The sequence below is a fragment of the Spinacia oleracea genome, chromosome 6 (assembly GCF_020520425.1).
Source record: "Spinacia oleracea cultivar Varoflay chromosome 6, BTI_SOV_V1, whole genome shotgun sequence".
Lineage (NCBI taxonomy): Eukaryota > Viridiplantae > Streptophyta > Magnoliopsida > Caryophyllales > Amaranthaceae > Spinacia > Spinacia oleracea.
The window spans coordinates 83,552,026-83,616,220 of NC_079492.1; the positions used below are offsets into that span (position 1 = coordinate 83,552,026).

At 39.0% G+C, this 64,195-nt stretch overlaps 1 protein-coding gene and 2 long non-coding RNA genes across 3 annotated transcripts; 1 reads left to right on the forward strand and 2 right to left on the reverse strand.

The window, feature by feature from the left end:
- The first annotated feature begins 3,011 nt into the window (after window positions 1-3,011).
- LOC130463827 (uncharacterized) lies at window positions 3,012-7,119 on the forward strand. Its single transcript, XR_008923988.1, has 3 exons — window positions 3,012-3,316; window positions 3,421-3,477; window positions 6,291-7,119. It is a non-coding gene; the product is annotated as an uncharacterized lncRNA (long non-coding RNA).
- A 24,358-nt stretch (window positions 7,120-31,477) lies between these two features.
- Window positions 31,478-32,842, reverse strand: LOC130463318 (uncharacterized). The gene is made up of 5 exons (XM_056832413.1): window positions 32,652-32,842; window positions 32,177-32,534; window positions 31,928-32,056; window positions 31,743-31,749; window positions 31,478-31,653 (listed from the first exon to the last, which is right to left on the reverse strand). Exons 1-5 carry the CDS (start codon window positions 32,840-32,842, stop codon window positions 31,478-31,480), a joined length of 861 nt encoding a protein of 286 aa, XP_056688391.1.
- A 6,562-nt stretch (window positions 32,843-39,404) lies between these two features.
- LOC110802211 (uncharacterized) lies at window positions 39,405-40,840 on the reverse strand. Its single transcript, XR_002537095.2, has 2 exons — window positions 40,242-40,840; window positions 39,405-39,901 (listed from the first exon to the last, which is right to left on the reverse strand). It is a non-coding gene; the product is annotated as an uncharacterized lncRNA (long non-coding RNA).
- Window positions 40,841-64,195: the final 23,355 nt, after the last annotated feature.

Here is a 64,195-nt window from a genome sequence, read left to right on the forward strand (position 1 = left end):
ATCACAAGGGAACCTATGGTCGTCGTGGTCAAACATAATTGCACTCCTTTATGTCACGATAACCGGGTTTTGTCAGTTTTTCTCATTGTCGTTAAAAACTGAATGGCGACTCCTATATTACTAGTCAATTGGGTGTAAACTCACAGGAAATCCAATTACACTTGATTTGAAAAAAAGAAACGTCACGCCCACGAGGGACGAGGTCACGCATTAGCCTCGTGCTTTTTCGACCCCCTCACAGTATCTTTCCGGTTGAGACCTATATCTCTGCGATCTACGCGGGGTTACATTTCTAGTTTGTTCTTGATTCTCACCAGATACTTCTAAAGATCTCTGAGTTTCAACCTGAATGTCATCTTAAGAATTCTCTAGAGTTTGTTGTTCGACTCGAATTTCTCCGAGGTCTACTTTTCTCCCACTTGTCATTTTGGAAATGTGATCTCTTTCCATGAAGATACCATCTCGAGCAACAAACACCTTGTTCTCAGATGTATTATAGAAGTAATACCCCCTTGTTTCCTCTAGGTAGTCCACAAGGATACATTTGTCAGATTTCGGTTGAAGTTTTTCTGAAATTAATCATTTGACGAATACTTCATAACCCCAAATCTTAAGAAAATACACATTTGGAGGCTTTCCAAACCATAACTCATATGGAGTCTTTTCGACAGCTTTAGACAGAGCTCAATTTAGTGTGAGTGCAGCTGTGTTTAGTGCATGTCCCCAAAATTCTATTGGAAGTTCGGCCTGACCCATCATTGATCGAACCATGTCTAGCAAGGTCTTGTTCCTCCGTTCTGACACACCGTTCCATTGAGGTGTTCCAGGTGGAGTCAATTCTGACAAGATTCCACATTCTTTCATATGGTCATCAAATTCATAGCTCAGATATTCACCGCCTCTATCAGACCGCAGTGCTTTAATCTTCTTGCCTAATTGATTCTCTACTTCACTCTGAAATTCCTTGAATTTGTCAAAGGATTCAGACTTATGCTTCATTAGGTAGACATAACCATATCTACTGAAGTCATCAATGAAAGTGATAAAGTAGCTGAAACCACCTCTAGAATTTGAACTCATTGGTCCACCTACATCTGTATGGATTAAACCCAATAGATCAGTTGCTCTTTCTCCAACTTTAGAGAAAGGTTGCTTTTTCATTTTGCCAAGTAAGCATGATTCGCACTTGCCATAATCCTCTAAGTCAAATGGTTTTAGACTTCCTTCCTTTTGAAGTTTTTCTATGCGCTTCATGTTAATATGGCCTAATTGACAATGCCACAGATAGGTGAGATCTGAATCATTCTTTTTGGCCTTTTTGGTATTTATGTTATAAACTTGTTTGTCGTGATCTAGCAAATAAAGTCCATTGACTATTCTAGCAGATCCATAAAACATCTCTTTAAAATAAAACCAGCAACTATTGTCTTTTATTAAAAAGCTAAATCCCTTAGCATCTAAGCAAGAAACAGAAATGATGTTTTTAGTAAGACTTGGAACATGGAAACATTCTTCTAGTTCCAAAACTAGCCTAGAGGGCAATGACAAATAATAAGTTCCTACAGCTAATGCAGCAATCCTTGCTCCATTTCCCACTCGTAGGTCGACTTCACCCTTGCTTAACCTTCTACTTCTTCTTAGTCCCTGTGAATTGGAACATAAGTGTGAGCCACAACCTGTATCTAATACCCAAGAAGTTGAATTTGCAAGTATACAACCTATAAAGAAAGTACCTGAAGATGGAATGACTGTTCCGTTCTACTGATCTTCCTTATATTTGGGACATTCTCTTTTGTAATGGCCTATTCCATCACAATAAAGACAGCTTGATGTGGACTTGTCCTGCTTTGTCTTCTTTTTGGGAACTGACTCAGCATTGCCCTTGGACTTTCCACCTTTTTTGAAGGGTCTCCCTTTAGCCTTGAGTAAATCTTTAGCTTCACATTCGAGTACTATTTCAGCATTTTTGACTAGCCGAATAAACTCACCGATTGTCTCTTCTCTTGGTTCACTCATGTAGTATTGCCTTAAGCGTCTAAATCCTTCATGAAGTGAATTGAGTAAGCCGGAGACAGCCATCCTTTCGCTTATTCGTGAACCTAGCAGACTCAAGTGATCAAACAATGATAACATGTAGTTCACATGATCCCTAAGTGGTTTACCAACTCTTTGTTTAGTGCGAAGGACTTGAACATGTGTTTCCTGTACTTCTTGCCTGAAACATCTGTTATGAAGATCAACCTTCAGCCCTTTCATCGATTCAATCAACTCATGGACATTTAGGTCTCTTTCTTCCGTGCTTCCACGACAGATATCTCTTTGATGCCCGAGAAGCATATATGGTTCGTAAGCTACAAACCTTCTATCCCAATCGTCAGGGATGTTGCTCATCATGAGACTCATGACCTTCTGGAGATTCGCATCCCAGGCGACGTGTCTTTCAGGAGTCATGTCTCTTGCATAATAGCTTGGCATGGGGTAGAACAGTGCATACTCAATGCCATTGAGTTTTACTACTTCAACCAGCTTGTCTTTCCATTCAAGAAAATTTGTTAGGTTCAACTTGATCATAAATTCAGAACCCTTGTGTTGTTTGCCATAGTTAAAAATACAATTGAAAAGAATAAACAAATAAATAACCATTCATAGTTTCTCTTAATAAACTTAAATTCTAGGATTGATGCATAATTCAATATTTATTAAGTTTGGAACTTAAGGCTCTTACTATGTTGGTTAGATTTTAAGTGAACTAAAATCCTTAATCATGCAACATAATCAAGCCATAATCTTATTTGGGCCATATTTAAAGTAATAAATAACTTAAAGCATGCATAACACTACTACAAAATGAGTAATTAACAGCACCTAATTTACAGCTTTTATGAATAAACGCTGTTGTTATAATCAAATAATAACTCAAAGCTGCTAAAATTAGTATAATACAGCGTTTTTTATAAACGTGCTGTTGAAACCTGCAGAGTATTCCGTAAATCTTACCCCCACACAAAAAATCCCATTTACCACCCACGATACTATTGCGGTTCATCTCAACTCCCCAAAATTTTCTCCAGAAAGCTAAACTAAAAATTTCATTCCCAATCCCCCAAATCAAAAAATTTAAGGGTTCCCTTCAAACTAAAATCGCCGAGTTCCCTTCAATCCAAATTTATCGAGGTCATCTGCGGTTTTTCTAGTGTCATCTCTGGAAAATCTTTACTGACGACAAAATTCAATTGTGGAGGATTTGGATGTTAGTGTTGTGATTTGCGTTTTACAGGTTTATGAATTGGGAATTTGCGATTTGGCATGTGTAAATGTGATATGCTCGTTTACTTTTGTTGAATTTGGTATTTTTTTCTTAATTTTTATTTGATGATTCTAGCTGAATATCTGACTCTATTTTGATTTTTTGGTTTTAAGGGGATGCAGTCCAGAAGGATTTTGAAGGATCTCAAGGTAGAGTACATTAATAATCCGGTAAGATAGTGTTTTTATTGAAGCTATGAATTTGATTATGATTTTATTTAAATCCTCTATTTGATAAAAAAAAAACTTATTATTATATACTTAATAATTGCCTATATTGCTGATAATTTTGGGACATAATTCCTAAATTTGTGGTCTGTAGTGGTTCCTTCTACTAATTAGGGTCCCTGTCCTGTATGTATCATTCATTCTATGCAATGTTGTGATGGGTTTCTTTGCCCTGTGGTTTTGATCTACAAATTGGTTAAAGATATAAAACATAGTTAATGATTGATTTAATTCTGGACCAAGGGGATAGAAGAATAAGATGATTGAACTGCAAAAGAAGTAGAGGAAAAAGATAGTAGTTGATATGCCACTCTTGTGATTAATCATCATTTTTTAATGTCTTCAAGAGTAATTCTAGCATATCTAGATACAAACTGATGGTAGAACAGTGAAAGGAAATTGGTAATTAACAAGGAAGTGTTGTAGAGAAGCAGCCTTGGTTTTATGTAACCAATTTGTAAGAAGTTATAATGTGATATGAATGTTACTATTTACTTGAGAAACTTTTGTGATAGAAAACCGAAAATCAGTATTGGGATATAATACCTTGCTTCAAGATGTGATGAATTTACAGTTAATATCTGTATTTTTCATATACTTATGAATACCTTTGAAAAGAGTTTTCAATATATAGAAACTGTATCTGATGTATTATCCAGATATTTAATCGTGGTTCTCTTCTTCTACCTGGTTTTTAGCCATATTAGGGTTGTATAAGTTTCTCTCACACTAAAACATGTATCCACACATGAAGATGCACATCTAAGGGTCACCTTTTTCTACACATTTGGACTGTTAAATTGACATCAGCAATAATGTTAAAGTGTGAGCATTAGCGAATTGGCTTCACTATCCAGGTCTTTTAGTCCCCTTATTAGCATTAACTTCCAAAATATTGTGACTTTTATGTGCATCAAGAGGACAAGAAATATGCCACCAATTTATATGAAGGGGGACCTTTTCTTTTCTTTTCTTTTCTTAAGGCTGAAACACATATAAATTTTCAGAAATATGCCACTAATCATACTAGTAGAAATGTGGCATTTAGGAGGAAATGCATAGAATTTTTCACAATGTTGTTGCTTTAGATTACTTCAAGCAAATCCCTTTACTTCTTTATTGTCCAGTTGTTATATAATATTCAAGAGCTCCTGGTTGATGTTTGTTTTAATTTCTGAAGAAATAGTGAATGGCCTTGAAGTTGATGCGTTGGCACCACTTTTATTTCATGACCAATATGGAATCCCACCACGTTCCATTATTGCTTTCAAGGTTTTATTCTGTTTTTCATTGGTGTAAATTATACATGACGAGATATGTGAAGCATGTTGAGCGTCCCTTGAAGGAGCTAATATGATTTGGAGAATTCAGTTCTTTATTTAGGGTGTGGTGGTGAGAGGGCACTGCTTAGTGGCCTTCCATAAAAGGTCATTGATGACAGTTTAGTTGCCTATGACTAATCTTATTCATGAACTCTTTCTTTCTTTTTTCTTTTCCTGCACTTGCTTGATTTCTCCTGCTGTAAATACGCATTAACAAATTAGCTATGTTTTATATCTTTAAACTCTTAACTAGAATTTGAATTATGATCCATTATGTTCTGGTATTCTGGTGTTGCAACTTTGTGTCCTATAGAGTTCTGATGATGTCTCGTCATTGCTGATAATTTTAGTGAAGGGCCCTCGTCCCGAGTCTGTTGGGTCATTGCTTCCCAACATCTTAACAATGGTGAAATCCGACTGTGATCAGTTGTTTTGGCAATGGACATGGTTGCCATGTCAGAAGAATTGGATGTTGAGATGGAAATTTGTTCATCAGAGAATCTGTTGTAGGTTGCAGTAACTTTAGCACACGGTCTCTTCAGCATATCAAACCCCAAAGTATGCTCTGTTAGTTTTGAATGATATTTGTGCCTTTAAGATCCTGAAGTACCTATACAAGGTACATTGGCCTTACTGTTATCTTCAAGAGGATGGAACAATAGCTGTACTGATGTGAGTTGAGGGATAATATACTTTGTATATGCTGCTAAAGAGTAGTCTTGGAACTGTTAACTCAAAGTTGGAAATTATTTGCTTTAGAACGCATTATGAGCACTCTGTTCCTTTTTCTCAAGCATACCATACGTACACATGAAAACATATTACTAAGTTGGAGATTATTAAGTTTAAACGACTTTTTCTTATCCCAATTAGTATATTTATTATTCGGATTTTAATATCAGGTCTAGCAACAGATGATTTCACCTCCAAATTGGCAAGCTTTTGCCAAAATTCTAATAATTGGATGTAATGATGCCATGACAGTTGTTCTTGTAGTACAACGCTTGCTAGTGTATGCATTATAATTTAGTATGCAATTGTCTTTGGACGGAAAAAATATTGGGAATAGTAGTAAATAGTACATCTGATAAGAACCATGGTTTATACAATACGTGTGCTTGTAGCTTTTACTTTTATGTTCATAAAATTTGATTTGTTGCCTTACTTTTAGTCTCTGTTCTTGTTATGCATAATGAATTAAATGGTTAATGCACTAAAACATCGGGTTATGAGGATGAAATGGTTGTTCAAAGGCTGGAGTTGAAACAAGTTCAACTGGTGGTCAAGCCTGCTGATAAGTCAGTTGAACCGCTGAAAGACTACATCAATGTCAGAGCACAAAGGACTTATGTTAGACAGAGAGAGGGTATTAAACAGATGGCTCGGGCATGGGCTATATACAAATTAATAGAGTACTCCAAATTTCACATGCAGGCTTCAGGGAACTGACTGATAGATCGAGAATTCGAGCAGCAGGACAAGGGAGCTATTAGGATAAGGGAGCTATCAGGAACAACAATATTGATGTAGGATTGTACTTTCAGACATCAGGTGAGTTTTCCTCTTATTTCTGTAATGTCATCCTATTCAAGTTCATCTGCATCTTCTTCTTTCTCGATCTTATTCTTGTAAGTTGCTAAATGTATAGAACTAATGGTATCGTCTCATTCCACACACTACTTGGCTCTGATTCTGGTACTTGAAATAAGTTATATTCTGTGAAGTTAAGCATTCATATAGTATTTCATTTTTCCCTCAAAAGGTTAGTTTCGGCGATTTGGATATACTCTTGCAGGTTAAGGAGCTGCATAGGTTGTATAGTGTACAAAGAAGGAAAATGAACGAGCTAAAACAAGAAACCAAGCGACCAACCACATATTATCAAAATTACTTGAAAAATTATTGATCTTCCGTGGATCAAATTTTATCAAGGGAAAGCAAAGGTTGGAGTTGCTCAACTGATACTGCTGCCTGCAGATCATCAGTAGCAAACTATTTTGACCTTGAAAGACGTATTCATAAAAATTGCATTGATAGTGGATAATATGATACTGGATTCATGAAACGAGATCATCGATCACAAGAATTCATGAAGATGTATATTTCAAAATAATGGTCTAGTGATCAAGATCAAATCAAAGAAGTGAGAACTCATTGACAAATGAAGTGAGAGCTCACTGGGTGGGTCATGTTATTTTTATTTATTTTTTGTGTAACTTTTTCCTTGGTGTACAACAATGTATATTATACATGGTTAGACTCTATGAAGTGTTTGATGAAATGACTTTTGTCGTATATTGTTTTTAATGAATATCTAATTTTTTAATTTTAAATTGCATTTTTGGTTGGTTTATTAATTATTAAACAAAAAAATTAAGTAAATAGTCACATATGTAAAGGTTAAATAACAACCGTAAGCAATATTCTAATATTAAAACAAATCAGTAATATAATTTAGAGTTTCCTTAGAGTATCTACAGCGCTTATATATTGAGTGTTGCTAAATGGGGTTGCATTAACAGCGCTTATTAAAAGCGTTGTAATTCTTTTAACAGCGCCCATAATTAACAGCGCTTATAAAGCTCTATAGTTCTTTAAAAAAAAGCGCTATTAAAAGCTCATTTTGGTGTAGTGTAAGATTTAAATGTGATCTAGTATGGCCCGACTTCATCTTGAAGCTTCAACTTCAAAGTCCGTCTTTGAAAATGGATTGGAAACTCCGTCTTGAACTCACCATGGAAGGCGCCATTTTCTTCAAATAGGATATTCTATAATTAAAACTAATTACAACTATTTCATGGTACGCAGACCATATTTAAAATAAAAACTTTGGTGCATTAGACCAATTTTACATTCAAATTAATGGTACGCATACCATATTTTCTATCCTATTTGGGCCATACTAGTCACTTTCCATAACCTGCAAAACAGTACATTTGCAATATACCATTCACCCATTCATTTATCAATGAATGGCCCACATAGCAAGTTAGTAGAAAAAATCATGCATCACATAAACATTTGCAGCAACTAATCAAAGGTTCCAACAATCTACAAATTATTCAACCTTATTAGTTCTAATCGAGTTGTTTTAACCTTAAAGGAATTTAGACCTAATCACGAGTTTAATGACACTAAAAGCTCCCACAAAAACCAAGAATTTACATGCTTTACAAATTTTAATCATAAATTTGTATATCCTAGTCTAACCGGAAACTTACAAATTTAATTAAAATTTAAAGCTCATATAAAATAATATTTAAATCCCTTAATTTTATTTTCAGTTGATTAAAATTGATTAATTGAATTTTATCAAGGTTTTAATTTTATTAAAATAATTAGTATAAAATATTTCATAATAATTAAATTAATCAAAATTAAATTCAGAGAAAAAATTAAATCACGAAATTAAATTTAATTAAAATCGTTTTCAACCGAAACATAAACAAAACGGCCCAAAGTGTCAAGGCAAGGCCATAGGCCGAAGCCCACACCTCGCCCAAGCAGCCACGCCGCAGCGCCCATGGGCTGCGTGCACAAGGCAGCTCCCATGGCCTGCTTTGTTGCTGGCCGAGTGACGCACCACAGCAACGCACCAGCCCATTGTTGTGCTTGCAGCTGCGCGTTGGGCAGGGGCTTGCGCAGCGGCACGCGATCTCCCTTGCTCGTTGTGCTGCTGCCTTGCTTTGTGCCTTGCGCTACGATGCATCTTCGCCTTGCTCGATCACCCGCACAGCACACACCGCACAGGCCCGTGCCTGCCGCGCATGCTCGTGCTTGCTCATTGCTTCGTACCGCATGGGCGACGAGCTCCCTTGCTCGTCGTCGCATGCCCGCACTATGCAACACCCCTTAAGGGTAACACTTAGCTTCCATTGCTTCGTGCGTGCAAGATTTGTGATCGTTTTATAAAAAATAATAACTTTTATATTTAAATTTAACGACAAATTATTAATCCATATTAATTTCACTAAATTTAGGCAAAAAAACGAAAATTTATTATTCAAATTAATTTCCGATTACAAATATTCTTAGGGATTAAAATTTAGGTCATAAAATTTTAAAACTTTTCAATTTTAACAAATTTTGTGGTGGTTTTTAATCATAGGATCCTAATTAAATTATCAATTAATTATGAAATTCAAATCAAATTCAAAATTATTTGAAATTCAACAAATTAATTACAATTACAAATTAGGTTGTATAATCAACAAGATTAGGCTTTAAAATTGTTAAACATATACAGTAGGTCAATCATAGATTCAAGATTTACATACAAGATTCGCAAATATTTAATTTAACATCCTAAAAATTACAAATTTTGCATTCGAAAAACTAAAACCTCCGAAAAGTCATAGTTAGGCTTCGAATTTGGGAATTCTGGGTTCGGCGTCTAATCTGTGTTTTTTGTCAAAATTTTAAAACGTTGTTTACATGCGAAATTCACTATAAAAACATAAGATTTCGACCATTATTGACAAAACTGCCGAAAAATCCAGCGAACATATAATCAAATAATCGCACGAATTTGCAATTAATTACATTTACGAAATTAATCACCCCTTTAAATCATTGCAAATTTATAAAATTTAATCCATGTTAACTATAATAGATTATGGAAATAATTAGAGGCTCGTGATACCACTGTTAGGTTATGAATAATATAAACAATATAATTCATGCGGAAAAACCATAAAGCCATGAATCCAAATTAATTGCCACATAGTCAATTAGCATAATTTAGTATACATACAATGTGATGCGTGTCTTCCCAAGCTGCTCCCGAACCGAATAAGAACAATTACAGGACTCCAAATGTTGCCCCTCCTTAGATAGTCCACAGCACGTTCGGATCCGCCTTAGATTCAACCAACTAGAATATTTTCTAAAGTTTTATGTGCACTCGGGAAACTCACAATGGTGATAGGCAAGTATTAAATTCTCCCTTGAATTTAATATGTTGGAATAGGTTAATAAATTATGATTATGAATCACATATTTATAGAGTGGAAATAAGGAGTTGTAATCCAACTAGGAATCGATTAACTAAATCCATTAAGACTTTAGTTAATTAATAATATTAGAATTCTAGGGACAATCAAACACTAAGTATTTCAAATTTACCCTTAATATCTATTTTAGTAGATTTAAGAAAACTATAACTTGTGGCCCAAACTACTTGCCGCGCAAGTAGCTTGGCATACAAGCTTGCTTAGCTTCCAAGCAACCGGCCGGCCAAGGCCTTGCAGCATGTGGCCTAAGCCCACGTTGCTACGCTGTGCTTGGCGTCCAGCAATAGCACGCGGCCCATGAGTTGGGCGTTGCTGACTTGCTCGGCCCAAGCGTGCTTGGCGTCCAGCAACAGCACGCGGCCCATGCGTTGGGCGCTGCTGACTTGCTCGGCCCAAGCGTGTTTGCTCCGCCCGGGCTTGCTTGGCGTTGGGCTTGGTGCTTACGCTGGGCCTTGCGTCTCGCAAGCTCGTTCGTCGAGCATTCGCATGTCGCGCTTCCGATTCGTATTCCGATTCCGGAATTTATTTACGATTCGAACAAATATTTACGTTTCCGTTAATATTTCTGATTCCTGAAATAATTTCCTTTTTCGACAATATTTTCGATTTCGGTAATATTTCCGTTTCCCGGAATATTTTTGATTCCGACAATATTTCTATTTCCGATAATTTTTTCCGATACGAGTTATGTTTCCGTTTCCGGCAACATCTACGATTTGGATAATATTTATATTTCCATCATGATCCATATTTCCGTTTCCGGCAATATCATCATTTCCGGAGTATTCTTTATTTTGCCTTTTGACGATTTCAGCTCCCACTGGAACCGTTATCCGTCATTTCCGAATGTTCATAAATGGAGTACATAAAGAATAATATATTTACTTAAATACTTGATCTGTTCACGTACTACTTGTGTGACCCTACGGGTTCAGTCAAGAGTAAGTTGTGGATTAATATTATTAATTTCACTTGAACTGAAGCGGCCTCTAGCTAGGCATTCAGCTCATTTGATCTCACTGAATTTATTAACTTGTTTAATTAATACTGAACCGCATTTATTAGACTTAGCATTGAATTCATACTTGGACCAAGGGCATTATTTCCTTCATATGCCATTGTTGTTTGAGTTAAAACCACAATCAACGTGTTCCTTTGGGATACCTTAATTACCATCTAAGTCAACTAAAATAGCACCTCGCTTTGGCGGAAACCTACTACGTTAAATCCTTAGATTTTTGTAAGTGCTTGATTTGGAAGGCAATTTTGAACTCAATATTACTTTGGACCTAGTTGTTTCTATGTTGGTTCGATTATTTAGTGAACTAAATCTAATCAAGCATACAAACAACATTCATGCATAATATACATTCATTCACAATATATATAGTACATGAATAAACTTGGTGAACTAGTATGGCCCAAAACTTTGTCTTGAAGCATCAAATCATCTTCACCTTGTTAGCTTGGCATCGTCTTGAACTTCATTCAATATGCTAACTTAAAGTTCTAAACTAGAAATACTTTAAATAATTCAAAATTACATCAAAATTTCAATGGTACGCAGACCATATTTAAAACTTTACATTCAAAGATAAAACGGTTCGCAGACCGTATTTAACTATCCTAGATTGGCCATACTAGTCACTTTGAGTACCTGCATTACATAAAATATATATTCTATGCATTCATCCATTCGTATCCTAAAACAAATGGCCCAATTAAATATGCAAGTATTTACGTGATTTATTTAAAAATCACGTTCACATAAAACGCGTCCTAAAAGATTAATAAATTCCGAATTATTAATCCTTAGAATTTATTCTAATCAAAATTTAATTTAATTAAAATAAAAGTGCCCTACGAAAATAATTAAAATAATTATTTCATTTTAATCTCATTAAGCGGCTCCCACTCAAATCAATATTTTATTTCGGATAATTTAATTTTAAATATTTAATTAAACTCACGGCTCGGCCCAAGTTAAATAAAATAATTAATTATTTATCCACCGTTAGCCATTTCATGCAAATATTAAATTTAAAGCCCAAACGAACAAAATGCCAATTTTTGAGCAATACGGGGTAGGCTTGCGCCCAGCCCAACATCGCCAAGTACGTTGTGGCCGTACGAGGCCACGAGGAGCAAGGCCCCTCACTCGCAAGCCCATCGCACTCGTACCGCAGCCCATCGTTGCTGGCAGGCTGCTTTGTGCTCGTCGCTGCGCGCAAGGCAACGTAGCATCGCTGCTTGCTTGCTCGCTGCTCGCAAGCCAAGGCAGCGCCTGCCTTGCTCGCTGATGGCCAGCGCGCGATGGCACGCCCAACTTGCTGCTGGCTGCTCGCGTTGCGGCGCCAAGCTTGCGGGGAGGCAGCGCGCATGGGCTACGCCGAGCCACACGCAACGCACACCCTTCGTCTCGTGCCTTTGGCTCGTGCGATACGAGCCAACTAATTAAAAAAATATAATTTCACGAAACCATATTTGCATGAGTTATTTTTCTCGAAATTAACAAAATTAATCGTTTTTATTTTCGAAAAATAACAAAGAGGTGATTTAATTAATTTTTACAACAATCCAATTTTGCAAATTTTATTAAATCTTGGCTTACAATATTCAAATTTAACGAACCAACAATGTCAACAAAAATTTGAACATTTTTGATAATCGAATCCAAAATTTTAAATCGTTCTAAACATTTAATTTTCAGATTTTTACCAATTTGGTTTAAGTGACGATTAAAATTAACGAATCTAATCAAAATTTTAATCCAATAATTTTTAAAAACTGCCACTTTATATGAAATTATATTCCTTTTCCCAATTAACCAAATTTCCAGATCTAAATTATTTAAAAAATCAATTTGCGATCTAAAAATTACAAAATTATGGAAAGTAAAGTTAGGGTTTATACTTAACATTTATGTCCGAAAATTTTACCATGATTTTAAAATATACCCAAGAACAGTAGGGAAAAATGGAAATCAATTCCGAGTAGCTTAGGTCGTGCAATTAATTGAAGTACTTTCCGAAATTGTTAATTTAATTTGTTAATTAACAAAAACGTTAAAAAACTCATACTTCGAGGCCTGTTTTTGCGATTCTGTTCTCATGAGTTGATCTTAGATAATCGTTTCCAATCAGTTTAGGGTCAGAAAATTTGAAATTTCGACACTTTTTGAATTCAGAACATATTATACGATTCATCCAATAATCCACAATATTTCGTAAATTCAATAAAAAATCCGAAAAAATTCGACAGCATACAAAAACATATTAATCATGCTAAAAAGTACTTTAATACATAAGGCTCATTATACCACTGTAGGAGAATACAGTTAAATACATATTAACATGTGCGGAACAATCCCCAAAGCCAGGAAACATGTATAAAGCACAGATTAAGCAAACTTACATTCAAAGCGTGTTTTCCCTAGTTTATGATTCACAAACACGAACAAAGAACTCCAATTGTCGTTCCTCTATTTGGTTCACCGACACGTTCATGTCCGTCTTGAGATTCGTAGCTTAGACAATGCTCAAGAGTGTTTTACTTTTTGGGAAGAACAGTTAAGAGCGGAGGCAAAAACTGAACATACGTAATTTTGAATTAGGTTAGGGTTGGAAAAACATAAGTGTGTGTGTGTGTGTGTTATAACCCTTAGGTTATAATGTGACCGGCCAAGGCACAAGGCCTCAACCGGCCACACACACACTCACCGAAGCCCACAGCAGCAGCCGGACATCGCAGCCGTGGGCCTAGGGCCTCGCTGCTTTGCTCGCTGCATTTCTGCCCTTGCTGCGCGCACACGACGAGCCTGCGGGTTGGCTGCTTGCTGCACGCGAGATGCTAGCTCGTTGGGCCTTGCGCGCATGTGCGCTTGGCTCGATGGGCAGGCAGCTTCGTTGCAGCTGATATTCGCGACCAACGCCTTACGGATATTATTTATCGTATCGTACTTCACGAATCACCGTCGTACGATACGATTATTTGTTTCGCCTAACTTACGAATATTCGCGATACGATATACGATTCTAATCCAACGTCGTGTCGTATATTTATGTTTTTCCGAACTAATTCCCGAAAAGCTATTAAATGAATTTCCGATTCATTTTATCCGGTGATCTGTTACATGCCATTGGTGTGACCTTATAGGTTCAGTCAAGAGTAAACTGTGAGATTAATATAGATTAGAACTCACTGATCGGAAGCATTGCTCCAGCTAGCTGTTCCGATCACTTGATCTCACTGAATTAATTGTTCGTAATTAATCTCATCCTTGGTATTAGAATAATGAACCTTGGGTGAAGGACACATTTCCTTCACATACAACCCACAACCTTTAAGCCTAAGCCAAAGGTCCCTATACGTCCTTATAAGCGCTCTATACGTCCGGTAGTTCCGTCGTCTTAACTCTTGTTAAGCGGAATGATGTCTGTATAAGCGCCGTAATTAAGCCTGAATCCTTCCCAAGAGTCTAGTCAAATCTAGGAACGTTCGTTGCATAAAAGGAAAGTAAGTAAAGCCAAGTGGTTAGTTCTTGAGAACCGCAATATAGTCAAAACTATATTGTAACGTGCCTAGATCTGTTTATTGCTTTAACCACCATTATAAATCTTTCAAAACTAATTTGATTATTTATCACACCTAATAATATAATCTTTGCACAATACGAATTATTGTTAGGTACCTTAAATCAATCTTAATCACCCTTTGACTATTGTTAGTTAATATTTGTGCCTCAAAAGCAACTCAGATTAGTAATGTAGTCTGAACGCATGTCCCGTCTTCGTTACATTGAACTAGTAAGGACCGCTTTATGGGCTAATATTGGGCACTCCCCATATTAGTAAATGTCCCCCGAACCCTCAATCTCTACTCCGCTAGATGTATGTTGAGCGATCTCCACACCAGGGATCACAAGGGAACCTAAGGTCATTGTGGTCAAATACGTGTGTTTGGGCCTCACAAGCTTTTACGCACGTATCACAATTACTGGGTTTTGTTAGTTTTGTAAAACTGAATGGCGACTCCATAAACTAGTAAAAAGAGGCTAATTTCCCAAAGTTAGTCCGCGAGGAAAGAAGTAAGGAAAGATCCTAAACCCGTCTTTTGCGACCCCCGTCACATGGAGTATGGATGAATTTTGTTTTTTACCTCTCGAGACGGGGACTATGAGGGTTTGGTATCCTTCCGATCATTGGTGGCGGGGATTAGGATGAAAATTTTTAGGCGGATACGGTGTAAAAGACGCACCCCGCCTCAAAGTCATCTTGCACTAAATAAAGTAAATGGTGGGTTTATGTGTTAAGTGGTTAGATAATGAGGCGATGGGGCGAGTATTAAGTAGATAGGACTATTGAAGGGAATGGTGGATGAAAATAAATTTATTCTTGACACATGGTGATGAATGAGGATGAATATAATTTTGTCCATGTGAATAGGGAAATAACGAAACTATCCATCATTTTTAATTAGGAGAATATTTATAACCTCTACTTTAATAATTATTATCTATACTACTATATTTTAGATTTCATATAAATTTATATTTAGATTACAAATTGTGTATCACACGGGTACTATACTAGTAATATACTAAAAGAGAGGAAACCAATGTGTTGATGACAAATGTCACTCTATGATTCGCCCCTCTTTTAATATAAATAATTAAACTTAAAATAGAATAATTAATATATTTCGTATATTTTTTACATAACATTTATAATAACTATGGTAATAAATCAATTACAATATGAAATATTTATTTACTTATGACAATTAATTTCTTAATTTAAATATACTACTAAAATAACATGTTGAAATATACTTTGTATAATCAAGATCATTGACTAATTTTTTTTAACTAAGAATCTAATTCAATATCACAATATTTACAATATGATAATAATATATTTAAAATAAAAATAAAAATATTTTAACAAGGTTATCTAAAACATCTTTTTTATTTAACATCTCTTAGCTTTAGACCTGTCAAAAATTGACCCGACCAGAAAATCGACCTGAACCCGACCTGGAAATATTGGGTCCTGGACAAGATTTTGTGACCCGTAACCCGATTTTATCCAAACCCGAGCAACCCGAAAAGCAATGGGTCAAAACCCGTCCGAACCTGTTTTAGACCCGACCGATTGAAAATCATTTTATTTATAGTAATAAATGAGATTATGAGAAAACTTAAGAATAATAATTGAAGGAAATAATGCCCTTGGTCCAAGTATGCATTTACTGGTAAGTCTAATAAATGTAGTTCAGTATTAATTATACAAGTTAATAATTCAGTGAGATCAAGTGAACTGTATGCCTAGCTAGAGGCCGCTTCAGTTCAAGTGGATTAATGATATTAATCCACAGCTTACTCTTGACTGAACCCATAGGGTCACACAAATAGTACGTAAACGGATCAAGTATTTAATGGCATTAAATACTCCATCTATGAATATTTGAAATCGACGGATCTTGGTTTCAGTGGGAGCTGAGATCGTCAAAGGCAAATAAATGAATACTCCGGAAACGATGATATTGCCGGAAACGGAAATATGGATCGTATCGGAAATATAAATATTATCCAAGTCGTAGATGTTGCCGGAAACGGAAACATGGTACGTATCGGAAAATATTATCGGAAATGGAAATATTGCCGGAATCTGAAATATTGCCGGAAACGGAAATATTGTCTGAATCGAAAATATTATCGGAATCGGAAAATAATTCCGGAAACGGAAATATTTAATATTTGTTCGAAACGGAAATTAATTCCGGAATCGGAAATGTTGAATATTGTTCGTATCGGAAATGAATTCCGGAATCGGGAAATTAATCGGAAGCGCGTCGTACGAATTAGCATCGGACGATCTTGTTAGACGAAGGCCCAGCACGAAGCCAGGCCTGCGTCCAGCAAGCTAGCGCGCCACACAAACAGCCAAGGCCACGCCAGGCCCAGCAGGCCGTGGCTGCGAGCGTAGCTGCGAGCAGTGGGCTGCGAGCAGGCTGCGAAGCTCGCGTGGGCTTGTAGCTCGCGTGGGCCGAGCGGTCGTGTGGGTTGTGCGCGCGCATGGCCTACACGCTTGCGGGTCATGCTCGTGTAGTGTTTGTGCTTCCGTACGAAACCTAAAACGTATAGGATTCGTTTAAATTATTAAATTCCTAATCCTAATGGATAAATTAATTAATAAGAATTCTAATAAGATTCTACTTAATTAATTCGTATCCTAGTAGGATTCGATTACTTTTTCTATAGCCTATAAATATGAGATTTATGCTCATAATTTATAACTAGTTTTAAGTATTCAAAGGTGAGAATTTTGAGCGAAAAATTCAGTCACATTTATTGCCCATATTGCCGAAAATATTAGAATCTTAAGGGCGATTCTAGTTAGTCAATCTTAAGGCGGAACCGGACGTGCTGTGGACTTTCTACGGAGGGACGACACTTGGAGTCCTAAAGACTTGTTCTTGTTCGGTTCGGGCGCAGCAAGGGAGGGCACGCTACAAAGAGTATGCATCCTAATTATGCTAATTGTTATGTGGCAATTAATTTGGAATCCTGGCTTTTATGGTTTTTCCGCATGATTTATATTCGTTTATATGTATCATAACCTAACAATAATCACTTTTTTTAAAACTATTGTTGTGTGTAATATGATTTTAATTTGAATTATACGCCATTTTATGGTTGAATTTGACTAAATATAAACTTGTGTAGGAAATTTGTTAATTTGTGCCCATATTTTGTATATTTATCACCTAAATTAATGAAAATATATTGCACGTTTTAAAAATCTCTCAACCTGTTGGGTCGACCCGAACCCGAAAGTTCTGGGTCTTGAACAAGCATTTGTAAACCTGAACCCAAAAGTGACCGACCCGATTCAACCCGAACCCGAAAATAGTTTTTTACAACCCGACCCGACGGACCCGTTTGACAAGTCTACTAAGCATGTATTAAAATATTTAACTTAAAGGTAATGACTAATTGTTTGTATTATCAATTTTTATTTAAAATATTTGTCTTATATTGACTGCGGATATGGGTATAACGAATATTTACATTTGCTTTAATATTCGAAGTAGTACTCCATATTTATCAAAGTTGTGTAAAACATACTTGTAGGAAAAAAAATTATGAACTTTGTATCTTTTCTTTCTCGAATTTATAATTTCTATTTATCTTTTTATTTAATAGTTACGTTCCTTAATCTTTTAAATGAAAAACAATTTTAAGAGTTTTTCAGTTTCATTTTATATTATTAGTTTCTTTGTCTTTGATCATTTGATGGGTAATATGTTTACCTTTATTTATATTGTAATCTAATTGAAAAATCTTTGTGTGCAAGTTTGGATAACAGAAATCGATGTGAAGCTATGTCGCTCTCTGATGTGCCTCTCTTATACTTGATTCTATATAAAAAAATCACACCATCTCCCATCGTACCTAGTTTTCTATTAAATTACAATAAAAAGCTTACAATAATTTCTATTGCAACGATTAAATTCGTACGGAGAGAGTACATATTATAACATTTTTTTTATTTACTCAATTGTTCTAATAAGACATTTAAATTGTAGAAGACTCTAAAAAAAAGTTGAGTCCAAGGGTGAGTTTGAGTCAAGTGTGGATATACGGGTGGGTGATAGATCAGGGATGAGTTTTACTTTTTACCCGTTAATAAGGAGATTAGGAGGGGTGAGTACCTATCCTATAGTGGGTGACGGGATAGGGATGAGAATTTTAGATGAGTACGAGTGGAGAGACCCAAACCAGCCTCAATGTCATGACTAGCTGAATAAAGTAAATAGTGGAGTAGGTGTTAATTGATTGGGTAATGATGTAAATATAAAATGATTAATTATGTATGACTATCGAAGTGAAGGGTGGATGAGAATAACACTGTGATTGATACATGTGATGAATGAAGATGAAAATTATTTTGTTTATGTACCCTTATTTATTTTTGTTTTATTAATAAATAAGACACCGAATGGGGCAATAACAAATTTATTCGTCATTTATTTTAATTAGGAGAATATCTATAAGGTATATGTCTCCAAAGTATAATTTAAAAAGACAACCAAATTGTATATGGAGTTTTAAAATTCAATACTATCTTACCAAAAATAATGTCGGGTCCAGCCGTATAGGTCTAAGTTTGATAATGTGATGAGTGAAGTTTTTCTTTGTACGCTTATTTGTTTTATTTTTTTAATAAATAAGACAAGGAATGGTGCAAGAACAAATTTACCCATCATTAGGTTTAATTAGGAGAATATCTATAAGCTATATGTGCCCAAAGTATAATATAATCAGACAACCAAATTGTCAAATAAACTAGAATAGAGTTTTAAAATTCAAAACTCTCTTAACAAACAATAATGTCAGGTCCAGTCGTCTAAGGCTAGGTTTGACACATGCGATGATCAAATTATAGGGATGAAAACAATTATGTCTATGTACCCGTATTTGTTTTTTTTAATAAATAAGCCATCGAATGGGGCAATACCAAATTTATCCATCATTAATTTAAATTTATCCATCGAATGTGTCCAAAGTATAATGTAATCAGACAACTAAATGTCAAATACTCTTAGCGTTTTTGTAGTCGGAACTTTGTTGGTGCTAATGTGTCACCCTTTCCATAGAGGTATCAGGTATGCGCTGGCACGATCTTCTTACAACCTGCAAAACAAGAATATTTCCGTAGGAATATTCCTTCCGTTGCCTAAGTAAGTATTTGATAGAGAGAGAAAGTGATTTCTAGAGAGAAGACAGAGCAGAATAATTAAGGTATGTGAGAATAAATTGATTGTCCTTCCACCTTGAGATCTGGACTATTTATAAGGATAGGGTTTTGGGATTCGTTCCTAAACCCTAGTTACGTTACCTGATTAGCTAGCCTCAGAGGTGAGAATATGTGTCCCTTATCATGTATTTTTGATAGTGGGCTTGGTGTGCCATATGTGATTTGGGCCTCTAGCTGTTGGGCCTCTGTTTTCATTCAATTATAGTTCCATATTTCAGAACATCTACCTAGTGGGCGAAGGGGTGCCACGTGCTGCCCAATAAGTGGTCCAGGGTGGACTACTCATTTTGGTCACATCATTTTCCCCTCAAGAAGGGTGCTCAATATAGTTAGGGCATTCTTCTTGATATAGTTGTGTACCACGTGTTGACATCTGCTGAGTCTCAGCTTCTTTATAAACCAGGGCAGGAGTTCCTTTTCCTCTTTCATTTTCCTTTTGATAACTTCCGTTTTTTGAGAACTAGAGAGAGAAACTAATTTTTGTAGTTCTTGCCCAAGACTGAAGTGTTCTTCATTGATCTTTCTCTTTCTTTCGCATTTGCTTTGGGGACCAAGATTTCAACAAAATATTTGTCGTTTTGATCGTCACAAGTATACCTCTTTTGTTCTTTCTTTGTTTGTACATATGTTAATCCTTATGAATTCTTATTATTCATCTTTTAGGGAGACGTATTACCATGGTCGTGCTCCTCAACTATTGTATTTGGACGACACCGTCGCTACTTTTCTTCCCTTTTTTATGTCGGACGTCCTGTGCCTTATGCAGGAAGTCATGGAACGTATTAGGCAAACGGCTAATGTGGGTGAAAGGGGGGTACCCCGGGAGAGCCATGTTCCTTTTTCAAACCCTCCTCATGTGACAAGGAGGGAGCTAACCCGTTACGGCATTCTGAGGGAGGAGGTGCCAAGATGGCCCATCCTCCAAGGAGACATAAGAGTGTGGCCCGTCGTCCTCTAGTCCCAAGAGAGGATTTTGAGGATGATTCTTCCAGTTACTCAGACAGTGAGGTAACAAGACAGCCACCCCCCATGATTTATGGGAAAGAGGACTTGGATTTGTTCCCGTCTGACATTTTCCTAAGTAGGAAATGGCTCCGATATTTTGCTGAGCAGGGATGGGACTTTGAATGATTTCTCCTTTTGCCTCGTGGCTTCAGTTTCAAATATCCAGGCACCCGTAGTACTGTAGACCACCTGTCTTAGAGTGAGATCGCTGTTTATACAACCGCTTTTAGAGTAGGACTTAGGTTTTCCTTACATTCATTTGTACTTGATGTTTTGGAGGGGTATGATATTGGCTTGACCCGGCTAACTCCTAACTCCTGGGCCAACATCTTTGGCTTCATATCCAAGTGTGCGTTAAGTGACGCTTTCCCTACTTTCTCGTCATTTGTTAGATTAATAGAGATTGCGCCTTCATCCCGTTCACCGCAGGGATGGTTCACTCTTTACAGCTGGAAGGGCTTCAAGACAGTAGTAGGGAAGTCGACCAGCTAGGTGTGGTGGAGGACTAAATGGTCCATTATTCAGATGGAGGACATTGCACTTTGCAAACGTCTTAACAGATGGAACTTTAGGCCGCGCTTTATTTCCAACAACGAGAATCCTCCTCGGCTCCTTTCGAGGGAATGGAGACTGGAACAGCCTTTATTTCAGGCAGAGATGTACAGGATGTCTTCCACCCGTCATGCATGGGTACTCAATAGTTGGCTTCCTCACGTAACCCAATTTACCAATAGAGTATTTCTTGCGGCCGTGGGCATGTGCCCCTATATGTCTAGAGGTAGTTTAGTTTGGGATTTTCCATTTTAATGTTGCAGGTTTTCCTTCTTTCTCTTCTCACTGTTCACCTTGGGTTGTGCAGAGCTAGCCATGAGTCATTTGTCCCTAGAAGACAAGGTGAAAGTGCAGATTCCTAAGTGGCTGACTTAGGTATATGTTGACGAGGTTCTCAAGGCTGTAGAGGCCAAGAAGAAGGAGTCCTCAAAGAGGACTAACGAGGCTTCCCCCAGTGATCTTCCCAAGGTATGCCAGATTTTCTAGGTGCAAGTAATTTTATTTTGTGGACTTGTACTGAATTATTTATTTCTTTATTTGTAGAGGTCTGCAACGCCTGCTTCTATGAAGTGGTCGAGTTCTACCTTGGCTCCACCTCCCCTTAACCATCCTTCTTTCAAAAAGAAAGGGCTTCAGCTAATGTCGGGGTGCCCGATCCCCCGACGACGGCTCCGCCGGTGGTCGTGGACTTGAGAAATTCTCCGCCCGGCAAAGGGGATTCTTCCGCTACCAAAGCGGCTGGTGGTGCTGGTCCCGCAGGGGTGGAGGATAGGAGTCTAAGGCGAGCAGCCTGGATGCTAAGGCGATGTCGGTCGAGGTGGGAATGGACACTAAGTTAGTTGTTGATGTTGTTGATGCTGCCGCAGAGGAGACGGCTGGAAAGGCGGCTGGTCCTTCTTCTGCAGAAGAAGGTCCTTACCCCGATGCGGAGAAGACGTTGCCCCGGTCTCCATGTACTTCTCAGGCAAAGGCCCCAGGTAAAAATTCTTGAGCAAGGCGTCTGTCATATGGCTAGCAATTATCTATTACTATATACTAAAAGAGACACCATGAATGACACATGTCAATTCTTGGTGCGATTTTTTCCCGCCAAAAATCACTTTCCTAAAAAGTGTATCTGTTTTATTTTATTTTTATTCTCTACCTTTTTTTTATAAACTATTTATGTATGGAATTAGTTTATAAATTATGACAATAATAGATACGACGTAATAATAATTATTCTAAGTTGGTAATATTTTAGTCAAATCGCTATATTAATAATGGAAAATATATCACTCAGTATTTTGGTCAAATTGTCATATTAACATTTTTATTAGATGAATAAATTTAAACAAGTGTGTTAAAAATGTTATAACTATGCAGTAGTTTGGGAGATATTCAGTTAAATATTTTGTGAAAAAAAATATCAAAATCCGTGCGTGCACGGGATCTAATCTAGTTTTCTAATATTTAGCTTTGCTGATTTGGTACTGAGGGATTCGATCCCCGGCGGATGAGGAAGGCCGATATTGCAGAAATTCCGCATTCTGGTGGTTTTAGCTCGGAGGAGAAGAACTAAATTCTCTCCTCTATTTATGCCTTAATTTCCAAGGAGTATGTGGAGTCTCTTCCTGGGATTGTAGACGGCTTCTTTGGGGCCATGCAATCCCTTGTGCTGGACGTGAGTTCCCTAGTATTTTTTTTAACAGTTTCACCTTGTGCAGTTGTTTATCAGGTTCCCGGAGGCTCGGCGATATCGTATCAACATGCACCATGAGCTGCTTGATCATAAGGATCAAATAGAGAACCATGAGAAATATGCGGAGAACAAGGCTGAGGAAATCCGCACCGACATGCAAGTGGTTATCAATTCGCAGACCTCAGCTCTTCGGCTGGCTGAGGCCAATGCTAAGGAATACGAGGAAAAGCTCAAGGAACATGAGGAGAAGTTGGTCGCCCTCAAGTCAGGGTATGTTGCCGTCTCCGAGTGCGTGACCAACTTGCCTAGAAGGTGGACGCCCTTGAAAAGAAGCTGCAAGCTATTCAAGATGAAGTGAGCACTATTTGACGAGAAGAGGCTAGCTTTTTCAAGCTTGGAGAGGAGGTCGTGATGGAAGGTGCTTGGCTGGCTTGGGATCAGGAGATGGAAGGTAAGGACTTCCAATGGTTCCATGCTCGGATCTCACATCAGATGGCTGTCGTGGCAGCCCAACGTCTTGGGTTAGAGCCTCCTGAGTTCCACTCTGATGGGGATGAGGAGGAAGAAGAGGTGAATTCCCTTGCCGAGAAGGACGTTCAGGATGGAAGCTCGGCCGCTCCCAGTCTTTACATGCGCTCAATGCGTTTTAGGACGAGTTCCACTAAAGGATGAGTTCCACTAAAGTTGTCTTTTTTAAGGGGCCTTCTGGGGGCTCTTTAGGACGCCTTACCCTTTTCGGGTGTTTTTTACTTGAGTTAGTCTGAATAAGGCCTACTAGGCCAAATTTGGATGGTAACCCCTGCATTTTAGGTGATCCATCTAATAGGGGCGCTAATCTAGGCCACTCCTAAGTCCGTCAACCAATTAGTCTTTTCTGACTCTAGTCATGCAATAGGAGTCAATATTTATTGGCGTCCTCGGTGAGTACGAGTCAATATTTATTGACGTCTTTGTGTGGGAGACAATATTTATTGACATCTTTATGAGTAGAAGTCAATATTTACACGTCTTTCGGTGATTAATAATGTGTTGTACTCAAAATTGATGATGGGGGATGGGGACTTAAATATTCAAATTGGATTTAAATACTTGGCCATTGGGCTTTTAGAAATGTTGTCCGTTTTGTTTACGCTTGTTTTGGGCAAATTCTACTTAGAGACGAACTTGCCTTGATGATGGTGCTAACAATCGATCGAGCTAGATAATTTAGAGTAACGAGAGTAAGTTGCAATAGCATGGAATAATAGTATGGTTTATTGCTTAGAAATCGTATATGTAAACTGACAAACCTAAGCCATTTTATAGGCCTTTGTAACAAGAATGTAACGTTTGTGTTTAATTACACATAATTGAACAATAAATACGTAAAGAAGGCCGGCTTCATCAATGGTTCGTAACGGTTGTCTTGATCCCAACCGTTGAGAGTAAAGTTAGAACGGTGCTACCATACGCCCTGCTGGCAGCCACGTATGCAATGTTTGCCACGTCTGTCCATGTCACCAAGAGGGTATTTTTTCCCCCTAACAGTTGTCCCCAAACCCATTTTGAATTTATTCCGGGAAGTTCAAAAGGAGAAATGGGTTTCACGGAAGGAAGGGTGGAAACTGCCCCTTGATCCTCCCAACACTGACGGCGTTAGTGTAATGATGATGTTGCTTTGGAAAGATCAACCGCTGAATTGCGCCAATAAATAGGCTTGTCCGTCCAACCACCCCTACTCACTTCTGCATTCTCTCTCTTCCCATTCCCAGAAAAAGCAACCGGCGCCCTTTCTCTCTCCTTTCCTCAGGTAACCGCTTCGCTTCCATCTTCTTCCTTTCTCTTTTCCTTCTTCAATTCCTTCTATGTCGCAACGAATGGGGACGAAATCCACCCGCGCTAAGAACAAGAGGGCAGTGGTTGAGTGCGATCTGGTCGAGGAGCCAATTTTAAGTCCCACCCACATGCTGGACAAGAAGAATGCTCGGCCGGCCACTTGGGGGAAACAAGATGTGGCGGGGCTCAGGGAAGAGTGTGGCTTCCCTCCGTCGGCAGTAATTCGGTTGCCGCAGCCCGATGAACGGGCCGATTGGACATCGGACGGCTGGGTGTGCTTTTATGAGTACCCCTTCAGAATTGGGTACACTTACCCTTTCTCGCCACTGGTGCGGGGAGTTTAGAGGGCCTTGGCGGTGCCGCCGGCGCAGTTAATGCCGCAAGTTTGAAGAGTGATGCGCCTGGTCGACCATTTGGTTGGCCAACTGGACATGGAGTTCCGGGTTGAAGACCTAGCTTACACCTACAAAGTCCAGAACTACGGTGCTGGAAGATACTTGCTGCATGTCAAGGATGACAGGGAGGCTCTTCTTGGTGCGGACAAGTCGAACGACCGCGGGTGGATGGGTCGGTTATTTTTTGTGGAGTTGGCTAGTTTAGGGCCCGACTCCGACTTCTTGACGGGGGAATGGATGGCTAGAGGTATTTTGTTTATTTTTTGTGTTTTTTGGGCTTGTTGATTTGACTTTGTCTCACTTTCTTGTTTTTGTAGGTGCATCTTTTGACATGGTTGGAGTCGGTGCCGAGGCTGTAGAAAAAACTGACGTGCTGTTGGGAGTCCCTCTGAAGGACAGAGCTTTTGTTGGTACCAAGTTCGAGCGTGAGGAAACCTCTCAAGAAGAAGAGATCTCTGAGCCTGCAAACATGTCGACATCAACAGGTAAACATGGGTTAGGGTTAGTTTACAGCTTTGGGTTCGTTGCCCTTTTCAAAACAGATATATATTACAACTGTTGTGACGAGACTGAGTCGTCGAAAAAATGCTTTCTACAGGAACTGGCCCGTCGACACGCTCTGGCAAGGCTCCCTCTGCGGATGCGTTGCTGAGGAAAAGGTTGGAGGCACTGGGGAGTGTGTCTCGACCTAAACCCATCACCGTGTTGTCACCTCCGAGGCCGCCAAAGGCTTCAATCGACGCCACGGTGACCGGGGAGACTGGTTCGTCCCTGCCTGCTGAGAAAAAGCTACCGCCTCCTTCTCGGAAGAGGAAGCTTGCAGTGGAGTTTCCTGACGACTATGGGTCGGCAGACGCGCCACGAGTCCTGCTTTGGCCTGAGGTCGACCGCCTGTGGATGCCGTCTAGCCGAGAGCGTCAAGAGTCCCTGTCCCTAGTTGGTGCAACTGTCGAGAGCGTCTCGGATGCATGGAGGGTATGTTTTTGCTTGCTTATTCTTTGTCTCCTTTTTGTTGCGTGCCATCATCGTCTCGTCATCTAGTGACTTATAATTTTTTCTTTCCTGTTTAAATAGGCCCTGCAATCTGCTTTAGCTACACGCCATCATGTCATAATGTTAGAAGATCAAATAGTAAAACTGAAAAACGACATGAAGAAGGCAAAGCAGGAAGTTGGTCGCCTTGGCGGCGTGGCCAAGGAGGCGACGGCCAGAGCTGAGGCGCTGCAGGTGGCGCAAGAAAAGGGGGCTGCTGAGATTGCAACGTTGAATGCCGAGAAGGAGACCCTGGTTGCTGAGGTCGACGAGCTGAAGAAATCTCTCTCCAAAGTCAAGGCGAGGATTTTCGAGTGTGCTGGTTACTACACTTGGAAAATGAAGGCCGAGATGATGGAGGAATTCAAGGCGGGCAAACATGTGAGCTGGACTCCTGATGAAGATATTGCTCAGTTCAACGTTGCATTCCCCGAGGACTATATCCCCCCTGATGCCGTTAGCGATGAGGAAGACGTTGATGAGGGTGCAACAGCAACCAACCCCAATGCCGAGACAGTGGCGGCACCAGGCGATGGCGAACAAGGGGAGAGTGCAGGTCCAGCAGGTTCCCAGTAGTAGCTTTGTCCCCCATCCTTAAAAAATTAAAATTTCAATGGTGTTTGCTATAAACAATGGTTTGTTTTAAACAATATTTTGTGTGTTTGGCCTTTGAGGAGGTCAAAAAGATATTGTGGCTGTGTTTTGCCTTAATGGCGGCAGTCTTTTTGGTGTTTTTGGGCTTGCCCAAGGGGGTAAGTCATGTAAATATTTTGTGGACTTTTATTTTTCAATTTGGGTTTGTGTGAATGCTTGTGTTTTGGAAAAAATGTGTTTGGTTTTGTGTTTTGTTTTGCAGGTTGGGTACATACCTCGAATTTTGACTTTGGCGACGCCTCCAGCCTGTCAGAGGAGACGCTGCAAAATGTATACTGTAGCAAAAATGTAGATATGTATTCCATTGTGTATGTAATGTACATTGTAGTGTACCAGGCGTTTTTGTAATGGCCTAAATTGTGTTTTGTAGTTTGTAAAATTGTAATATGTAATGTATATAAGCATGTTTGAATAAAATTGACAATGTTTCCTTGCACTTTGTTTCCTTGAAAATGTGTGTACAATTTCGAGCTTTTGCTTTCTTGTATTCTGTATTGTATACTTCAATCCATCCATCATTTCCTTATCGAATCCATCATCATGTGGGCATCATACTGTCAACATAGCAGAGCGTGAGGGTTGGCCGTTGGTGGAGCCAACGACCCTCCGATGCTTAAGTCAGTATAGAGCGACATGAGAATGAAATGAAATTACGACAGGGAGAGGAAAGGAAAAAGGTTAAGGAAAAATCCTAGACGAAGTCAAGTTGTATGCTTATGTTTGCTACTCCTTTCTAGATGTGTGTTCATATTGGCACAGTGTTGTAACCTGCAAAATGAGACAATGGCGTGAAGGTTGGCCGTTAGTGGAGCCAACGGCCCTCCGATGCCTAAGTCAGTAATGATAATAATATAGTTTGAAAAGAAAGGAAGTAGAAAAGATAGACATGGGGGACGTAACTTCTTTTGTCACTTGTAAGTACGTTTCATCATAGTGAAGTCCGAGACGTTCTCGGGTTTGTGATACGTCGTGCCCACACTGTTGCGTTGGGGCGTCGACATAGCGGCGGCGGATGCCTAAGTTTCTGTGTGTTAGGAAAAAACTAGAAAAAGAAAAGATTCAAGGGTTCAGAAATGGTACAATTTCAGGTGTGTGGCGTTCCAACTTCTTGGGATAGGTGTGTCGTCTTTGTCAACGAACTCGTACGCGCCATGACCTGTTCGTCTTATAATCTGGTAAGGACCTTCCCATGTCGGAGCAAACTTGCTATATCGAGAATCCTTCTTGTTTGGAAAGACTTTGCGCAGAACCCAATCTCCTTGCTGAAATACTCGAGCTCTCACGTTCTTGTTGTAACTATTCGCGACTGCTTGTTGGTAGGATGCCACCCTGATCAATGTCGCTTCTCTGAGTTCATCGACGGTGTCAATGTCGTAGGCCAGGACTGAGTCGTTCATTCCTGATGTCATAAAACTGCTTCTTGCTGTGGGGAGCTCGACTTCGGGAGGGATGACTACCTCGCAACCGAAGACTAGGGAGAAAGGAGTATGATTGGTCGCCGTCTTGGGTGTTGTCCTGTCGGCCCAAAGGATCATGGGTAATTCGTCTTCCCATCTTCCTTTGGCGTCGTCGAGGCGCTTTTTGAGGTTGTTGATGATGATTTTGTTGCTTGATTCGGCTTGGCCGTTTGCTTGAGGGTATCTCGGTGTTGAGGTATGCAAGGTGATGTTGTATCTGCTGCAAAATTCCTTGGTTTTGTTGCTGATGAACTGAGAACCATTGTCGCAGACGATCTCGGAAGGGATACCGAACCGACTAAGGACATTTCGCTTGATGAACGAGATGACCTCGGTATCTCGAACTCGTTTAAATGCTTCTGCTTCGATCCATTTGGAGAAGTAATCAGTCATTGCCAACATGAAGACACGCTGCCCTGATGCTTGTGGTAAGGGTCCAACTATGTCCATCCCCCACTTCATGAAGGGCCAAGGGGACATGATGGGGTGGAGCACTTCACAAGGTTGGTGAGAGATGGATGCGAACCGTTGGCAAGAGTCACATTTCCTGGCAAAGGCTATTGCGTCTTTCTTCATGGTGGGCCAATAATATCCCATGGTAAGAGTTTTGTTGGCTAAGCTTCTTCCTCCGGCGTGGTTTCCACATTCACCATTATGTATGTTGCACAATGTCGACTCGATATCGTCGTGATCTAGGCATCTCAGGTACGGTCCTGCAACTGATTTTCTGAACAATATCCCATGGATTAAGATGAATTTGGAGGCTTTCATGCGGAAGGACTTTTCGTGGGTGACTCCAGGTGGGATGGTGTTGTGTTTGAGCCAGTGTATGTAGGGGTCGCGCCATGAAGGCACTTGATTAGGTGGAGTTTGTTCGGTGATGGGTAGCTTATCTTTGGTGATAGCTGGGTACATTAAGTGGACTACAGGGATGGAAGTGAGTTTAGGTTTGATATTTGAGCCGAGGTTGGATAAGGCGTCAGCCTGGGTGTTCTGATCTCTTGGTATTTGTTGTAGGGTGCATGAGTCAAACTTGTTGACGAGCCTTTTTGCTATTTCCAAGTAAGCCTGCATCTTTGAGTCCTTTGCTGCATACGAACCGTTAATCTGACTGATAATCAATAACGAATCACAACGTACCTCGAGTCGGCGGATACTCATGTCGAGTGCTAGTGATAATCCTAGGATCAAGGCTTCGTATTCCGCCTCATTATTGGTAGCTTTGAACTCGCAACAGATAGACTATACTATGGTGTCCCCTTGTGGCGACTTTAGCACAAAGCCTAGGCCTGTCCCCCGTATTATGGAGGAGCCGTCAGTATGTAGAGTCCATGTCGATGAGGATCCATCATCGGTCAGTATGTTGATTTCTTGGTCAGCTTCGTGTTGTAGGCTTGGGCTGAAGTCAGCCACAAAATCTGCCAGAGCTTGCGACTTGATGGTTGTGCGAGGTTCGTACTTGATGTCGTGACAACCTAGTTGTATTGCCCACTTGGACATCCTGCCAGACAACTCGGGTTTCCTCATGATTGACTTCATGGGATAGTTAGTTCTAACAGTTATAGGATGACATTCGAAATAAGGGCGTAATTTAACGGAAGCAACAACTAATGCAAGGACAACTTTTTCAAGATGGGAGTACCTCGTTTCGGCGCTAAGTAAAGACTTACTGATGTAATAAACATGTAACTGCATGCCGTCTTCTTCTCGTACTAGCACCGCACTGACGGTCGTCTCTGTAACTGCAAGGTATACCTGTAACTCCTCATTGTCTTTTGGTTTGGACAATAGCGGAGGGTTCGACAGGTACTGCTTGAATTGTTGTAGAGCAGCTTCATGTCGATCGGTCCAGCTGAACTTCTCGTTCTTCCTGAGGATGTCGTAGAACAATTTGCACTTGTCGGACGACCTGGAGATGAAGTGATTGAGGGCAGCCACTCTGCCTGCTAATTTTTGTACGTCCTTTTGATTTCGAGGTGATTGTAGGCTGATGATTGCGCGGATCTGGTCAGGGCTGGCTTCGATGCCTCTTTGAGTAACCATATAACCTAAGAACTTCCCAGAAGAGACTCCGAACGAGCACTTGGTGGGGTTGAGCTTCATGCTGTATTCTCGCAAGACGTCGAAGGCTTGTTGGAGATGCGAAATGGGGTTTGAGGCTTTCTTGGACTTTACCAACATGTCGTCGATATAGACTTCCATTGTGTTGTCTAACTGTTTCCTGAACATTTTGTTGACTAGGCGTTGGTAGGTGGCACCTGCATTTCTCAAACCGAATGGCATGATTTTGTAACAATAAGTTCCCCGCTCCGTGATGAAGGCGGTTTTTTCCAGATCTTCCGGGTGAATCAGAATCTGGTTGTATCCACTGAATGCATCCATAAATGTGAGCATTTCATGCCCTGCAGTAGCATCAACCATGGCATCGATGTGAGGTAAGGGAAAAGAATCTTTGGGGCATGCTTTGTTGATGTCGGTGAAGTCTATGCAAACACGTCATTTCCCGTTTTTCTTTCTAACCACGACGACATTAGCTAACCAATCTGGATATTTGACTTCTCTGATTTTTCCCGTATCTAACAGTTGCTGAACCTCGTCGTTGATGATTTGGTTACGTTCTGGAGCAAACTTCCGTCGTTTCTGCTTGACGGGTTTGTGATGTGGGTCAGCACTTAATTTGTGAGTGATGACGTCTAGGCTGATACTTGGCATGTCTTCACGGGACTATGCGAAGAAATCTGCATTGGCCTTGAGAAATGTGATGAGCTCCGACCTGATGTTGTCTGGCATGTCGCACCCGATGAAAACGACTTATTCTGGTTTCGCAGGATCTAAGATGACTTCGTCTAGTCGTTCAGGCTTGGGTTCTTTGTAGCCTGTTGGGTCGGAACTGGACTGTAGTTGCTATAAAGAAGATTTATTGGTGGCTGAGGGCTTTGGTGCTGCCTTGTAACACTCTTTGGATTCTTGTTGATCTCCTTTAATTTCTTGAACCCCCCATCAAGTTGGGAACTTGATGGTCTGATGGTATGTCGAGGGGATGGCCTTCATGTCGTAGATCCAGGGCCTGCCCAAGATAATGTTGTAAGATGAAGGGAAATCAATAACACAGAAATTTACTTGTTGGTTGATTATTTGAGCATAAACGGGTAAGGTGACTTCTCCGAAGGTGGTCTTTGCCTCGCCGCTAAACCCAATCAGCACGGTGATTTCTTGACGACATCTATATCCGGGTTGAGCCCCATCTCTTTGAGGGCGTCGAACATCATCACATTAGTTGAGTTGCCGTTGTCGACCAGGACTCGTTTGATCATGCAGTTTCCAACAGGAATGGATATCACCAGGCCGTCGTGATGTTTGTCCGAGATGTCCCCTGCATCAGATTCATCAAAAGATATAGGGGTTAGATACTTCGCGGCTACGGCTCGGGCCGGTCTGTCTATCTCGTTTTCTCGAACATGCCTCTTCGCTGCAGAATAAGTTAAACCACAGATGTCAGAACCTCCAGCAATAAAATTTACAGTTTTAGTATGAGGGGGAGGTGGAGGAGGTTGAGATGGAGAGTTAGAGTTGTCTTTTTTGACGACGCCACGGGCTTTATCTGACATGACGTCTTTGAGGTATCCGTTCTTCAATAGGTAAGCTACTTCTCTCCTTAACGCAACGCAATCGTTGGTGGTATGACCGATGTCGGCATGGAAATCACACCATTTTGAGGGGTCCTTCTTTGATTCGGGTTTACTGGACTTCGGTGGCCATTGCACAGCTTTCCCCATCTTCGAGAGGTGGTTCATCAGACCTACAGTATCAACACAAAAATAATATTCGTTAATTTTTGGAGGCAGGTCTGGGATGTTTTTCCAGTCGGAGTCGTCGTCATCTTCCACCACTGCTACGTGTTGAGGTCGAGAATAAGGGGCAGGACGATCACTATTTCTCTTGGGGTAGGGCAATCGCCTCTCCGTCTTGGTGTAGTCATTGGTTCCTTTCCTGGAATAGAGAGTTTCTTCCAACCTGACTTGGGCCATTGCTTTGGCTTGAGCGTCCTCAAACGTCTTGCAGGGGTATTTGATCAGATCCCTCCAAAGATCGGTTTCGCCATACAATCCTTGTCTGAACGCTTCGATTGCTTTCAGGACGTCACATTCTGGTACGATTACCTTCTCCCTGATGAACCGAGCTATGTAGTCCTTTAGAGGTTCGTCAGGTCGTTGGACCACACGGTACAGGTCGCTTGTCTGCTTCTCCAAGCATCTGCTGCTAGCGAACTACTGATTAAACATGTTGTCGAGATGAGCGAAAGAGGTGATGCATCCATTAGGTAGGCTAGTTAACCACTTCAAGGCGGGTTCGATCAATGTCGAACCGAACCCTTTGCAAAGGCTAGCTTCCCTCATATGCTTGGGAACTGGGATAGTCATCATTCGTTGCTTGTAGGTTAAGATGTGCTCCCTCGGATCAGTCATTCCATCATACATGGGAATATTGGGTGGGCTGAATCGCTTCGGGATGTCGATTGCATCGATGGGGTCGGCATATGGTGAGTCGGCATAACTGTCCATGTTGGCTTCTTTGATTGGTGTTTGTACTCCTGGGATTTTGTTTATCATGGTCATAATTTGTTGGAGTTGGTGATTGGTGTTTTCGCAGATGCTGTTTAGCACTGGGACGAGGGGACTGAATGTTTCGGGAAGGTTGGCTTGGAGGTGTTAGTAGTAGGTGTTTTGTGGGTATACTCCGTGAGGTTGGTGAGGAGTGAACTGTGACACCACTTGTTCCATGTAAGGGGGCGTTCCTTGGGTAGCGTGGGTACCTGCAACATAAGGGAAAGGAGTTACGAAACCGTGACTAACTGGAACGACTGACCTGTTAAGAGGAGTATATGGAGAATAGTTTCGAGAAGAGTCTGGTCGCATGAGGGTGCTTGGGAACACTGCTTGCGGCGCCTGACTGGCTAAAGGGACCGCCATCAACTGGGGGGGCGCTCCTGGTGCTGAAGTGACTAGGTTGACAACAGGCTGAACAATTTGCTGAGAAAAGAGTTGATCCCATGGCATTTGAGTCGCCGGTGTCGGTCCTTGCGCCAGGACTATGACGGGCAGGGGCATCGACATGGTTACCATTGGGGGTGGTAACGGACGAGATGCCGGAGCGGAGGTGGGAATCGACTTCATGGAGGATGTCGTCATGCCGACCAGGGATGGGGTGACCCGGGTAGCTGTTGTGGCGATGACGGCCGTCGATGTACCTGCAGAAGACGGTTGAGTTGGTGGCGGGGGAAGCCAACTCGGGTTAAAGCGGGGCTGATTTGGCAGCGGGTCGAACTCGCGAATCTGTTCGAGGATTGGGCCTCCTGGTTCGCCAAAAGGTATATGGAGGGGATGGTCCGGAGTAGCGTCGAGATCTAAACAGCGGTTTAGACCGGAGGTGTCTCGCCGGTACTGGAACCTTGACCCGGTGGCGATGGAGGCGGTGGATCTGACTTGGGAGTGCAACGCTTCGTTTTCCTTTTGGAGGATGCTGTTGCGCTGCTCCATGGCTTCGAAGCGACGAGTGATATCATCGGATGAGCTAGCATTTCCGGCCATGGTGATTGGAATGGTATTATCAAGCTGCTTTTGATTGTCAGCCCCGCGGTGGGCGCCAAATTGTTTTGGGAAAATTCTACTTAGAGACGAACTTGCCTTGGTGATGGTGCCACTAGAGGAAAAAACATCATAAGTTGCCCTTAAAATAGGCTTGTAAGTTGCCAATTACAAGGGCAACATATGGGGGGGTCACTTTTGTGAAATTATCAAAAGTTGCCCTTAACAATGGCAACTTATAATCTTATAAGTTGCCCTTGTTTGCAACAAGAGCAACTTATGTGAAACTTATAAGTTGCCCTTGTTGCATACAAGGGCAACTTGTAAGCTTCACATAAGTTGCTCTTGTTTGAAACAAGGGCAACTTATAAGCTTCATATAAGTTGCTCTTGTTGCAAATAAGGGCAACTTTTGAGTTTTTTTTTTTTTAAAAAAAAAAATCTGCAATATAATTCCTGATATTTTGCAATATAAAATTCTGCATTATAATTTATAGAATACTGTTTCACCAAACATCATCTTGACATTCCTCAAAAATGATATAAATTTCAAATTTTCCAATAATATTACCGAATTAATTCAAATGTAATTAATTAAATCGATAAATAACAAAATAATGTAAGAGTCACGGATAACTACAAGCCTGCTCTATTTATTACACTGAGAGTAGTTCACAATCGTTGAATTAAGTAGCCCACTTGTCTCGAACTTCATCCAACTCCTCTTTGGTAAAGGGCCCCTCCCTTGGAATTGTGAAAACCTTTAAAAGAGCAACGTACATGCAAACCAATAAATTAAATTAAGTTTCATATGCGAAAACATAAATTATATTGGTCGCGAAAACAACTTTCTGAGTGTACTAAGATTCATTTCAAGTTCTTTATGCACATCTAAGGCTCACTTAGCTCGATATAGATCATATTTGGCCAAAAATGGCATTTTCGATCCCAAATATCAACAAATGAACCTAAGTACACTTTCTAAATCTTTTTCATGATTCATATGATTATTTATATTTTTATAAGACTCATTTCAAGTTCGTTATGCACGTTTATGGGTCATTTGGGTCGATATAGGTCATTTATGGCCAAAAATGGCATTTTCGATCCCAACTATCAACAAACGAACTTATATTCAAATTCTAAACCTTTTTCATGTTTCATATGATTAGTTATATGATTATAAGACTCATTTCAAGTTCGTTATGCACGCCTATGGGTCATTTGGGTCGATGTAGGTCATTTATGGCCAAAAATGTCATTTATGGCCAAAAATGTCATTTTCGATCCCAACTACCATCAAACGAACCTATTTCCATATTCTAAACGTTTTTCATGATTCATATGATTAGTTATATGATTATAAGACTCATTTCAAGTTCGTTATGCACGCCTATGGGTCATTTGGGTCGACATAGGTCATTTATGGCCAAAAATGGCATTTTCGATCCCAACTACCAACAAATGAACCTATTTCCATATTCTAAACCTTTGTCATGATTCATATGATTAGTTCTATGTTTATAAGACTCATTTCAAGTTCGTTATGCACAACTATGGTTCATTTGGGTCGATATAGGTCATTTATAGCACAAAATGGCATTTTCGATCCCAACTATCAACAAACGAACTTATATTCACATTCTAAACTTTTTCATGATTCATATGATTAGTTATATGATTATAAGACTCATTTCAAGTTCGTTATGCACGCCTATAGGTCATTTGGGTCGATATAGGTCATTTATGGCCAAAAATGGCATTTTCGATCCCAACTACCAACAAATGAACCTATTTCCATATTCTAAAGCTTTTTCATGATTCATATGATTAGTTATATGATTATAAAACTCATTTCAAGTTCGTTATGCACGCCTATGGGTCATTTGGGTCGATATAGGTCATTTATGTCTAAAAATGGCATTTTCGATCCCAACTATCTACAAACAAACTTATATTCAAATTCTAAACCTTTTTCATGATTCATATGTTTAGTTATATGATTATAAGACTCATTTCAAGTTCGTTATGCACGCCTATGGGTCATTTGGGTCGATATAGGTCATTTATGGCCAAAAATGTCATTTACGATCCCAACTACCAACAAACGAACCTATTTCCATATTCTAAACGTTTTTCATTATTTATATGATTAGTTATATGATTATAAGACTCATTTCAAGTTCGTTATGCACGCCTATGGGTCATTTGGGTCGATATAGGTCATTTATGGCCAAAAATGGCATTTTCGATCTCAACTACCAACAAATGAACCTATTTCCATATTCTAAACCTTTTTCATGATTCATATGATTAGTTATATGTTTATAAGACTCATTTCAAGTTCGTTATGCACGGCTATGGTTCATTTGGGTCAATATAGGTCATTTATGGCACAAAATGGCATTTTCGATCCCAACTATCAACAAACGAACTTATATTCACATTCTAAACCTTTTTCATGATTCATATGATAAGTTATATGATTATAAGACTCATTTCAAGTTCGTTATGCACGCCTATGGGTTATTTGGGTCGATATAGGTCATTCATGGCCAAAAATGATATTTTCAATCCCAACTATCAAAAAACGAACTTATATTCAAATTCTAAACCTTTTTCATGATTCATATGATTAGTTATATGATTATAAGACTCATTTCAAGTTCGTTATGCACGCCTATGGGTCATTTGGGTCGATATAGGTCATTTATGGCCAAAAATGGCATTTTCGATCCCAATTATCAATAAACGAACTTATATTCAAATTCTAAACCTTTTTCATGATTCATATGATTAGTTATATGATTATGAAACTCATTTCAAGTTCGTTATGCACACCTATGGGTCATTTGGGTCGATATAGGTCATTTATGGCCAAAAATGGCATTTTCGATCTCAACTACCAACAAACGAACTATTTCCACATTCTAAACTCTTTTCATGATGAGAATAAGGATTAAAAACCTAATACTAAGTATATTAAACATGTAAAGGGTTAATAATTCCTATTTTGGTTCATGAGTTAAGAGTTGGGAGCGAAAAAGGCTATTTTTTTCAAAATATGACATGTAAGGATTGAACGAGCCTTAAATGTGCATAAATTGACCAAAGTAGATGAGAATGAGGATTGATAACCTAATAGTCAGTATTTTAAACATGTAAAGGGTTAAGAATTCTTATTTTGTCTCATTAGTTGAGAGTTGGGAGCGAAAACTCCTGTTTTAGTCAAAATATGACATGTAAGGATCACATCTTATCTCCCTCTTCCTAGTCCCTTCTACTTTTTTCTTTCCTTCGAACAAAACATTTGGCCTCTCATACAAATATACTCATCTTCTCAAGTATGCTAACTTATCCTTAGATTTAGGCAAAGCCAATAACAGTAACGGTATTCGATGTTAATTCTACAATCACATAAATCATCATAACTAGCATTTGATGTTTTGATCAGATAAGTTGTTGATCTACTACTGCTGATCTGATCAGCAGCAGATCAACACCAGCAGATCTGTAGCTGATCAGATAAGAGATTGCTCAGATCAGCTGTTGATTAGCTGCTGATCTGATCAGCTACTGATCTGTTGCTGCTGATCTACTGTTGATCAGATCAGAAGCTGATCAAATCTGCTGCTAATTTACACTGTGAGTACTAGCAAAAAGTGAAAAAGCTTATAGTGCATTAGGTGCCACTCCTGAACTGCCTGTAGGCTTTTGACCTGGTTAACAACAGAGCCTCACATCTTTTATCATGTTGCATGTCCTCTCAACCGAACGCTCTTGACACAAACTGCAAGTTGAAATATTACCAACCAACTTTACAATGATTGTAAGCAACAATTTCTTAAAGGAGAGCAAATGGAACCAACATTAGCACAAAACTGAAAGCACGTAGTAGGTTCCCTTTCTAAAGTAAAGTGTACTATCACAATTTTCAACCTAGTTAAAGTAATAATGTGTAGGTATCTAAAAAATGCCCCATCAAAGATCCCATATTTATTATGTTTGTGTGTGTTTTTCTTTTCGTTTTTCCGAGTGTTAGGGGTAAGAAAGGGGTGATAAATCCATCTTGTGCAAGGAAAAACAATCTGGGGTTGTATTTTTGGACATATTTTTTCGTAATTTCATGACTAAAATGGGTGGAATTTCTTGCAAAAGAATATCCTTTTAAGATTGGATGGTTTCCCAATCTCTGAGATTGGTTATCATGACTTGAGTTCATAAGGGGTATTGAACTTGTTCTCTTTTTATTTGTTTGCAGCAACAACTATGGATCTCCACCGTCATTAACAACTCCAAGCAACCCGAACTCACCATTCCCTGCAAGTTACGGGCCTGATAGCCCACCTCTTGGAAACACTCTTCCGGCAGGTACACCGGCTCTGCGACCCCACATCAGTTTCATCATCCTGGTAGTTTTCTACTTCACAGGAAAATTAATTATGGGTACATGAGTTTCATGATTTGATTTCAGAAGGTTAACAAGAATCCTAGCTAGTGGCAAAGTAAGTTATGCTCTTGTACAGATCTGTTAGACCTACGAGAAGAGAACGGAATATGGTAGTGACTAGTGAGTCGGAGTTTTACATTAGCTTAGGAGTACTTAAAAAGTTAGCAATCAGAAATCCAAGCCACAACATTAGTTGCCAACATTATTCCCTTTGATAATGGGTGCAATTTTTAGGGAAGAGAGTTCCTACTTGGCTACTTCCTTTAGAGTGTAAACCAGGTGAGAGTGGGTAATAAAACAAATGAACCAGTCATGGGGAAAAGTTGCACACTGAATTAGTTACTACCAATGACAACACATGAAATTACCATGCGCAGACAAGCCATCCGACTAAAAGCCAAGATATTTGCTACAGCATTTTCTCATAAAACACTCCACAACAGGTTGTTAATAAAAGTACTGTCATTTTATGCTGGACAGTAAAAACAGAAGTTGTTTTCGGTATTTACATACATTTCGTTAAGGAACAATGTATATCATATTCATAAACCTCTATGAGGTACGTGTCCCACGCTGCCACAGTCATTTTCATCTAAGTAGTAAACTTCTGGCCACACTCACTTTTGAGTTTTGACCAAGATAAATGAACATCTACCAGGAGTAATGACATCCACATATCACTCCAACCACCAAGAGAATCTAGTAAATAAGATATTCAAATCAAAAGCTCAAACCGAGACGTAATCCAATCCCGAAAAACGTCTCAAACATAAGCTATCTTCAATCCATCAATACTACTAATCCGAGTTCATACGAGTCAAAACCTTCAAAATTCTACTTAGATACAGTTTTTAGCAACGTCATCATGATTTCATCATCCAATTTCGTGATCAATACTAATTCAATAACAACTTCCTTTGGCCCAAATCCCAACATTTTCAATCATTTTCATATCAATCATTGAAAAAAATACGAAATCATTAAAACAGAAAATCACCCACCTGTCATTCCAGTGGCGAGCAGCCCTAGGAATTTCGTGATTTTGAAAAGATGTGAAACACTAATTTGATCCAAAAGCTTGTCCTCTATGTAAATCCACAAATTAACAGTTGGAATTGAAATTGAAATTTTCTTAATTTGCGACTACAGTACTGCTACAATCCAACTTAATTACTTATCAATTATCATACGATCTTATAACAAGGGAATACTAAAAGTTCAAATATACATTAAAATAAAATAAAAGAGTAACTTGACCTTAGCTCTTCCTCAGAGTCTAAATCAATACTCCGTATCATCTTCATCAGAGTCACTGCTGCTACTTTCTTCTTAGGCTTCTTCTTCTTCACCGCCTTCTGCTGAGCTATCACATCCTCATTCTTTAATATCTACTGCTTCTTCGCGCTCATAGCCTTCTCAATTGAATCTTCTGCGCCTCTCTTTCCTAAAAACAACAAAAGAATCAACCAATTTAGCAGAAATCAACAAAAAGTCGAAAAAAAAAACGAAATTTATATAATTTCAGCAGAATCAAAGTACTCATCGGAACTTTCCAGATTGAACGACTACAACTGGAGCCGCAGTGACCTGTAACATCAAAACAAACAAACCAAAAATACAGGTCTTTTAAACACCTGCAAACAACTCATACTACTACAGCAAACACCTGCAAACAACTCAACAAGCTCAACACAAAGCAAAATTCACAAACACTTGATCAACATGAAATATAAAAATGACACCCAAAATACAAAATCAAATCGAAGAATTTCAGCAATCAATCAAATAAGTGCTGAATTTTCTAAAGCCCCAATTAACACCAGACATAAATCAAACACACCAACATCAAATTAACAAAATAAAGTCATTGCAAATTGACCCAAAAAACAACAAATTGAGCAAAGCCCAGGAAATTGAAGAGGAGAACCTCGTCGCCGGTGAAGATGACGCTGAGGAGGACACAGCTAGACTCGGGCTGCTGCTGCGACGAACGGCCGGCGAAGATTGACTGCGAAGAACGGCCGACGAAGAGTGACTGAGAAGCCGGTGTTGATGCTGGCCGGTGGTGATGTTGGCCGGTGATGAATTCTGGAGGAGAATTACGTGAAGCGGTACGTGTATGTTAGGGCAGAGTGAAAAATGCTGGCCGGAGTTAAAAATGCTGGCCGGAGTGTACTGCGAGAGAGAAAAGAATGAAGGGGGCCAAAATGTTAGGGAAAAAGTTGCGCTTCACGTTTAGGAGGGAAAATATTTCAGAATTATTTTTTTTTTTTTTTTTTTTTATTTTTTAAAGGTTGCACTTGTTTGATAAGGGCAACTTTTGATGAGCCACTTATAAGGATTTTTCCTCTAGTTAACAATCGATCGAGCTAGATAATTTAGAGTAACGAGAGCAAGTTGCAATAGCATGGAATAATAGTATGGTTTATTGCTTAGAAATCGTATATGTAAACTGACAAAACTAAGCCATTTTATAGGCCTTTGTAACAAGAATGTAACGTTTGTGTTTAATTACACATAATTGCACAATAAATACGTAATGAAGGCCGGCTTCATCAATGGTTCGTAACGGTTGTCTTGATCCCAACCGTTGAGAGTAAAGTTAGAACGGTGCTACCATACGCCCTGCTGGCAGCCACGTATGCAATGTTTACCACGTCTGTCCATGTCACCAAGAGGGTATTTTTTCCCCCTAACAGCGCTTTACAAATATTGGCCATTTAGTTGGCGCTTACATAATAATCTATTAGGGATGGCTTTTAGCCACTTTTTTCAGTCTTTACAGTGACGCCTTCAATGAGGTCCATGGGGTTTTTTTCTTCATGTTTCCTCTTGACTCCTGCTTCAGCTTGCTCCTTTTCCATGCTGTCGGGTTGAGGGTGATTAGATAGCAGTCTCGTGCCTGTTGCTGATCGCCGTGAATGGTCCCTATCTTTCCATCATCACATACATACTTTATGAGCATCAGGTGGGTGACTACTACAGCCTTGATTTTGTTCAAGGTAGGTCGTCCCAAGATGACATTGTATGCCGACAGATCCTTGACAATCAGGAAGTTCACATTCATTTTTCTACCATCAGTGCGCCCTCCTGTTCTCACAGATAATGAAATGACGCCTACAGGGTGTATGACGCTTCCTCCAAAACCAATGATGGGATAATGGGTTTTTTCGATGGTCTTGGATCGTGAGCCAGACGACTCAGACATTCCACATCATGATGTCGGACAAGATTTCGGTGTCAACAAGTATACGCCTTACCCTCATATTAGAAATCTTGATTTCTGTGACCAGTGGGTCATCGTGTGGAGTAGCTATTCGTCCACCATAGGACTCACAAATTTCTATACTTGGGAAATGATCAATTGGTGACTTCCCTGAGAGCATTACTTATCCCTGTAGACGCCTACTTTTGTCCCCATTCCCGAAAGGGAAGGCTCGATGATGAGAACATAAATCTCCACTTGGCAACGCATCTCCTATAAAATAACGAATCTCAATCACCCTTTCATTTCAGCCAAAGCTGCTATTTATAGAAACCTGCTAAGAATAGTAACTGTCGTAAAAGGTAGTTGTTAAAAGTGGCAAAATCATAAAAGATAGAAACCTGTCAGAATTAGGTGTTGCACTCCAACATAAATCCTAAAAGAGATAGAATTTACAAAGGAATTCTATTCCTGGTATAATTCGAAAATAAGAGTTACGTATTAATAAATTCCTAACGAACCTAGAGTTCGTAACGGGCCCAGAAGCATTCCGTCATAAGTTAATACGCACTAAAAGACTCGGATAAATCTCCCAAAAAGCTCTGTGTTCTAAGAGTCCAAATCTGACAAGAACTCGGCCCAAATCCCATTTCCAACGCCTGGATCTGGGCGATGAAGTCTTCGGCGCCCAGCCCTGGGCGCTGAAAGTGCCTAGGGCCGTTTTATCTCCTGATTCTTTTTGGATTCGTATCTTCTAATCTATCTTTCCACACACTCTTTTCCTATAAATACAGCCTAAAACCTATCCCAAACCAAATCGCTCGCCCACTAGGTCCCTCTCATTGGTGCACGCCCCCTTGGCTTACATCGTGATTGGCCGCTTGGGACGAAATTCGCTCGTGAATGCACTTCCCCGACCGGGGCATGTGTTGGATCAACGATAGAGGAGGTACCAAGCCGGCACAAATATTACCCATAGAAGCCTATCATAAACTACGTGACATATTATTTTGCTTCATATTGTATGTTATTTATGTGTAGCGAATTATGTGATTGTGTGTGACAAATAATACTAGAAAAGCAACGACCCTAAAAATTGCCCAAACATTCATAAACACCAATTGGGCAAAGAGTTGTACCAAAATACGTGTTCCGCAGCCCCGGGCGATCGCCACAAAAATAAGCGACGCCTAGGACAGCCTATAACGGATCCCACAACATCGCACAACGCGTAAAGGACGTTATTAGGCAAACACGCAAAATCAAGTCGTATATACGAAAAAAGGATACGCGAACAGAATACGAGTACCAGTCAGGGACGCATTTTCAGCGCCCCTGGCTGGGCGCCAATCATTTTCCACGCCCAGCCTGGGCGCCGAAGTTGCTGCCTGGCCTACTGGTCAAGCCCAGCAGCTTTGGTGCCCGCGCATTAAAAAAAATGAATAATGAGCGACAAATCCGTTGCAAGGACGTATTGGAAAAAAGGCACTCGACTTTGAAACACGACTGATAAACTAAACAACTCATTGTGTCGTCACTAGGCCTCCTATGACGACTATGTTCGGCACTAAATCGAGCACGCTGATTAAATGACCTTGAATGTCACATGGGCAAAGTGTTCAAAAAATAATGTTCGATTTAAAAAATAAATAAATCCGAGTCTAGACTAGGCTATGCCAAAGTACAATCTAAATCCTAAGTCTTAGTTGTCTTATACATAGAATCGGTCCTAATGCTTGGTGTCGTTCTGCAAGTTAAAAGGTTAAACCATATTGAGTCTCCCTTCCTAACATTTAAAAGAAATCAATAAGCACCCATATGTAATTGGCATCCCTTGCTAAGAATCTACGGCCTCAATACTCTCTCTCACCAATAAAAAGAATATATTATGTAATTCAAGTATTTGCAAACTGGAAACAGTCACATTCTGAAAATCATTCCTCCATAGTCGCACAACCCCCAAAGTGAGCCTAAGGTGTCAATACCATTGGCAAAAAAAAAAAAAAATTAATGGCCTCAAGGCTTATGATCACATTGGGTCACAACTATCATAGTCCTCTCGAGCCACTCGCTCCTTGAAGTACTCCTAAGTACGGACTAAAAGATTTTCCATGAATGCAACATGACGAACCATGAAAGTACTCAAGTCGGCATGCCATAAGGCTACCATTGGGGTAAAGCAATACACACTAAGAGGGAAGCCGCACTAATGATTCTAGTCTTGCAAAAATGAAAATTCGATCTCCCCAACTAACTACCTTGCCAACATTAAGCAAAATGGCGCATGACAAATGAACACCCAAGGGTTAAAATCTAAAGTGTCAACCAACGAAAATTATGGTCCAATCAGCCTAAGTCTGAAAGTCGCTTGGTCAAGTATTATAGGCTTAAGCCACGTCATTATTTTGAGTCTAGGCCACCTCCTTGTATTCATACACGGGTTATAATCAGAAAAGTTAATGAAAGTTCGAGTCTAAATCACAACTTCCAATTAAATCCCGGAAACTGGAATCTGAAAAGAAGCAAAAAAAATTATTTTCGATGTAATTCTTTCGTTAAATTTCAATAAAGTAAAAACAACATTTTGAATCTACGCTATTTGCACATTTTAAGAAACGACTAAATACGCTTGCAAAGTAAGACAATTTAAGGGTCCACCCTAGGCCTACTAAAATTAAAGGTCCACTATAAGCCTACCAAACGAGGCTCACTCAGTCTCGCCTCGTGACTCAAAGACCACAACCATCTACCTTTTAGCCCAAATAAAAAGGGGGAGAAATCCCAAGCAAAAAAGAAAAAAGAGAAAGAGAAAAGGGAGAGCGAAAAGAGCGAGCCATGAAATACTTAGTCCGTACCTCCCAAAGTGCGAAATTTACCCAAGTAAACGAAGGAAAAGAATTGAGTCAACCAATCCAAATCATACCACAAAAACTACATAAAGTTCTACGATCTTCTACCCTTTCGTATCCTCATGCTTGACTAATACCTATACAAATTATCCTATCTCATTCAACCCATCAAGCCGTCTTGAGTCACGAATAAAAAAAAAGACAAATGAAAAGTACATTCTACGCTTAACGTAAAAAACAAAAAAAAAAAAATTTAATAATAATAATAATAATAATAATAATAATAATAATAATAATAATAATAATAATAATAATAAAAAGAAACTTTGCAAAGCGCCTTTAAAGTTCGTCCAAAAAAAAGCATTTAGCGCACAAAAAAAGATTCGCAAATATTTGGCACAAAACGAAAAGGAGCAGCACAAAAAGGCAGCCCAGAACACGTTTTCAACGACCAGACCTGGGCGCCAAAAATAATAACGCCCAGCCCTAGGCGCCGTTCTTGCTTATCACTTTTCAACTCCCAATTCCTAAAAGTGTTCGTATATTTTCCTATATACATGCGGAAGAATAACGAACACTTGGGGGTAGAAGATCATATAAAATACGCAAAATACGCGCGCTCCAAAATTTTCGTACACGTATTTCACCCTATTTCAAACATTACGATTCCACTCGAACGCACTTGTTTAAAATCGGCATTCTAAGAAACCATTTTCTGGCTAAGAACTACGCAAGACCTGATTCCAAATTAAATCTATTTAAGGCGGATACGTAGGCAATCCATGATTCGGTCCAACCAATTTGCAAAAATGTTAAAGCCTATAGAATAACAAGAATAAAAAATAGAGTCCCTTATTGAAATTTAATTACTTGCAATCCAAATCGAAAGAAAAATTTAAGTCAAAGGAAGAATCCAAGTCATCAAGATGCCAAAATGAGCACACATCGAAAAATAATAAGGGCACCTACCCTTGCCAGAAGGAGCACTCACACTCCTAGGCACTTAGCCAATACTCAAAAGATCGCTTTGCCTCAATTGAATGGGGGCTAGCGCGAGCGTCCATGACCTCTAAAGTATTCGACTTGACCCTCCCTAAAGCAAAGTAACTCACTTAAAGACCTTCTTTCACCACTAGACACAGTCATAATCGCCAACAAGTAGTAAAGGCAGTAAGCTTGCAATAAAGAGGATTGTTCTACGGCATCGCCCCATCGTTCCTTCGAACTCAGGGCACCCGTTCATGGTAATTCAAATGCTTGCGAATCCCCTTTGAAAAAATCAGACATTGTCAATAGGACTTGGCACTTAACCAAGGCTCACCCTACTCAGACATATGACACGGGCATCTAAAATCGAAATCTGAAAGCATCATTAATGAGAAGACATAATAGCAATTGGGGGCTAAAAATTGAAATGAAAGAACTAGGGAAAGAACTAAGTATACCTTGACCTTTTGTGCAGACATACACCAAGTAAATCTAAGTCAATTTGAAAGCGGTTTATATTCCCGCAATTCTGGAAATGATGGCCCTAAAAGCCTAAAGCATGTGCCACACGGGCACAAGTAATATCTTGACGCCTGCACCCTGGCTTCCAGCAAATCCTTAGACAGCATTCCGAAAATCGTAACAGTATTTTGATTCACTCATGTAATCCTGTACGAACCCTTCTATAAGTCAACTTACTTAGGACACCTCGGATTGTACACAGTAGGACTCGGATTTCAAATAATTTTCAAAGACTTCTTCGAACATAATAAAGTGTTGTTGGTTTAAGCTAAGTATGCGTTTATCTCGATGTTGCAAGTGAGTCAAAAAGATTTCTAAATATGATTATGGGTAAAGAAAGGCACCTAGCTTTTGGTCAAGGCACACTTCAACATGTGACTACCTTGACCATGCCAATGTCGCACAATACGACATTTACAAGAGAAGTAGCAAATCACTACTCGAACGTACCTCGCACCAAACGAGTCTGGTTCAAACTATTCATGATCCATGTCACCATGAATGCATAAAAACGTATGCCAAGCATTATAGCACCAAGCCAATCCCGTAGCTACAATTGGGGGCTTGAGAAAAACACTCTAAAAATGCTCGAAATAACGATTTTATCGCAAATTCTCGACGCTAATGTTATACACACGTCATAGGGGCACAATCCTAAGGTTTGATCGTTAGAATGGCTACAACCCCTCCCAAATTCTAAGCGCTACTTAGAATATATAAAGTCACCCCACTAACAAGGGTAACTGAAAATCGCGAGTCACCAAAACTCCGATCAAACTACTGCACATAACGCTCGCCCTACAAGCGCCCGTTACACAGTCTACGTCGTTCCAAAGCAAAAGCGAAAGAAAAATCAAGGATAAAAAAAAGAAAGAAACACCTATGAATCCTCGCATCAAACGAAGTAATAAGTCGTGCATACCCACGCAGAAGGTGCTACACTTGTTCGAGCACCTGAACGAGGCGTGATGAAGTACTCCAATGCAAAAAATAATAATGATATCCCAACACCTGGAGGAATGTTCTAAGACACGCTGTTAGGCCACACAAGCCTACGTCGCACCATAAGTTCAACCATCCCACGGTACAAGTCTAAAAAAAAAGAGTAAGGCATATTGCACTAATGCGGGCACGAACAAGAGTATGAGGCAAAGGCTACTTATCGCCCAAATTCAAAATGCAAGCCACACGACTTCTACATTAAGGATTAAAGGTAGCAAAATATTACCTACCACGGAAGGGATAGCTCGCACCTACACGAGCGGAACCCCAAGGCATCTTTCTCGAAAGAACCTACAAAAATCGTACGCCAAAAGGAAGCATCCCAACATGCATACTTGGGGGCTCCAAGCTACGAAACGACCGTAGCAAAATAAAAAAAAAATATACGCGATCAAAGTCTTACGCCTCAAGGTATGTTCCTCGGGCCATATAGACTCGCCCAACTATTGCAATAACTGTACGCCTTAAGAGCGACAGTTCCTTTAAATAATCGCCCCAAAGCGACAAACACCGTAGTCCACCAATCGGCTACGGCTTCTCGAGAAATCATCACGATCACTCAACTCATTGTGATCTCTAATAAAATTCTACGTTCCAAAAATAAAGAAAAACAAAAGAGAAGAGAATACGTAGAATTTCCAAGTGAAATAAACGAACGAACAAGAGGCCACCTGCGTCATCAAAAGACCTGCCCAAACAATATTTTCAACGCCCCACTTTGGCGTGAATTATTTCTAACGCCCAGGCCTGGGCGCCGAAAATGAGCCCAGGAGAAGCCCTGACTTCTGTAGGGTCCTGCCGTATCCATTCGACTCAAAAATTGTCGATTTCTTTACTGAAAATCGCACCTCACGGCTTTGTTAAGAGTAGCACACCACTACAAAGATCGCTCGCACTTACGAGCACGATCCCAAACACGATCAAGGACATTACAAAATGCGTATCCCCAAGGAACCTCTTTGACAAGAAATGACCGTCAAGCACGAGTGCTTGGGGGCTCGAAAGAAAATATATATTTCAAAAGAGAGTATGCAAAGTTAAAACAATATTCCCAGACTACGCTGTACGAAGTCCCGTGTTTGGATAATCTCAAAAGATAAAACCGGATTACGACCTCAAGACAAAGGTCGCCGTTGATACTTATACATAGTCCCCTAATCAAGGACCCAGGTAGTGGCAAAATTGAGCCGTAAAGACTAGCTCAAAACCATGAAAGATGATGACCACGAGATAATGGTCCGTCTAAGCACGTTGTCAACCCACATTCAGGTTGCAACTAAATCCGAGCATCCCTCCAAAGAATTCGCTCTTACAAGAATGAATAAAAAGAAATTCTCAAAAGAAATCACAAGAACAAATGAAATAGGGACTGGCCCACCTCAATCGGGCAAGATCGCGGCACGTACCACGCGAGTCCCAAATCGAAAAGACGAATTCAGGTTCGCTCACCTCCAGCGGGCGGGGCGTCCACCCTTAGCGGACAGGACTCGCCCACCTTCAGCGGGCGGGGTCTGCGTCACTAACCGCGCAGGTCCTCGGTTTTCGAAAATGAAAAGAAAATAAAATCTTCAAAACAAAAGCAGGCTCGCCCACCTTCAGCGGGCGGGGTCTACGTCACAAACCGCGTAGGTCCTTATTTTCAAAACATCAAAACAAATTCGTCCACTTCTATCGGACGGGGTGTCCACCCTCAGCAGACAGGCTCGCCCACCTTCAGCGGGCGAGGTCTGCGTCACTAACCACGCAGGTCCTTAGTCGCTGCAGCGATAACTTTTCCCGGTTTATCCTTTTCCAAAAATCAAAGGATGGTTTCCCTTTTCCAAAAATCAAAGGATGGTTTCCCTTTTCCAAAAATCAAAGGATGGTTTCCCTTTTCCAAAAATCAGAGGAATTGTTTTCCGCTTTTCCAAAAAAGAGCGATGTGCTGGATTTTCCTTTGTTTTACGTCCTATAAAAACAAGGGGGTTTTCTCGTTTAGCTAACCCTGAAAATGAGAATCTTTAAAACGTTTTACTTCGTGATTTGGCTTGGCCACGCCTAGTTACACTTTATAGCTTTGATTTCGAAAACATCTTTAGATACTTCCAATGACAAAGTGAGGGAGTTTCTATACTATCAGTTAACAAATTCCAATGACGCGTGAGGGATGTGTTAACACTTCAAGTCATGACCCTTAAGTCAAATGTTATCACTCGGGGGCTCGTGAGACCCTCGCAAAATAGGTCACATACACCATGGCTTGTATGACGCACTCCGTCTAGTACTTTGACCATCGTCTCATCTCGAGACTTAGTCAAAGTGGGGGCTAACTGTAGACGCCTACTTTTGTCCCCATTCCCGAAAGGGAAGGTTCGATGATGAGAACATAAATCTCCACTTTGCAACGCATCTCCTATAAAAAAACGAATCTTAATCACCCTTTCATTTCAGCCAAAGCTGCTATTTATAGAAACCTGCTAAGAATAGTAATTGTCGTAAAAGGTAGTTGTTAAAAGTGGCAAAATCATAAAAGATAGAAACCTGTCAGAATTAGGTGTTGCACTCCAACATAAATCCTAAAAGAGATAGAATTTACAAAGGAATTCTATTCCTGGTATAATTCGAAAATAAGAGTTACGTATTAATTAAATTCCTAACGAACCTAGAGTTCGTAACAGCCCCAGAAGCATTCCGTCATAAGTTAATACGCACTAAAAGACTCGGATAAATCTCTCAAAAAGCTCCGTGTTCTAAGAGTCCAAATCTGACAAGAACTCGGCCCAGATCCCATTTCCAACGCCTGGATCTGGGAGCCGAAATCTTCGGCGCCCAGCCCTGGGCGCTGAAAGTGCCTAGGGTCGTTTTATCTCCGGATTCTTTTTGGATTCGTATCTTAAAATCTATCTTTCCACACACTCTTTTCCTATAAATACAGCCTAAAACCGACGTGAAAATAACACACACAATTCCATAATCTGAGTATTGACTCTAGCCTTAAGCCTAAGCCTCACGCTGCGAAATTGATCCGGCGTTCTGTCGCAATCGACCCAAAAGTCGAACAGAACGCATCCTGCCCCTTGTAGCTTGATGAATTAAGCCTAAATACTGGAACATTTCTTGGATACCCGAGATTCGTTAAATAAAAGGAGAAATAGCAAAGCCAAGTGGTTAGTTTTTTGAGAACCACAACGCACCTCTCAAGGGTGCGTTGTAATGTGTCCCTCATATGATTTAATTGCTTTCATCACCCTTTTATAAAATTGTCAAACTATTAATTTGATTGATCTATCACGCCTAATAAGATAATACCCTGGACAATTGAATTATCATGCTAGGTACCTTAAATCAATCTAAATAAGATAATCACGATCGATTTAGTGTTATGTGTTGCATATTGCTAAAATCAATTTAGAATAGTTTAATAGTTTAACGCATGTCCCTTCAATTATTTATGCTGAGCTAGTAAGGATAACCTGCCTCTGGAGTATTATCGATGAGCACTCCTCTCGGTAGTTACAGTCCCCCGAACTCTCAATCTCTGCCCTGCGGGTGTACGTTGAGCGATGCCCACATCAGGGATCACAAGGGAACCTATGGTCGTCGTGGTCGAACATAATGGCACTCCCTTTATGTCACGATAACCGGGTTTTGTCAGTTTTTCTCATTGTCGTTAAAAACTGAATGGCGACTCCTATATTACTAGTCGATTGGGTGTAAACTCACAGGAAATCCAATTACACTTGATCTGACAACGTCACGCCCACGAGGGACGAGGTCACGCATTAGCCTCGTGCTTTTTTGAGCCCCTCACAATCCCAGCCTCCTGGCATAGTCTCTTTGTCCCCTCATGGTGGTTCCTCCAGAGGTCGGTTCTCCCGAAATAAAGACTATGAATCCCTCATCAGTTTAGTTTCCCTTCCCAGCTGTGATAGGTTATTTGTAATGACTCTTCCCTGACCCATGAGTGTTCTTCTGTAAATAATTTTTCAGATAACCCTTGACTGCTAGCCCGTCCAAGGCCCTTTTCAGACTCCTACAATCCTTGGTGTCATGACCTATGTCTTCATGGAATTGGCAGTATAACTTTGGATCTCGGCTTTCAGCAGGAGACTGCATCAGAAATGGTCGCCCCAAATCGAACTTGGTCCCTACATCTACAAGGGTTGTACGAAGGTACGTATTATATTCAAAGAACTCTTTCTCTTGTGGACGTCCCCTCTTCTGCCCTGCATATGGGGGTCTTGCTCCTTTGATATTACCCAAGTGCCATTGGTTCTTGCGGTCTTTTGATCTGTCTTTTCTTTCTTCCCATAGGATTCAGCTGCTTCTCCTGCCTTGCCGTCTTTAGATACGCTACATATTTCAGTTGCATGTATGAATGCTTCGGCCTCGTCCAGTACATCAGCCATTGTGTGCACACTTTTCTTGACCAAGTCAAACTTGCATGACCCCTTCTTTAAATCCCTGATGAATTTTGTCGAAGGAGACTCCATCTGGCAAGTCCGGAATCTGCTCGAGATTAAAGCGTTTCACATAACTTCTCAGTTACTCATCCTTTCTTTGCTGAATGCGGCCTAGATGCATACTTGTCTTCCTTTCTTCCTTGTAATCATGAACCTTATGGAGAACAAGACTTCTAGCTCGGTAAAGGAGGCAATCGATCCCGCGGGTAGCCTTTTGAACCATTTGGACACTACACCTTTATAGTGGCTGGAAAATATTCGCACCACGTAGCTTCGTTGGTTCCTTGTACATACATATGATGACGGTATGCAACCAGATGCATATCAGGATCAGTTGCACCGTCATAGGCCTCTATTGTAGGAGTCTTCACTTTGGGTTCCTTTGGAGTATTCATTATGGCTTCACAGAAAGGGGTACTCATGTGCCTCAATTTCAGGTTGTTCAATCCCTGTTGGATGTGATAGGTGGGCTCCCGACGGCTGGAGGCTATTCTGTGGCGCATGCCGACTCTGGGAGAGGTCATTTGAGTCTGCCCTCGAGCGGAGGGGTAGAAGGGTCGATCTTCCATGACAGGAGTCGATCCGGTGTCTGATAATTTGGACTCGGCCTCATAGTGCTCCTGCCGTCCTGGATGCTGGAAGGATTTATTCGGGAAGCCGGTCGTGTCATCTGCTCCCGCCGAGCAGGGAGAGACTGATTATCACGTTCTAAAGTTGGCCGCTCTGCAAAGGGACTAGAACCTTTGTTGGCTATTGGCCGAGAACTTTCCCCATCCCTCCAAACATTTGACCTAAGTGGCATTCTGCTTATCCGATTGAAGCCAAGGATAAATTGTCCTCGTGAGACTGTCCTCGCAGTATTAGTATTGTAGATTAGCATGTTCCTCTGTATTTATTCTTGCAGAGTGGTTCTCATTTGTTGTTGGAAAGTTTGGTTCATCTGTTGCTGAAATCCAGCTGAGATCTCTTGCAGCGCCCTACTGAAACCGGCAGGTCCAGGTTTATATCAAGCACAACATCCTTTACACTAGGACTGAGATGTCCACCAGGAGGAGGTAGCCCAGCGTAAGGTTCTTCCTCACTGACTACTTTGATTTCATGGGCGCGATGTGGAGTATTCCCATCATTGGCAATTCGATTGGCTTCTTCTATGTGGCGATGGCTCCTCTCGTGCAAACGTCTTTCCCTTGAGTCATCCTCATGTCCCTAACCTCCATATTATAGGTCTTCCATGATATTGAACCTCCCCAAAGATGACGCCAAATGTTGTGGGAAGTTTGTTGGTGCTGATGTGTCACCCTTTCCACGGAGGTATCAGGTATGCGATGGCACGATCTTCTTACAACCTACAAAATAAGAATATTCCCGTAGAAATATTCCCTACGATGCCTAAGTAAGTATTTGATAGAGAGAGAAAGTAATTTCTAGAGAGAAGGCAGAGCAGAATAATTAAGGTAGGTGAGAATGAATTGATTGTCCTTCCACCTTGGGATCTGGACTATTTATAAGGCTAGGGTTTTGGGATTTGTTCCTAAACCCTAGTTACCTGATTGGCTAGCCTCAGAGGTGAGGACATGTGTCCCTTATCATGTATTTTTGATAATGGGCTTGGTGTGCCATATGAGATTTGGGCCTCTAGCTGTTGGGCCTCTGTTTTCATTCAATTATAGTTCCATATTTCAGAACATCTGCCTAGTGGGCGAAGGGGTGCCACATGCTGCCCAATAAGTGGTCCAGGGTGGACTACTCATTTTGGCCACATCAATTTTAAAATTCAAAACTCTCTTATCAAAAAATAATAGCGGTGTAGGGCTTGGTTTGAGGCGGGTGTGGATACACGGACGAGTGATGAAGCGGGGTTAATTTTATTTTCCACCCGTGAAGCGGGGATTTGAACAGGGATGAGTATCGTACCTATCGTGGTGAGGGGCGTGAGAATGAGAATTTTTTCCAAGTACATATGTAGAGGGACCAACCCCACCCCGCTTCGAAGTTATCTCTAGTTGAATAAAGTATATAGTGGAGGTAGGTGTTAAATGATCGGGTAATGATGTAGATGATAAGGGAATATTAAGTGGGTATGACTATCAAAGTAAAGAGTGGATGAGAATACATTTATGTTTGACATGAGTTATGAACGGGGAAGAACGTAAATTTATCTATGTACCCTTATTTATTTATTTTTAATTTGTTAAATAAATAAGACATGGATGGAATGGGGCAGTAACAGATCTATCCATCATTAGTTTTAATAAGAAGATTGTTTATAAGCTTTATTTTAATGATAATTGTCTATAGCTATAGTAGATGTGCAAATTTAATATTCATATCATAAATCGTGCATCGCACGGGTACTATACTAGTTAATCTCTATTCTATAGGGGAAGAGCCGAGGGCATCTCAATAATCACAATTTTGTTGTCCCTCTATCTAAAAGGCTAAACTGCCCTCTAAAATTAATCTATATTCTATAAGGGAAGAGGTTATGACATTTCAGTAATCACAATTTAATTCTGATAGAATATGTATTATTATGTAAATTATTTTGTAAAATATTCAATCACTGTCCTAATATTTCTAGGCTATGCTAGCGTCAGTTTAACTTTAGAATAGGAAATAATCTCCATAGTTAGTGGAGTACGTCACACAATTAAAGCTGATTTCCAGCCTTGTCCTACTGTATATATTGTAATACAATCATCAATAATGAGCAACAAATCACGTTCTAATATGGTATACTGGTTCTTTAGTAATTAAAAAAATTGATTGCAATCAAATCACGAAAACCATTAAAATCTACACATAAATCACGCATATAAATCAGGCAAAGTAATAGCGAGAAGTCAACCAACGAATTAAGTAAATTACCCAGCAAGCATAAAATCTGGAAAGGAGGGATAAAGTAATTGAAAGAAACTGTAATATCTCAAAATCTACTAACAAGTCAAGGATGACAAAATAAAATCAAATAATACCAGAAATTTATTACAATTGCCAAAATTACTCAACTTATTTTTTGCCATTCAATTTACTGTAAAGCTACTCCTTCAAACTACGGATGAGTCTATACAATTCAAAGAAAGCAAAGTAATCCACACAAACGAGTTCATCACAAAAACTCCATGCACCACCGTTTTTCTTGAAGTCGCGTCAATACTTTAAGTATATTCTTCTCCCGATTTCAACAATTTCCCCAAATTCAATTAATCTAGACTTCCATATACAAAAATCCAAACTCAAGAGCAACACCCAGATCAAAACTAAACTCGATTAATCCATATTTCCATATACAAAAAATCAAACTCAAAAGCAACACTCATATAAAATTTAATGGCCAAAAAAACTACCTAATCATCAAACGATTAATATAAAGTCTACGAGTCATATCCTGATCATAGATATGCTATTCGAGAATCAGAAAATGAATCATACACCTCTTAAACACGAATAAAGCGGCCAGTATAAACCCACACTAACAATAGGTAATCTAAATAAGAAGAGTGGGGAGCAATATCTGATCTTGCATGTCATATTTAAGGGGATATGAATCAAAGAGTTGTCTTTTTTACTCTTTCTGATTTGAAGATGAGCTTTCTTATTCGAGATTTGTTTTCCCATATGAAACCCAATACCGACCATAGTTGGGGAGGAGGAAGACACGTTTGCATGGTTTCCAGATCTAATCGTCGGCAGTTCGACGGCAAGTGGTATGGTTCATACTCTTAACTCTTAAGAGAAGTGACTGACTGCGTGAATCGTATAGAGTGAGGAGTTGAGACTCTTGAGATGAAACCACGGGCGAGGAGAAAAAAGTAATAGTTTTCCTAGAATTATTTTTCTTTTTTGAAGGAAGATTCCCTAGAATTCTAGAATAGATTATTTTTTAAAGAGAAACTTGATTTCATTCATTTGGTAAAATAAGAAAGTTAGCAATGTTGTTAAAATGATAGGTACTCTATATTTTGTTTCATGTACTCCATAATTTTATTTTATTATGAAATATTTTTATAGGATAATGAAATATGTTTATCCTCCCTTTATGCATTTATTTTTTAATTAGCGGGGTAAAATGATATGATATACGAGCTCGATTAATTTGTAAATACGATATTTTACAATTACACTAATCGAGGAACAACTAATCAATTATGGAAATTGTTTTTATTGATGCTGAGGTAATTGTTACTCCATATATATTTCATTCAAATTTTTATTAGATTACTTTTCTACTAACATGACTTTTTCTGTCTGTTTTTTATAGGGTAAGGGGATAAAGTGCATTATTCACACTCCTACCTGATTGAACACTTGATAGGGTAGGGCATCGCATGTGAATGATGATGACAGAAGAAATAAACGATGTACATGGCGAGGAGGATGACATTGCCATACCGAGATTCCATTATAATTTAGTTAATTTCAACCGATCGCATAGCCATATTGATTGTACCAAAATAGTATTTGGTATTTTTATTTACCTTTTTCGATATTTACTTATCTTGTAGAAAGCAAATTTTAATAGAAATATTTAATTGTTTTAAGATGCAAGGCAAATGGCCGACCCATTGGAGAAAATTAAATCAAAAGAGAAGTGGAAATAATGAATAAAGCGTAAACCCTTTCCTAAATTAATATTTTGTTTCTTACTTATTCGTATTTGTATTATTTCCATTCCTAGCCTTATACTATTGTTTTTCTATTCGTAGATGGACAATTATGAAATTAACATTTTGGTATGATTGTGTGCATGCCCTTGGTGATGAACATCTTAATCAAGTTGGATATTAATTTGTCCAATTATTGTTGTATGTGGTGAATGTGTTCTTTATCAAGAGTTTCTATGTACACAATCCAAATACATGTATCATCCACATGTTTTTTTTTCTTTTTTTTTTAATATTTCAGTATATATTATGTACTGAACAATTCTTTCAACAATATATCACACCCAAATTTATATAAATCCAATGAATGAGCTTACAAAATCCTTATCTATATGATGCATATTTTTTTGTAGATGAACTTTTTTTACTGCCTAAAATTTATGGGGATAGATGTAATAGCACAATTTTTAGCTTTTAATACTCTCGCACGCATCGCGTGCATATAGGACTATTCAATGACATGCGAAGACTACTTTACTAAAAGCAAATATAGAAGAGATAGTAGAGTATATTCTACTCACCGTACTTGTGAACAAAATTGCTAGTTTCTATCAAATCCTATATTAAGGAAAATATAGCATAATTACTCCTCTTAATTTAACTAGTTTTTAGGCACGTTCGATGAACATCCTATTTATATATCGAGTAACTTTAATTTCTGTTGTTATCGCATTTAACGGGATTATGTTTGATTAGTTTCCTTTACATTAACATAAGCAAAAAATGAGAAGCCAAATATAAATAACCAGACCTTGACAAATGCATGAGGTGGGAATTTCTTTTTAATTCCAGAGGCAAAAATATACACTTAGGGAATGTTTATCAAACACCAAGAGTTTGGACTCCACCCCAATAAAATATATTACGTAATATTTTATATTTTCTCTCTCGCAAATATCAAACCCAACACCAACATTATTTAACAACATTTATCAAACATCATCTCTAAAATGTCACTATAAAATTAAAACATCATCTCTAAAATGTCAATTTGCATTAAAGAAAAAAAATATATTGTCAAGTTTTCAATGCATGAAATTGATTACCTAAAACGTCACTTTGCATTTAAAAATAAATAAATAATATTGTCAAGTTTTTCAGACATGAAATTGGTTTTCCATTTGGTGGTCATGAAACCAATTCTTAATTGATTTCTCTCTCTCTCTCTCTCTCTCTCTCTCTCTCTTCCTTTCTTTACTTATTTTATTGTTTTTTATTCAACTCTCTCTTGAACACCAAAAATTGGTGTTTGATAAACATGTTCTTAGGTTAATGACTGAACAACACGTGAAAATATCCAAGTATTATTTATCGAAAATAAATTTTGGCAATCACATTATTAAGTTACATTTCCTAACATACATTAACGCTACTAATGATGTTAAATATTTAAAAATTAGCAATACATTATATAATATACATAAAAAACTTACAATACGCTTTTTTTTGACAATTTATAATACTAATTATTGATATTGCAAATACTAATAGGCTAATAGGGTATGAGTTATGCACTATGGAAAGATTAAAATGTTTACAAATGAGGTTTTGGCCTAATGGTTAAGATTGAGAGTTTGTATATGAGTCATATGACAAATCTCATGTTCGAATCCCCCTGCCCCATTTGTAATTTGTATTGTCATTATACTCGTTACCACCAAAAAAAATTGGTAAAAAAAATTTAATTTCCGTAAAAATATTCATTATTTCCAAAGAGATTTTCTACGTAATTATTAATTGTAAAAAAAAATATTGTTTCAAATCTCATTCATATCCTTTCCAAAATAAATAATCCTATTTATTTTAAAAACTAAGAAAATACTATGCAGACTTTTATGATTGAGGAAGCCTATAGTTTGAGCCTAACTTGCTGAAGGTAATATTACAGAGCAATCGTAGTAGATTGAGAAGCAGTACATTGATTTTCTGATTAATTTGCTTAAGCTTCGCAGCCGAGTTCACCAAATTTTCGTTGGAGCCCCAAAGCTTTTTGGTCAACACCTCATCTAATTTAGCAAGTGTTATAGCCTGTAGGTTACGTATATCGACGCAGACTCATTACATCTGTGTTATACTTGTTTCACCCAAATTGCTTTTATTAACAATATAATTGAAAATTGAACAATAACAATATGAAGAAGCAAGTTTGTTAAATAGAGTAAGAACAACATATACTGGTGATAGATTGAACCCCAATAAGTAATTTGGGTAGGAAAGAGTAATCGAAGACATGGTTAAGAAGGGATTAAGTTTATGTGGGGGGGGGGGAGAATTTAATTTGCAAATGGAGGCTACTAAAAGCAGGGCAAAGATTGAGGGATTGAAATTGAAGTGAAATTGAAGACATGATACTTTATTTTGGGGATCCGATATTTAAAGATAACGGAAATGAAGGTTTAATTTGGGATTTATATCTCAAAACTAACCAATCATCACTACTACATTTCTAATCAAATGCGACGGTTTAGAAAAGCCTAATGCGACACCTCACATAGAACCGTTGCATTAGATAGTGCTAATGCAACAGTTTCCTCTATAACACACATGAAAGTTGGGCTAATTTAACGGTAGTGATAAACCGTCGCATTAGATTGTCTAATGCAACGCCTTGCTAAGCTAATGCAACGGTGGTGAAAATAAAATATCAGTGCGCACGTGACCTTTTATTCTTTTCCCTCCCATTATTTCCCAAAATTTCAAACCCCATACTTAGAATTATTTTCCCCAAAATTTTGAAGCCCTTGTTGCTCGAATTGTTACCCAAAAAAAAAAAGATAACAGAAATTAAAAACACAAGAGAAAAGAGAGACTGAGAGAAATTCATGAATTTTTCATCAATTCGCAAATCGCAAACAGCAATTCGCAATTCGCAGATCTAGGATTTAGAGGGTCTGTAATTCGCAAGTGAGGGTCTAGAGGGTCTTCTTCGGGGGTTTAGAGGGTCGACAACACCACCACGAGGAAGGAAGGGGACTTCGAAGGAAGGAGATGAGTCATCCCATTCAAGTTGTAATCCCGTAAAACAGATTCATAAACTCTCACAAGGTTTGTTATTTCGATTAAATTTCTGGCCTAATTTCTTGAATTAAGTTTATGGTTTGCCTATTTAGGATTTTGATGATTTGCAATGATGGGGTTTAACATATCAGCTCTTTACAATTTCAATGGGTTTACTTTATTTCAAAGATGATTTTGATTTTTGCATCCTTTGTGCTTAAACGTTCTCTTATTCTGTATTCTCCGTATTGTTTTTCCTGAGCATTTTGTTTTTTTACTCAAGTAGCTTAGTAATACTGGAAAACTGCTACCCTTGTAGGAAGAGTGATAAGAGCATTTTGAAGTGTTTTGTGTTTGTGAAGCCTATTGGGTTGTATACTTGTATCATTATTATTATGATTTGAATTCTGGAATTTTTGGGTAGTTCTTTTTAGATTTTTTCCCTTAAGATCTCCGGGAAGTAAATTCATTACTCTGTATTCCATCATTAAAGTGAATTGTTTTGTTGTTGGATTGTATTCCGTAGGACGCATACATGTCTAAGTAGATGATGGAAGTTCAGGTACCCGTTATTTTGCTGAAGTCTTAGATTTGTAGTCTATTTTCTCCTGCTTAGTAAGTGGTATTCGAAAAAAAAAAAAGTGCAAAGATGCTCAATTTCAAGCAACTTTCCAGAAAATAAGTATTAATTGATTATAGCTGAGAAGAAAAGGTTTCAATTCTTCAGAAGGTTAAGGCGTTGGGAACATCAGAGGAGTCTAACAGAGGAAAGATTGAACTACCTGATCATAATCAATATAACCAGTGCTTTCATCCATTCTGTATGGCATTGTCTCAAAAAATATAGACACGGCAGATATCTTCTTGGTGTCTGTCTGCAACATAATAATTGAAGTTATTAGTTACTCACAAAAAAAAATAGGGGTTAGGTTCAATCTTCTTTTCTCACATCTTGAAGGCTTGTCTTCAATGCATTGAGTCATTGACTCTAGAATTTGTTTTTGCTATCACAGTTCACTGTTATGGACATAATGGACACCTTAATGAATATAATAAGATGGCCACATCATTAAGTAGCCTAAACTGAGCAACTTTCTCTCTAGTAAAGTAGTTGTTGCTTGACGAGCGTATCCAAAAGTTGATATTGTGCATATGATTTGTCCTAGCTTTGTTTGCAATAAATGTTTTGATCGATCTATCTAACTGCATCAGCAAAGAGGAGTGATATTTGTGATCCATGTATCTTTCTATAGCCGTTAATATTGTTGATCTCTGTGGCTGGTTTCTTTTTTTTTTTCCTTGAGACTTGAGCAATATCTGTTTATGTGCCTAGTGTCTACAAGAGTGTGTATCAAACTATGAAATTCAATTGTTGTATTTCTTAGAGTTACTGAGTTAGTGCTGTCATGAGTTGGAATAGTTTTTAGGGACTCAAGTGCTATGTTTACCAATGGAAGGACTTGGTTGATATATTGGTATTTTTGGTTGTGACCACACTAATATTCAGGAGCATGAATGTTTTTTGCGCTTGTCATCTGAATTCGCTACATTGTTGTTTGATGCTACTGATTGGAATTTCAACTACGAGAAGGGAGTTGGTTCTGAGTTGTAGTTGTTTACTTGGGTCCACCTTATCCATTTCTTCTATTAGTAATTTACCTTTCAGAACATCTGAATCCAGTTTCCCCATCACATCTTTTGCCATTTATTCATGTGCTAGTGCTACACTGTTGTCTTGTCTATTCTGAGCTTGCCTTAATTATTGAATAACATTAAAATTGGCAGATAATAATACCTTTGGATATGAAATGGGTTGGTGGAGAGAGGAACACTTCAATGCTTCTGACGTGAATGGAGATGGCCTTTTAAGTAGATACTTCTATACACATCATTAGGTTTATAAGTGGTACATATACGGGTTACACGGGGTCTTCTTTTACTTTTCTGCATATATAAGAATTCTACGGTACAATTGAATTGTCTTCTCTGTCCATATCTAGATAATCTGTTGACTGATAAAAAAATGATGAAAGATGTGGTTGTTATGTGTTTCTATCATCATTATCGTTAGTATTAATGATGAAACATAGCCATCACAATCCAACTTTATAGTTTTATACTCCCGGACTTTACTTTAGCAAAAGAGATTAATTTACAGTGACTTTTTGTTGTACAAAGAACATGATAAGTTGTATTTATTATTTGAGGAACACAAACTCTTTTTTTACAGTAACATGAAATATATGAAGACCTTATTCATTTCTTGACAAATGACTGAGTTCATATATTTGAGACAAATCAAGTTTCTTTACCTACCAAGATCACACAATTCTCAAATATAATTTCTATCATACAGTACTTTAATATTATGACCCTTTTATAGTTCATAAAAGAAACATGGGTATTATGTTGACACCAAATAAATAAATGTTGAAAGTGGTAGACTGACAGGATGGTGCCTCTATTCGATCTCTTAGTAGTTGTAAACTTGTAACCCTGAGTCCTGAGTTTCTATAACAGTGTATCTAATTACCTGTCAGTTAAGGGATTTAGTTGGGACTCGGACCTTAGATGGGGCACTCCGGAAGCAACTGGACGTCTGGACCTGGGAAGGGGAACATGCATTCTAGATGTCTTAAAACAGGTGTGTTAAGCTTAATGATTTATTCCCTCAGAAAAAAAGAAAAGCTATTGATTAATACTCCGTATAATGTTGGTGCATATTTTAGGTGGTGCATATTTTAGTTGGTGCATATCTTCTAATGATCCTAATCTCTCACTATTTTAGTTTTTTTTTTTTTGCAAATTTTGTAGAATGGCATTTGACACATTACTGGATTTCGAGGGAAGACCCACCGTGTGTTTGTATGGAAGAGTAGGTGCTGCAGGGAAACGTTTCTTAGTGCTCTGAGAGGTCCTAGGTACAAGTAGAAGGATTTGATTAGTGACTGGCAAACCACCTGATATTGGTAGTTGAAAGTACAAGTAGAAGGTTCAATTGATCCTTGGGTTAATCAAAAGCTACATATGGTTTTTGATTCAGTGTCTTAAATGTTCGGTTCTGTTCTGTTCTTTTATTTCAGGAGTTAGCATTAGTACTTATGTCAGTTTAGATCTGGCCTTGGAGTGGGGGGGTTGTAGGTGTATGAAACATACATCACGTATGTTGTTTATCTTGTGTGGTATGCTGGCAACCCGACTGTTCTAAACTGAGTTCAAGCTGAGCTGCCCAGATCCGTAAATTTTGGATGATGTTATGGTGCTTGTTTTTAATACTTATTCAAGGTTATAAAGCTCGTTGTGATAGTTGACACACTTGAGAGTTGAGACACAATATAAGGCCTCGTAGTTGTTGATGTCTTTCCCCTGCCCCTGTTTTCTTCTTTCTTTTTCCTTCTTATCTGGCTTTCTCATCTTTTCCTACTGATCTTCGATACTTGGAGAGTTAATTTACTAATTGATGATATTCAATTTGCAGGCTGGTCTACAGAGAATACAAGCCAATTATTATAATTCAGAGGCAGAAACTGTAAGATCATTCACTTATTTCAGATTGAGTAGCATTTTTAAGGCCGAAAATTGGTGCAACTTTGTTCCCTTTGTGAGAAACATGAATGCTGAACAGTGACACACCATTCAACCATTCTATGTTTTGTTAAAATAATCAAATAGATGATAGAATAGCCTTTGCCCTGGAGTTTTTGTCAGGCAGGGTAATTTGTTCGACATACCGATTTCATCAACTTTTGTATTCTTCATTCTTTATAGATGTAAATAGCCCTCCATTGTCAGAGTAGTTACAGTTCTAATTGTTCTACACGAAATTTAGTTGTTTTAGGGTAATTATTAATATGCTTGGTCTCTTAGAAAGTATACAATCTATGTTATGAAGCTGATTGTATGCTAGTGTACCACACTTGGCATTTGATCTTCCATTAGTTTTCTTTATTTCTACATTTATGGTCTTTCAGCTAATTATGAAACTGGTTCACTGCATTTTTATTGGCAGCTAGGTAAAGAAAGCATACATGGAAGCATATTGGTTTGGAGATGGAGGAATGCACACCTATAATGAAAGATGTTGAGCTTCACTTGTATTTTATGGTAGATGATAGTTAGTCTCTAAAATATACTTCTTACAAAGTATGATGTTTTACCCTTTCTTGGGCTAACAGGGATTTATAGTTTGTTGGCTTCTTTGTTGAAACTTTGTTTCTTAGCTAATTTAGTGGTATTTTATTTTGTAAACCCACTGATGGGAAATACAAAATTGTATGTACATTTTCAATGTCAATGAAATATCAATTATTATAAAATATCATTATCAAGTTTATATTTATACATTTAATATATTGCTATTGTTTAAAAAATACTATTATTATTATTATGAATAAATGAACCCGTTGCATTAGATGTCAAATAGATTTTTTGGACAATAAACTACCGTTGCATTAGGGAAAAAGGAGTTGCATCATTTCATTAAGCCATTGTAGATATCCATCGCATTAGCTAAAACTTCAGTTGCATTAGTTAAAATACCTGTCGCATTAGCAAAAATACCCGTCGCATTAGCTAAAGAACTAATGCGACACCCCATCTAAGGATCGTCGCATTAGATGTTCACCTAATGCGACGGTATTAATTTTCCGTTGCATTAGGTTAATAATCGTTGCATTAGGCCTAATGCAACGCCACCGGATGCAAGGGTTATATTTCGTCGCATTAGGTCTAATGCAACGGATTTTGATGCCTACTGCAACGATTTAGGCGTCGCATCTGATTGCCAATCATGATGATTGCTGAAGTTAAAGAACTTTAAACTAAAAGCAGGGCAAAGATTGAGGGATTGAAAATGAAGTGAAATTGAAGACATGATACTTTATTTTAGGGATCCGATATTTAAAGATAACGAAAATGAAGGTTTAATTTGGGATTTATATCTCAAAACTAGCCAATCATGATGATTGCCAATCATGATGATTTATATCTTTAAACTAACCAATCATGATGATTGATGAAGTTGAAGAACTGAAGGGTTAATGGAAATTAAGTAAGGCTACTATTGATGGGAGGTTGAAGGTCAGAAAAGGAAAATTGGGAAGATGCATGAAAGGTTGATGTTACGGAAATTAAGGCTACCATTGATCGGGACATGGGAGGTTGAAGGTCAGACAGAGAAAATTCGAAGTTGAGAGATTACTGTAACGTTTAGC

Excerpts from the sequence above, each read along its gene's own strand:
- LOC130463318 (XM_056832413.1), bottom strand. The coding sequence starts at position 32,842 with ATGGACAGTTATGCCGACTCACCATATGCCGACCCCATCGATGCAATC. Across the intron at positions 32,535-32,651 it reads GAAGCTAGCCTTTGCAAAGG|ATGCTTGGAGAAGCAGACAA; the intron begins GTTCGGTTCGAC and ends CGCTAGCAGCAG. Across the intron at positions 32,057-32,176 it reads CTTATTCTCGACCTCAACAC|ATGGGGAAAGCTGTGCAATG; the intron begins GTAGCAGTGGTG and ends CACCTCTCGAAG.